Here is a 72,089-nt window from a genome sequence, read left to right as displayed (position 1 = left end):
CACATAAGTTTTAAACTCTGCTATGTCTAACGTATTTCTAAATGTTACCTATATGTATTAGGTAATTATTTGTTCAAGCATGTTATACGAAAATCAATTAGGTAGGTACGTACTTTATGGATGTTGATAATTACGTAGGTAAGACATTTCTAAGTAAGGATAATGATTAGGTATTAAACTTTTTACTTAATATTATAAATGCAAAAGTTTGTGAGAATGAATGGATCTACGTTTGTTAGCCTTTCACGAAAGGAGCAATGTGCGTATTTGGATAAAACTCTATAAAAATATATGTTGTATACCAGAATTATACATGAGCTAGAGAAATACTTGATTTTGCCCGCGATTTCCTCCGCGGATGAAATTTCAAGGAACTATACTAACTACTATTAGGTATACGATTCCTAGGTCCATGACCCAAGTTGGTACTATAATTTTGTAAAGCTATTCTCAAAACGCAAGCAATCCACATTTTTCAACTAGCTTTACATCAATTTTATACCGACAGTGCACAATACAGTTAAGTAATTGGTTCAGAATAAAAATAACATCGTGTCTCGCATAACAATTCAAACGCTCTAAATACATCACCGATGAAATGTAGCGTGATATCGAACACCAAATGAACTAGACGAGCGGATGGCACTGTCACTGACAATACCTGAATCACCTCCTATATAATTGGACTTCAAAACTGCGCTCACAGAAGATCCCCAATACTTCCGAGTCGCTGCTCCACCGCACTCTACCGCCCTCCTATTTATTTTGTCTGCGTTGTCTTTGCCGCTGTCAGGATTGCCTTTTGAACACTTTTCTATCTGAGCATTATATTGACGGTATCAATTCCCTTCAGTACAGCTATTTGTTCAATAAGTAGCAAATAATACAAACAATTTGTTTTGTCTATGAGTGACTAACTAAACAATCACCGTAAGTTTGAGTAATATTACTTGATACCTACCAAGGAACGCAATCAATAGTTATCATTTTAATTATTAAATCAAAAAAGTTATTGGCAGAATAAAGAGCTACATTTTTTTTGTCATTGATCGAAATAATTTACTTTATTTTCTATAGAAACAAAATTATTTACCGTATTGTTCAAATAAAATCGAAGACAATTTCCAAAACCTAACTCATGTAAATAAGAGCATCCTTTTCGGGCACTCGAACAGCAAATCAAGAAAGAAACTTCAATCGGCGGTCCAGCGTCGTTTACGCCTCAATCAACTCAACGATACGATCCTTTGTACGAGTGCCTCTACTGCCCTTACCGCTAACCTCCTTGAATCTTAATGTTACTTGCTATTCGATTTCGTCTACGAAGATGTCACAATATGTACTGAATCTTACATCGTATGAAACACATAAGAAACCCGCCATGACTTAAGGCTCATATTCGAATTATGAAAATAAAGAAAATATGCTGTACCCTGACCGCTCCTCCAATCGCGCACCTCGCTTTTATTACATCCATAAATTCATCATATCGTGGAGGCAGCGCGGGTCGCCATTGGCCGCGAAAGCGAGAAAGCTAAAGCATCTCTCTCGCACCTCCTTCATATTAATATTGAATTTTTCTCGACCCCCGCCCGCCACCCTCGCGGGAGGCTCTACACTCGCCCCCGTATTGTTGTTATCTTTAATGTTGTGGAAAACGCGTTTTCTTGTGTCGTTAACTTTTATATTGCACAAGTGATACTTTTACGGGTTCGGTACATAACTTATATCAAATCCTTGCAATGTTTTGAATGTCTGGCTAAAAGGAATCGCCCATTTTATAGAAACATAGAACTGCTGAAGACATGACTTTCTGCGTACTACAGCTGCTGTTTGGTGATAATAAAAATCAATTAGTATATAATTATTATGACAATAGGTATTAACTAATATACATATAAATAATAAAAACACTGTTCAACGAACATTGAAAACTTTGATGATGAGGAAAATTTATAATTTCTATTTTAATCTTTACGTACAATAATTAACTGAACATCCCACTTAAATGAAAGGAACTTTTATTATTTCCCAAATAAAAATGTTTTCCAGCGCAAAGACAATTATAAATTAATCACCTCCGAAAGGGGTCGGTGTCTCCCCTTTTAATGTTTTCCTTTACGTTTTCCTTCAATGTACCTATTGTCTGGCTCGAAAATTAAAAAACAGGAAATAACCCATCTCCGACTGGAAGTGACGTAGACCCGATATTTGAAGAATTACTTTTTTAATTTTGGTAGCTGTACTGTATCACTATTATTTCTTATTTTTTAATATTTATATACACACTCAAATCAATCAATTTGAATTTGAATTCAAAAGTGTAAATCACTTTTTTTTTCTACGCGTTTTTTTTTTCAATCAAGTTTGTAAGGCTAAGGATTCAGTAAACTAGTATGTTAATATAACAATTTTAGCATCGGTGGAAATTGAACAGGCGACATTCGGGGTGTCTTACAATTCCATCAATCAGCAAAAGTAATTAAAGAGTGTTTAGCACTTATTCATGTGAATCATTGAATTGAAAATTTTAGAAAAACAGAAGATTTTATGAACATTTTGTAAATTAAAGGCATAAGTACTTTTGCAAGTAAAACATTACTAAGTACTAAAAGCTTACAATAGTAACGTAACCTACAACGTTCACTATAGCAACACGCTAAGCTACAAAATCGCAAACAAAATCAAAGAAATTTTCTTAGATTTCTTCCCTTATATTTCAAAGCTCAAAAGAAATCGCTAGCAATATCTGTCTGAAAAATATATCGGATTGCTTTGTCGCAGCTTTGGAAATCGAAATCTATTTTCCTTCAAATCTAAGTGAATCCCGTGCGGATTGGAAATGTACCCTTTACCTACCGCCGGGCGAGGCAATTGATATTCCAACAATACAATGTATGAATAAAATATAAACTGAGTTCCTATCAGGCGTGTTCGTTGCAATTGCCGCATGGATTTACGAGAAATCTCTTGTTATTTTCGGCTTATATGCATGAACCTATGATTAGCATGGTTCTGCATAAAACACCACTTGTTACGTATTTAGCTGCTATAATGAGGACATATCGAGCTTTGGTGTAATAACAATATTAATAATACAAATAACGATTTATTATCGTCATATTGAAATGAGTATTGGATTGCAATCTAATCAATGTACAGTGATCGATTGTAATTATATATATATACAGCTGTTGAGTAAGATCACAGAATACATAATAGTAGCTAAACGCTACAGAACGGACACTCTCCGCCTCCCGCCAAAATTAAACACTTACCTCACCCCGCACGATCAGACATGTTATGGTACCCATTTCCCCGCAAGGACGATACCAACGACGTCTTTAGACGAAACGCAACGAAGATTGACAACATTAATCAAATTGACTTAAAGCAATTTTATTATTTTGGATTTGTGATTATCGTTTTTCGTAGAAAATGGTTAGATATTGTGCTGTTTACGGATGTATTTCATCAGAAAAACGCGAATTTTTTTTTACGCTAGTCACAAATGTGCCAACCATAAAGAGTTTACACACACATTTGCAGTCTCTACAGTGTGACTGTCAAAACTATAATTTTGTATGGAGTGTCCGGGGTGTGGTAAGATGATAAAAAGAAAGCATGCATAATTAATATATTAATAAAAACTGCCATCTAGTGAAAACAATTGAAACGTCTTGACTTTCGACATCGACGTAGAGTCTTCAATGATGAAGGCGGTAGAGTAGGTTCTACATATTAACCCACCAGAGAGATGCTTTTGAAGAAAAAAAAAATAAAGCAATTTTTCTTGAATCAGCATGTACAATATTGTTATTATACTTAGTACAAATATTTCCTCTTTTAATAGGATTTACATACCTACATGTGCCCAAACTTAGTTATTTTACGAGCTTTCTGTAATGACAAAATAAAATACAAATGCTGTCCACATTCATTCTTATTTATTTTCATAAGATGTAAGTACTAGATATTATTTTTCATCATGTACTTAACTATAAGGAGATCGTATTAACGCTCATTTGCTGTAAGTACTTCTATACTCAAAATTACGTTACCATTAAAATATTAAAGAACACAACGTGGACTGGAGATCTTTTGTTAGCATAATATAATTCGGAATAGCTACACTGGACATTACCGTCCCCTCCTCATTTAGCTGTCGGAGAGTTATTTAATACTGCGAGTGACCCCTGCCCGCGTTCTTGCTTGCAAAAGTGTATTGAACACATCTGCCGGACACTCCTGATATAAACCCGGCCATAATAAATTTAACAATTTAAGCGAAATGCCCGACACTAAAATGCTCCTTGATATATTGTTTCCTTAATTGAATTCATTTCCACATTTAAAATCTTCGACCGGATTGAAATTTATCCTAACGAAACGTTAGATTTGAGTAAAATTTTTATTGGCAAATATAGGTAACTATTGTTCTGAGAATTTTTGTTGTTAAAAAATTAAACTAGGCAATATGAAATAAAATGTTATTTTACTTGACCGTTATTTTACTAACTTTTGCTACTGTTCAGTGTTCTTAATTTATCTACTTACATGAACAAAAGATTTATTTTTGTATTGAACTAACAGGTTAACTAAAAAACTACTAGTATGGGCTATTTTTTTGATCTTTTAGACAAAAGTCATTCAGCTCGACCTTGGTTCAATGGTTAGCGTATTAACATTATAATTAAGCTATCTATCCGTATTGAACGCAAAGAAAAAAATAATTGAAAGTAAAAGAATCGATAATTGTTACAATATAACTTACTTTACACAATAGCTATACTCTACGTTACGTATATTCAATTAAGATACAGATCTACTTTATTTCATAAGGTTTCTAAATAAGTAGTTATATGAATATGTTTTTATATGTAATTAGTGATAAATGGCAATGTTTTTTTGTTAGCGTCTTGTATAAATGATCATTTATTTAGTCAAATATTAATGATAGGAAAGATATGAAGATAAAAGTAATATAGAGCAATATTTGGAGAGAACTTTTGCTAGAAATACATGAATATAAATTAAAATTAATTTCAATAATGTTGCATGACTGAAAGTATGAAATAGTAAATATTGAAAATTCATTAAGATATTTCGATATATCAACCTTATTATTATTTTATTTATGGAGACAAATTACATGTTAAATTACAACAATAACATTCAGAACTATCAGATACCAATTGATGATTAAAGTCTGCATGTCCTTGCATCATAACGCATAATATAGTGATTTCATAAGAAAAACACAAAAAAATTCGTAGTACTACCTACACCTGCTATAATTCTTCTCACCACCTACTGTTATCTAATATTTTATTTGTATTTATAGCATATTTTATAATATACCCTAGATAGTATTAAAATTTAACGTATTCAGAATGAAATCCATTCATGAGTACGTAACAAGAGCGTTCGTAATCTTGTAACATCTTAAATAAAATAGTATACCGTAAGTAGTATATGGCCGGTATCTTATGAATTAAATATGAGCGCTTTATTCGATTCCGTAGTCCCTCGATATCTGATAATAAAAAAGAAATTTATCGCACACATACAGCGAAGAAATTGAGGCCGATTCTCATCGTCCGCTATTTTTTACGGCTGCCGTCCGTCGACAATCACTTCATAGCGACCCCTGTCCGAGGCTTCGATGACAGAATTATTTATCAGTTTGAAAAATGACGGGAAATTGAATGTAGTCGCAATGTTTACAACGCATTTTCTGTTCAGTGTCCTCGGGGGCTCCTTCCCTCGCGTTCCAATGTCCACTTTTCAAAGAGGCCGCTTGGACGAGGGTCGAAAAAGTGTCCCCAGAGTAAAAAATAAAAAATAAGTATCCATACGTACGAATATCGATGTATCGTGAACACCGAACGACAAAGGAGAGCCGCTTCCCATAAAACGGCTAGCGAGACACGTCATTGATACTTTATTCATTTTGTTACTATAATTGTTTTCCTCTCTGGATAGCATTACGCTATGACGTAATCTATCGGAGTGACCGGGGCCATGTGTCCGCCCCGCACAGCCTCGAGGGACTTATATCTTTCCAGAATTCACTACTTTATTTAATTATCTTAATCCAAAGTTCAATCGCCGATCCTTCAATTTAATAATAATACCTAACTTATTTTTATTGCGATGGAATCTTAATTATAGTAAACCACCAAAGTTTTTTTTTATAAAATATATAATATTATGTACCTATAAAATAACTCGAACATTTACAGGTACCGAAAATTGTACGTACTTATCTACCTATTACGAATTTTAATTTGCCGAGTGAAACTTAATGTGTGATTAATGCAGATGTGAAAATTTAAGCAGAACATTTAATTATAAGTAGTATAAAATATTCCAAGATCGAAGCTGATTTATTACACAATCGGCATGTGCGATTTCCGTCTATGTTGGAAGACACCTAAGTTACAAAAATTTATTACCTGTGTTGATACATAGTGTACATGGTTTTATGTATTATAACAGCCATGGCCGCTCGTAAAAATGTTTTATTCACCCCATACGGCGTCGTAAAAGGCGTAATAACGCGAGGAGGCATCGTGGAAGCAATTACCGATCTGTTATAGTTTGTTACAAAGGCGCTTGTTTATTATCATTTTATTATCAACTCATTTGTCGAACAAGGACGGCATTAAAGTCTACACGTATGTGTAAATGTATATTTATACAATTAATTTACCTCACAATAACTGTAAACAAGTTTATTGCTTTAAAATTGGCAACAGTTAATTTATATTCGGAAACGAAATTGTAATGTTATTTATCAACATAATAAAAACGTCATGCACCTTTCTTAATAATTATTTGTGCAACTCTTGCATTTAAAGTATATTGAAGCATGAATATTTTTCCGAATACCTAATCATCTATACATAATAAATAATATTTCCCAAGACAAGGGCTACGATTGGAGCAAACGAACAAACTTCGCACCCTATTATATTCATAACGAAATATTATAAGCCCGCCCGCCCTACGAGGAAAAACTGAACTTGCATTTATCGCCCGCCTACAATATCATAACAGCTCGCTATTGGCTGATATAACTTGATATAATATCATAACGAGCCAGGATTGGGTGAGGGAGTGAGTCACGTCTCCCGACCCGCGCGCCCCGTCTTTCATTAAAGGTTAGTGCAACGCGAGGTGGCCTGCGTTATAATAAGTTCTACGTCCATACGTTCCCGCATCGTACCCTTCCCGCGCGCCTCAATAAATATGTCGGGAGTGGGCCCGCGCCCCCTCCCCCCCGAGTATGAGCGGTAGGAAATGCCGACCGCCGACCGCCCGAGCCGGATCAATAATAATACTCGCCCATATCTGCAGTGGACTGGATCTGCTTGAGAAAGCAACTGGCCCGCTTCCCCCTCGCCCAAGTTGCTGCTACACAAACAATATAAATCATTTTCCCGACCCTGAAGCCGCGGTCACACGCAGCGACCAAACATCACAGTCTGCGTCGCGTCGACAGTCGCCCACTACCTACCTACGGCTCCTCTTTAGGTTCCACTGTTTCAATAATATGTATTGCATTCTAATCACAAAGTCACCAATTGAACAATAGAAACTTAATGAATATCGAAATACAATTTAAGTGATCTGATAAATCATGCTTTTGTAGGTTTAACGTTCAACTGTTAACTTTGATGAACGAAGATATAGCAACAAGTAGGTAATAAGACCACATAAATCAACTCTTAAATCTATTGAGAAAAGCATAAAAGTACCTAACTCATAGTTCCGTAATAATTATTTCCTAGTCGGAAAATTTATACATTTAACATGAACGCGGCCTTATTCAGAGCATATTAAGCGAAAACTTTTCTTTAATATTTTTTTTTTGTAATAGGTATATTAAAGTAACACTATTTGTTATTATATGATGCAAATGTTGACTTTAAAACTAAGGAAATTGAAATTGAAATTACCAAATACTAATTAACATCACGTACAGTTACATGTCTTGTGTTGATATATTTTTCTTTTAATCCATTCGCGTGGTTGTGAAACCGATTAACACGGAAATGATTGAAATGTTTACTTTTAAACAGTTCTTTACAGTTTATTAATGTACTTGGTACTTACTTTCTAGTTTTTGTTCAATAACTTGATACCGCTACATGACTTCATTTATATTGTGTTACTTGAAGCGTGTAATCAGGCGATAATCACTTGTAAATCATATCCTTTATTGCTTATTCACAAAAATTAACAATTATCGAATAAATCGCATTATTTGTCACGATTAATCTAATATGGTTTCAGTACTATTAATCTGCATTCTGATAAGGATATCTATCGATAGGTATAGGTAATATAATAGAGAAGTGAAACATATCAATATTTTATAATGTGCTACGATGCACGAAGAGTATAGAGTTCATAAATATAAATAAATAAATAAATAGTATTAGATCTTATACCGCTTTCTTAGATTATAAAACTTATAACAAAACCACACATTGAGCACTCAATTAAATACCATAATTTTCTTTTATTTTTCCTAAAGTTTAGTTTGAATGTACTACGAAGTTGACCGCAAGTCTTTATAAATAAATCCAAAAAAATATTTCAGTTTTAAAGTTGTTTTTAATTTCGTTTAATTTTAAGATTTCGTTAAAATTTTAATTCAAGTTATTGAGTACTTCCCGTATATCAACGACGTCAGATGCAATCTGAGAAAGTTACTAAGTCTCCTAATATAACAAGAAATTTCATTACATCTGGAACTAGAAACGTGTCGATCGTACCAGTAGCAATACGGAGCTAGCGAACTTTGCACAATTTATCAAATTGAGTTACTGAGGGGCAATATCACAGAGCGAACGCAATATTGCAGCGCGTGACCGCGTCTGCAATACGCGCTCAATACATCGGCGGCGCCGGGCCCGGCACGTCCGCCACCCACCCGTCTTCTAGCGCCCGACCCCCGCCCGGCTGACCACCTAGAGATATTTAGCTAACAATGCCTGCCCGCGAGCTTCGGCCACGCGCCGTCCCGCTCCCGCCGTCGCGGCGCTCCGCCGCCCGACAGGGACCGCCGCGCTCGCCTTCGGTCATCGCGACTATTTATTGGCGACGCTCATAAGTACGCGGGTCAGGTTATAAGTTGCTACGAAATGAATGGCCGAGCGAGCCACGTAGATGGCGAGTGCCCGGCGCGCTTAACAAGAAAGCGCCTCCACTAAACTTGGCCGGGGGTACCACCCCGCCTCACTGGCTTTATAATTAAAAAACAAAAGAATACAGAGGCACTCAGGCTCTTAGCTGCCGCCCGTTCGACTTTCATGAGAATAATGCAGCGACGACAGAATTAGTTGTTTCGGATATTTATGTACCTACGTCTAGCAATTAATGTACATAAGCTTTATTTATATTTTTATTTATAATAGGTTAACTTCACATCTTGGCACACAGACTAATGCGTACTTGTTCATCCACGAAACAATTTAGAAAAGGTATGTATTTTTTTATAACCGTTGTTTGACCATCATTTATATGCCATGTAAGTACTTAATAAATTATTTGGGACTCTAATTGAAAATCGTAAAGGAAATGCCAATAATATAAAGTGAAAAAACTAAAACCCAACTACGACAATAACCGGCGCTGAAAAAGTATAAAACATAATATACCTATCTACCGTAGCACGTCAACAACGTGTGACTACGCCTTTCCAAACATGAAAATTTATCTTTACATAGTGGAATATTGCATACTTCAGAATAGTATTGTATGACATTATTGTCAATTTACAACGAAGGCATCTTGGTTGAGTCTACTGAGTCCATTTACTTGCAACTACATTAGCAACTTTGTTCAGTTCAGTATTCTGAAATCTTGTTTTATACTTTTTCAGCGCCGGTTATTGTCGTAGTTGGGTTTTAGTTTTTTCACTTTATATTATTTGTACTATTTTGGTGTTAAAGTGTATTTGAGGGCATAACATTAACAAAAGTTAAACTGATGAACTAATAAAGAAGCTATGGACGAAAAGATGTGAATTATATGCAATCAGCCCATGAATACAGGTAAAGTCACGAGCAAATGCTAGTAATATATATATATTCAAAATGTACAAGGAAAGCGCTTTCAAATGATACCAAACACGGGATATTTATCTTAACTTTATTTTTTTTACTTTGTATGTTTTGTCCGATAGAGGACGCCACATTAGATTTTGTGAAACCCTATATAGCCTATAACCAGCGGACAATTAAGACGCTTCTAATGATATGTCATTTGTCAAATTCTGATAAGTAGTTTAGACGTTACGAGGGAACAGATGAACATACATACATACATACATACATACATACATACATAGCCTGTCAAAATCATAACCCTCCTTTTGCTTTGCCGTAGTCGGGTAAAAAGAAGTCAGGAAATCCAAAATAGTTGAAAAAAAAACACAAGCACTGAAATAAAAGACACTATACATTTTGCAAGGGTACCAACATAAGCAAGTGCGTTGTATAGCTAAGGCATTTGACATCCCATCGCTCAATTTAAAAACTATACACTTTCCGTTGAGACCTATTAAGAAATCCCATTACGGACTTTGCAGATGACCGCTCCATTTTATAACGCGAAGGCAACGTCGTCCAGGAGCCCCCCTCTTCCCGTTGAGCCTCCATCGCTCACCCGCTCCCTTGACCATCGACCGACAATTGTAAATGGCACATAAAATAAATGAATGTGCAACGGGACTCGCCTCTGCAGCAGACAATATAAATTACGACTTGGCGATTATATTTGTCGGAAATGAGTTTCTTATAATGCTATTTCTTATATTTGTCTGAAGTTGTAGAGTCACCAAGTTATATTGACAATTGAAAGATATATAACTTTCCAATTGATTGTACGAACATCTGATCGTATGTAAAATTTAATTAAACAAAAGATTAGGTACCTATATTTTATACAATATCTACAATTATATCTCAAAGATACCCAAGGGCAAAGGCAAGCTTTCTTTTGGCTCTATCATACTTCTCTCTATCGCGAAAACTTCACTTTCAATGTTAAAAATATTTAAAAATATTTAAAAAAATATACATCCTAATACTTACCTGAAAAATATTTACTCAGTGATTTTTCGGAAAATATCATATACCTAACGGTTAGACAAAATGCAACATTTAATGTAATGTTCTAAATATTATTCCAGTAAATTACCCTAGGTATTCCCAGAGCGTTTTCATTACACGATTTAATTGCAATATATACCGTTACTATTATGGCACATTTCCAATAACACGTCAAGTATGTTGCTTATTGAAATTTATGGCATAATTAGGACGGCAGATCGTTCGTACAAACAGAGCGGGCATCGTAAATTCGTTCAACCCAATTAGACCAGACAACATTGCTATGAATATTGTGAACTAATTCACATATATCCAGGATCTAGGTTCTACTACATTCGATTGTTTTTCCTAAGGTGTGTGATTTGTTTTATTTAATATGCACTGACTCTTTACTTATGACTTTTTCGTTGCCTTCAACTTATATTGCATCGATTTTGTATTTAAGAAAAGTTTAATTTGAACATTATTAGGCAGTTTTATATTTAAGTAAGACATTCATAACTCGTGCCTATTTAAAACCGTTTTTTCTCTATGCGTTCCCTGACTAACGCTAGTTAAAATTACATTTATAGGGTTAGTTTAGAAAATCACAGAGACTAATCACGAGCCGAATGAGTCATTCGATATCACAGACCAGTCATTTGGTCAACGTCGCAAAACTAATGACACATAATGACGGCCGGTCTAACGTCCAGAGGGTGGCAATCGGCCAACTTAACATTACATGCGGGATATACAATTATGAGCTCTATTACCGAAGGAGTGGTGCGTGGCTTGCTGGCGGGCATCAGTCAAGGTCTGTTAGCTGGCCTCCCCAGGAGTCTTCACTCGGTAAAGTCGCGACTGGCGCCTATCACCTGAACGCCCCAACCTTAGCTAATGGACGCACTCTGTACCAATTGGTCAAATCTTGCATTGAAATGTATGCGAAGTCATTTCAATTAAATTGTCAATATTACCAAGAAGTTCCAAGAAGTTCAATTAAAAGCTTGCAGTGACCTACTCATAAAAACACTACTATTTGTATACCACATTACGCTATAATTTATTAAGTTACTTGAATATTTTTTTTTTTTAATTAATCTTATAGATGCGCATAAACAATTAGAAATTATCTGATGCGTGAGTTATGCTCGTCGCATTGTTGCGTATCAGTTTCATCAACTAAATTTATAGCTTATGATATATTTACTTTCAAGAAAAACGCATAAAACAATTCACAGATATTATTATACTACATACCAAGTTAAGTTCTGAAATTAAAAATTAAAATTTCTGAAAATTACTCACTTATGACTACGTAGTACGCTTAGGTAGTACGTACCTACCTACCTTATGATGACGTAGGTACGTCATCATGATGATGATGATGACGTACCTACCTACGTAGGTAACCTAGAACTGGTTAATTATAAGTAGTTTAAATATTCATAGTTTTTAAATTAGAATAGAAAATATTATGTATTAATTAATATTATATATTATATTATTGTATCACGCGTGAATTATTTTCAAATTCAAATTCAAAATTCAAATTGTCTTTATTTGATTTCATTTTTTTTTTAATAGTAAACAGAGGAGGACGAGATAGGATACGTATTTATAGTATATACGAAGATAGGAATGAAATTGATGAACTTTTCTCGCAGCAATAATGGCTTTGGCACGTACCAACATAATTCCCAACAAAACTTCCTCACAGTACTCCGCCCTGGACCAGGGCTGCGACACATGTAGGTACGTGAAAACAAAACAATCTATAAACGTAGAAGATTTTATGTGTAATATATTTCTGATTTTTGGTATGTAAAAGTTTCCATTGTGGATGAAATTTATTATCCAGTTGGTTTTTAATTCGTAATCTGGATAAACACACTTGTCTGTTGTCACTTTGTATAGGTACTAGAAGATGAATCTTGATTAGGCCGGGATAATTGGAAATTGAAATTTACAATAGATGTAGATAAATTTGGTAAGTTCATTGCAACATGAAACAAATCTTCTTTCTTATATATAAAAATGAATCGCAAAATGTGTTGGTAAGCGCATAACTCGAGAACGGCTGAACCGATTTCGATAATTCTTGTTTTATTATATTCCTTGAAGTACGAGGATGGATCTTATGTAGAGAAAACGTAAACATGTACCACGGGCGTAGCCGGGGCGGACCGCTAGTTTATTAATAAAATAGTAGGAGAATTTTACTTTTATACCTAATATGGAGACGAACACATCTTAATTCATTTAATATTTATAAATAGTAGATATATGAAATAATTACCTATCTAATAATAATTTATATCACATAATTTTCTTTCAACCTACAGCCCTGTTAAAAGGACAACGAACGTCCGCGGACGAAGAAGGGAGCGTATATCCAATATAAGAAGAGAACAAAATAGGTTTATGTCGGATACTTTGACCATTCGTCCGTAAAGTAACTTCGCTGGACGGCAAACGCCCACACTCTCATACTTATATCCGCATATATGTCACGGCCCATTCCAAATTAATTTCAGGATCCATAACATTTTTCATGTTCATTTGACGAGAATTCATTCTAAACGTTCAATTATTCGTACGCTGTAAAACAATTCTATTTGGCGTATTATTGGTATTTACATAATTATGTGCCTATATGTATAGGTACCTACGTACTTAGTTCTTACTCTACTAAATCGAACTTACTGTCCATTAATGGTTAATATGTATAGATGCACGCGTGATGTTGCCCTAATTTGAGATATATAGTACACACCATTAAATATTGTATGAACTTGACAGCGCGCCCAATCATGGTCTGCCAAATAGACGGTATTAACTAATGCTACGGATATTCTAGCCATTTCCTTGTGGAATTCGTCAATTAACACATCGATAGATAGTAGGTAACTGCGCCAAATACCTATAGCTATTATTTTTTAATGTGTAGGTAAGTAAAGCCCCTTTTTATGAGAACAGCAATTTGGTTTAAAGCTTTCTTTACAAAGGCCATGCTACAATCACATAGTCAATGCTGCTTTTGTGTGATATAACGCTTAATTTAAATTTTGCTAAAAGATCCTAATCTACGAAAATGAAACACGTACTCATTTGTAACAAATTGCAAAACACATTCTGGAAAAGTAATCAAGTGAAATGTCAGTTCCTAAAACAGGAATGAATCCAATGTCACCGCCAGCGCACCGCATAATCAGGGCTGGACTGCCCGCCCTATATTTGCGTATGCAAAGAGACTCCAGCCGCATTAGCTATGCCATATAGCCAACGTAGCGTGCAGCGATTGGGCAAACACATATCTGCATTATAAACAGCGTTCGGGTGCACAAACGCGCAATGTGGTCGGCCTTTACCGGCGCTCGACTAATCAACGAGCTGACCTTCCGCCGAACAAATGCCATACCACACTCTACTACCACTGCTTTCCTGAATGAATAAATTAGTTATCCGTTAACGTGATTGTGTACCGATTAATCATTCGTTTGCTTATGTACACATGAATATGTAATGAATGCACGCACGGAGGAAATAGCGTCTTTCCACAGAAAGTATTATCGTGATTGATATTTTCTTACTTATTGGGTCAATGTGTTAGTGAAACTTCATGTTTAATAAAGCGGAAAAGATCACAAACATCATACGTTCTAACAGTATCAGTGTATGCATGTGCAGTGAATCGATTAAAGCTTTCTACTTTCCACCTTCATACACACTGCACATTGATGGAAAATCTGAACGTATCGCTTTGAATCCTTTCCACTAGAGTGATTAGAAGAAAGCGGATTATAATTTTCACTAATAAATATATTCAATAGTTTAAATTACTTATTAGATAGATAGATAGATAGATAGATAGAAACATTTATTTAACTCCACAATACTTATATAATGTACACAATACAATTTAAATTAATAATGAAAACACAGATAACAAACAATTTCAAACAAATAAAAAACAAGTAAACAATTAAAATAACGATAGGTAACAATCTTATTAGTACAGAAAAAAAAAAAAAAAAAAAAAAATAATAATAATAATAATAAAAATTAATGTGAGAAACAGTAAGTGGAGCCAAACCAGGTAGCCACTCAGTATATGTTGCAACACAGTTGCAACACTGATTTTCAGTGGCCCCTCTCTGTAGTGATTGGAGCGGCAGTACGTTCGCAAATATATTATATTACGCATCGAAATGTGTTAAGTATGTGCGTATATTGGTACATATTATTGCAATATTTTTTTCTATTATCAATATATTTTACATTATAATATACCAAGTAAGCTGTAAATGTATTTTGCATGCATCGATATAATCATGAGATTAGAGATAATTGCATTAATATTGAATAAAACCACCGGTACAGTTTCATGTTAATTCTTCTTAAATTTATTTATAAATTAATTTACATTTAAATACACCTATAACCGCCGTCACAAATAAATAAATTACAATAAATTATTTATACTGACATAGACTTTGAGAACAAATGTAGACAACGGATTCATCTAAGTAGTGTCCAAAACTTAGACGGTACTTTGGTTTGAGGTTATTTGTATAGATTTATCTTCAACACTATGATGAGGATATGAGTGAGACCAATTTCTGGACCGGCTTCTTCTCAGTCTATTACCAGTCAAGATCCTCTTCTTTAGATTTCACAGGCCTCACCACATAAAGATTGCGCCTTCGAATTAAAGACTAGAATTAAAGAAAACTGGAATAAATAAATAATTTTAGAATTGTATTACGTTAACCAATAATAAAATTAAATTAAAAAGACTACTTTTTATTTAACAACAATTGAATTATTATTGTTAAGCTGGTTTATTACTAAGCTACGTAATAATTTATATATATTTCAAGTGATGATTTTACCTATGATGTCCATCGGCATGTACTTGGAAAGTAGTTTCCCCTGTGGTTCCATCGTGACTGAAGAGTTTTTTCAGAGCAATAATTCCAGCAATCGTTAATGCTACTTTACTAGCAATGAGGGCTTTTCCAGCAATTGCAGCCAAGGTCTTCAGAGCCATACCTCCTACTATGCTAACAGTTGTAAAAATACCGAGCAATAGGTATGGCAGGACCTTTTTCCCTAGTCAAAAGAAAATATTCATGATTAATCTGTCAATAACAAGTTCAATTATTTTATTAATGAATACATACCTCTACCCCTTCCTTCCGAAGCTAAGTCCATGGATATGGTATGAGTGCTAAGCAGTTGCTCGAACTTTGCTCGTAGCATGTTATCGAGTTTTTCTTCGGTAGTCATCCCAGGCAGGAAGCGAGGCTCGGCTGACGCCACTGGCGCATCAGCCTGTTTCACCAATGTCAAACCGTCAGCAAGCTGTACGTTTTCCTGTAGAACACAATTACATATTAGATATGGATTTCACTTTACACTTAATATTCACTATTTCACTTTCGTCACCTGCTCTACGGCTCTCGTAAGTGCATTTAAAGCCTTGCCCTTAAGGCATGTGGTCAAATGTTTTTGCGCACTGCAATCGTCGTAAACTTTTTGTAGAACCGCGAACTCCGCTGTGGGCCACCATGAGGTTTCATCAGCTCTACCACTGTCAATTTCATTCCGTGCATAGTCCTCAACATCCATCCTCCGAGATCTTCTCGGTCCGTGAACATGGCCGGAGACAACGATAACACAAATAAATAATGTTAAAGGTATCCGTAAAATCGAACACATTTTTCTTTATGATTAGGCACACTACACTAAAAACTAAAAATTGACGCAAACGAGGGTGGTCTAACAACGACTGACCGTGGAAGCAGTGGCAGCGACTTTATAACGGCAGGCACCTTGTCGACGAGCATCACCGAACATCCGCTATTCCGCACCAGTTCTCCTGCACGCGTACTTACGTAACTGAACTTGAAAATGGTTGAGAACAATTTTCCAAGCCAATTTCTCCAATAAAATGTACTACAAAAAGCAATACTTACATGCGTTTTAACAGTCTTGTGTGCGTTCAGCAGCAATGTAAATGTGTGTGTTACTTTGTAATTATACTTTATTTGCGTGCACATGAGATTTTGCTGGCCCCTTTTTTTGTACGGCATGACTGTTTTCAGTCCATATTTTCATTAGTTCTCTAACGCATAGTCAGTGTTATTTCGGTCTCAATTAATTTTATTCGTAGAGTTTAATTTTAGTTTGCGTGATGACTTTGGCAGCATGCGTCTACATGGCGTGGCTCAGGATGTTTATTGAAATAAGGAAATAACATGTATTCACGATTAAAGGAAAGTAAAAGCAATACCAGACCGTGTCGGTGGAATAAGTATATAACATATGAACACTTATCATATAATCGTAATCATTATATTTCGCATTTTAATGAAATAATTAAGGTATATCATCGCATAGATATCTAATACCTAATATAATTATAATACATTTTACGAGATTTTAATAGTAACATTTTACAAGCTAAGTTTTGTTAGAATTAAATAAACGACAGTTAATAGATTACAAAGCTTTTAAAGAAATTAAGTTGTATTTTTTTTTATATATAACATAGCGGATGAGAACAAACGAACGAAGCATAATCGGTATTTGTATTAAAAGAAAATAATTTCATATTCTGATTAGTTCCTAAGAGCAGATAAGAATTGTAGTTTCAGGAATTCATTATTTTTAGTACCTATTAATTATTGGTGTGGAATTAAGCAACAAATCGGCTTCTCCCAAGTCTCGTAAGTTGTAGGTATATACTATATAGGTACTCTTCTTATACACGGTGTCCCAAAAAGTATGGATATACTGAAGTCTCGCAGCTTCAGATGAGATTTTTATTTATAGTAACGTAAATTATTGCGGAAAATGCTTGATTTTTTTGTGTGCTAAGCTGAAAGATATGATATGAGATAAGATTCAGTATGGTAACATTTAATATCGTTAAATTTTTAAATGGAATAAAAAAAAGAATTTAATGACAAGAAAGATAAAATTACCAGTATGTTCACAACCACAAGGGCCTGTAAAAAAATAAAATCATATAAAAAAATCCGTTTGGCTTTTAAAAACTTGCTTTATCTATCAGGTAGCTAGGGGTACTCAGAAAATTTCATTTTAAACTAGTTTATATAAAAGACAACTTTTTCCGCTGATGTCGCACTTACATTGAGCAACATTTCATTTTAAAAATTTCTTATAATTAAACACATTGTTGTTGGGTTTCATCATCATCATCATCATCAGCCCATATTATACGTTCCCAATGCTGGGACACGGGCCTCCTATGAGGGTACAGGCCATAATCCACCACGCTGGCCAAGTGCGTGTTGGCGGATGACACATGTCGTCGAACTTTTTAATTCTTCGACATGTCGGTTTCCTCACGATGTTTTCCTTCACCGTTATTGGGTTTACTTTGTTTTTATTAATCATCATGTATAGTAAAATTTTGCACTTAACACATATTTTAGACTTCAATTTTTCGATTGAAGCCTTATGAATAATAAAATGAAATTTTCAGAGTAGCTCCCTGATAGAGAGTAACTTTTTAAAAGGCAAACGGATTTTTTTAAATGTGATATTATTTTTTTACGGGCCCTTAAAGATGTGAACATACTGGGTAATTTTATCTTTTTTAGCATTAAATTCTTTTTTTATTTATTTCATTAAAAAATCTAACGATATCTAGTAAATGTCACCATACTGAATTGGCCTATCTTTCAGCTTAGCACACAAAAAAAAATCAAGCATTTTCCGCAATAATACACGTCACTACAAATAAAAATCTCATCGTACTCGGCCATAGGCCATAGAATTGAAAAAAAACGTTATAACTCCGAAAATAAGTATGAAAAATCGCATTACATACATGGGGGTGATTCGGATAGCCCTTAAGGTCCCCGCCTACCTCCCAGCTTCAGTATATCCATACTTTTGGGACACCCTTTATAATACACTGTAGAAAATAACTTACTCCTAAATTTCGCATCATTCTATAATACCAACCAGGCAAAATTACAATATCTAAATATAAATCACAACATGTATTGTAATTATTATATTATCAAATAATTAATCCGTTGTGTCTTTATGTGTCTATAAATAAAAATAAAATAATATAATATTTATTTGCCAAAAGAAGGTTATTAAAATTAGTGATCTAAACATTGAGATAATATTAATATGGAGCAGACACCACGAACAAAATCTGTGCGCCAAGCGCGGCGGCGCGGGGCGCGCGAATGACGGCTAGACAGTCATAGATTATGCGATGTCACTGTCTCACCGCTATAGAGGCGACACTTTGTTTCATTCTGTCTATTTTATTGGGTGCCACTCCCTTACATGCACGTTGACTTGAAATTTTCTTTGTACTTACTTAATATTTATTTTAGGTATAAACTGACTTTACTACGCGGGGCTAACAAAATCTGGCATATAATATAAGATGATGTAAATAGTGATGTCATATGGAATAATTTAATTTTTTTCGTGTTTTAGGTTCAGTCAGGGCTATGGGAAGTTTTATTCCTTACAAATTGAGCCTTTTTTAGAAAAAAAATAATTTTTCCCTTTCTTCACGGCCCAGACATGGAAACCTTGAATAGAAAAAATATTAATTACTTATCTCTGAACTAGCGGTCCGCCCCGGCTTCGCCCGTGGTACATATTTCGCAATAAAAAGTAGCCTATGTTCTTTCTCAGGGTCTTAAGATTGTCTGTGCCAAAGGAGAATGCCCATGAAAGTATGGACCACAGTACAGTGTTGCGTCAATGCCAGAGTGGTTTTGGAGGGTTCTTCGATATTCAAAAGATTTTTACCAATTGATTTTTTTGTGATAAAAACAGGGGTTTTCAAGATATTGAGAAAAATGTGAAATAACCTCAAAACTTAAATAACCCCGATTTAGTTAGGTTTATGTGTGATTTAGGTAACATTTTATCGTCCAAAGGTTATTTTTCGATTAACATATTTAATCTATGCGTAGAGCTTATGCTTTCAGACAAAGTCTATCTGTTCATCGGCTAGTGTAGGTAGGCACCAGAAATCTTCCGGGACGGATTTCAAGAAAATCTAAATATATACTTAAAAAATGCCAATTGAGTTTTTATTCGGTTTACATGTTGTTGTTGTTGTTGTTGTTTGAATCATTTTTTCACTACATATTCGAAGAAAGAATCAAATAAGAAATAACTGGTTACCTACCAAGCTATGTCATAATAATATTTTTTTTATATATACATATTTATATTATTTTACTTCACTATCTTTGTTAAAACAACCTACAGTGTATAAACAATACCTTAAAGAGTGATTTTATGTTAATTGATTTTTTTTGTAATTCAATGAAAACAATAATCGATATTAATACATTTAGCTATTTACCATAGTAAATGTAATAAGTTACCTCTTGATTACCGTGGTAACCGGTAATGGACACTAAATCTATAATAACGGATCTAAACAATTACATGTCTTATTAGATTTTACAAAACATTCCCTGTTCAAAATATATTTTCCGATGGTAAGAAGGCCTCTAAATTGCCGAGATTTTTTTAATAGTATTGTTGTCTTGATGCATGAGAAAAACCAGTACCAAAAATGGGCATTCTCCTTTCATCAAAATCGGTCCAGTAGTTTATGAGCCTATTAATTACAATCAAACAAACAAACAAAGTTTTCCTCTTTATAATATTAGTGCAGATAAATAAATAATAATTCAATTATACGTTCAAGTCAGTAGCTTATACAATATCAATTAAAAACTTGATTAAAATCAATTAACAAAAAAAATTGGTGATTGAGTAATTGATTTTCATATTTCATGATTTCATCTTTTTTCAATTAACAACCAGTCTATACTTTTCTAAATATGTAAAATTATTATTTTATGCTATAAAAATATACGCCAGCAAATATTACTAACAACACTTATTTCATGCCCAATGTCATATCTTAAATTTTTAATCTATGACAAAATGTCGCCCGCCAAAAATTTTGCTCTAATTAAGTTTTAAAAATTATTATCTAGTTACTTACTGATGAAAAGTTATTCCTTTGCACTTTTCCGTATTCTTTGTATTATTTGTGCAATATCGTAACACACACGTAGGCATATTTGATGCGTTTCACTTTAAAACAAATAAAAAATGAGCGTGACGTTCGCGCCAATGAGCGAGCAAGCGACTGAGTGCAGTTACGCCACATGACGTATGTTGAGTGGAACATAAGTGATGTAGGCGGTATCGTCTCCATATTAATATTATCTCAATGGATCTAAACAACTTTAGGATTAAATTTTGTATATAAGCTAATATCTAATAGTTTCAAAGTTCTATAAGTATTTTATTATTTTGTCTCAAGACGACAGTTGAAGTTACGAATACAATATTAAAAACTAATAAGTCCTTAATAATTTTTTACCAACTTCAAAACATTTTATATGTTTTAGGTACTAGCTGCTCTTTAGTCTTTAATTTTTAGGGATAAACAGTATCCTCCTGGTTCTAAGCCACCCCCCACTAGGGTCAGTGTACCACTAGCTGACCAAGCACCAATACATGACCGAAATTCAAATATACGCGCCAATTAAGAAAATACGGCAGCCCCAGATGATAGTTTATTGTTTTTTCTGTATAGCAACATCATCTATTAATAAAAAAACAAAGCTTGCTGCCATTGGTCAGAAAGATTGACATTTATTTAACACGAAGATGGCGCCCCGTAAGTAACCGCATTTTTTACGAGCTTTTTATCGGGAGTCGATTGGGAAATCTTAATTAATCTTGAATGCAATCGATTACTTTTTATATCTCTTGTTATAGGCATAATGTTGAACCATTCTGTTATAGACTTTCGGCTTCATTTTTGGCATGAACAGTTTTACATGATTTTTAGCGGCCTGGTTATCTTTTGGAGCAACGAAAACAATTTTTCGCCTATTGTTGACCAGTAAGGTCAGCTCTTGGTTCTTTATATTTTGCTAAGAAAGACTTGCTTTGTTTTGTGCTTATGCCTTATTAAATTTAACAAACCATATAAGCCGTCTAAGTCATATTCCAACACCAACAATGCATCTCGAATCAACATCAACTTCAGTCAGCCATTTTCTTGAACCTCCTTCGCCCAAATTAGTAGATTTAATAATAACTAAAGCAACAGCAAATAAGCCCAACTTAAGGCAAACATTTAATATGGCCTTCTGATTTTGGTTAAAAAAGAAGACTGAACGCTTGCCCTTTGCTACAACTTCCAAGAAATGGCAAGACTAGGTACTGGGTGTCGAAGGAAAAAGAGAAAGAAGAAAAGATTGTATGGTACGTAGGTATAGTCATTAAGGATTAATAACAGTATTGTAAGAATGATTTATAACATTTAAGTAATAAAAAAAACTTCAATTTAAAAACAGACTTTTTTTTTAATAAAACTAATGTTCGAAGAAGGACATTCTGTCGATTTTGAAAATGGTCAACTTTTAGAGCAATGATGGTCAGATATTGGTGATCAGTGGTCAGGTAATGGTACTTTTAGCAGAAGTAACTTTCAGAGTAGTTTTCATAAAACCTTTAAAGGTTATCAAATTGATACTAAGAACTAAGAACAATAGTTGCAGTGACTCGTGTCAATTATCTGTGTCCCAAAAATAACATTGAACGTAAAACAAATAACCCGTTTTTTATATATACTTAGCTAAAGATAAAACCGCTTAAATGGTCAACTAGTGGTACATCAACCCTAGTTTTCAGCCAAATTGGTTCAGCCGTTCTTGAGTTAGATAAAAATTGTGTAACTAACACGGCTTTCTAGATTTTATATTTACCTATGTCACATATTATTGTTCAAAGAGAATACAAAAACTTGTTATTGTTGTTCATCTATATTTCCTACAACAGAGTAAGTAGACTTACCTATTTTCAAAATTATTTTTTTTTCGGAAGAGTCCTATTAGATTCCCTAGGTACGAACTGAGTGGCCACAAGTATTTTATCTATAAAATAGCTGGGACAAACATGCGGACAAAAGCAAGAAGTGAACCTTCATTATGCGCGTTGAGAGTAAAATTTTAAGATCCCCTCATGATTTATGGCAATTGTCACGATTGTCACGTCATGTTAATACCGTCACGTCATGAAGTAAGACGAATTGGTATAACTTTGAATCTTGCCAAAGAAGTTTCACTTCTGACGCGTGAGCTCGGCACGGGAGCTCTTTTTTTAAATAGCACTTGTGTTATTCTGGTACATATTATGCTACATAACTGTTAAGTATCATCAAAAAGACCTTGCACTTTAGGTGCGCGCAAAATAATGAGAAATACCTAACGCCCGTGAAGTTATTCCTCATTATTTTGCGGCGATTTTATTTTAAAACTGCAATATTCATTTATAGAGCTTTTTTTTTTAAATTATCAAATTAAACACTTTTGTTGATGAACGCACATATACATCTTCACAATCTTTGTCCTCAATGGATTCCTAAACCACTAAACCGATTATAATAAAATTCGCACACCATGTGAAGTTCGATCCAACTTGAGAGATAGGATAGTTTAAATCTCAAATCGTTTTAGAGAAAGCGGGCGAAGCCGCGGGCGGTTAGCTAGTATACGTCTTATAATAAAAAGAGTACGTTGATCTTAATATGGAGAAGTCAAATTATAGGAATACCTATAAAAATCAAACAAACAATGTTGGTCACATACCTACCTAAAATTTTTAATAATGGCTTTCATTTGGGTTTAACAATAAAAAATCAAACATTTAGCGCAATAATTGACGTCACCATGAGTGAAAATATCATCGTACTCGGCGATAGGTGAAAAATTGAAAAAAACGTCATAACTCCGAAAATACGAAAAATCGCATAACATACATAGGGGTGATTCGGATAGCCCTCTAGGTCCTTAACCTCCCAGCTTCCGTTCATCACTACTTTTTGCTGTATAATAGATAATAGAATCTACTCACGTAGTTTTAAGAATAAATTTGACATTTATGATCAACTATATTTCCGCCCGCGGCTTCGCCCGCGTTTTCAAAGGAAAACCCGCATAGTTCCCGTTCCCGTGGGATTTCCGGGATAAAACCTATCCTATGTGTTAATCCAAGTATACCCTCAATATGTGGGCTAAATTTCATTGTAATCGGTGCAGTATTATTTGCGTGAATCAGTAACAAACACACACACACACATCCTCACAAACTTTCGCATTTATAATATTAGTAGGATCTATGCATAACCCTGTCAAATTAGACATTTAAAAAAAAATCCGACATAGTTCCAAATTTTGGTTGAGAGCAGCTGAGGTGTACCATAAATAAATAGTTTCGATCCTATGTGTGCAACAAAACATACTCGGGGTCAGAGGTCAAAATTTGATCTCTTTTTGGATCGTTTTCGGAAACGGTAAATTTTATAAAAAAAAAATATGTCCCTTCCTTCCCATTTTGCTACGGAAGGCAGAGTTTAGAAGAACCATCTCATATGGAAAAAAGCTTGGAAAATCCAGAATGGCTCCAGAATATACACAGAGTATGATATTAATTGAGCAGTTGTTAAATGATTGAAGTATGCCGAGTTAAGACATTTAAAATACGTATTATTGACTAAGAGTAGTTAGACTTCACATGTTTACCTGGTCCAAACTAATAACGCGCCTTTTTCAATTTTTCCAGTTGCTAGTTACACTTATTTAGCAAATTTTAACAGACACTTTTTGAAATTTAGGAAAAGCTGTTCAATATAATACTGCTAAATTACAATAGGTTAATTTGTCAATTAATGCAGCGGTTATATGTTGTAATTAGCTGTTAATTTACAGATATTTCATGGAGTAGTGTAGAATTTAAAGTTTGTTATTATTCATAAAGTAACAGAGTTGACTAAAATTGTAAATAAATTACTGTTAAACTTAAAAAAAAGCTTGTGCTGCTAATGGTGATTATAAGATACATAAAAGACTGTAATTAATATAAAAGCCAAAATATGTGCGACTGGCTTATTTAATTTAATGATAAAAGGTCAAGTGTAATAATAACAGAGTTGTATTTTTTCTCCACCCTGACGTACTAAATCTGAAATTTTCTCCACCCTGACGTACTTAATCTGAAATAAATCTTAAATTATTAGCTAAACATCTCGGCCAACTTAAATTACAGATACTTCAGTTATTTTAACAGGCATTTTCTTTTTCACATTTTTTAAATCTGAAGTTACGTTTACCTGCGCAAAATTTGACAATGACCCATAGAATAATGTAGAGAGGCACTTCGGCTTACTTCGTCCAACTTTACCTCGCCTCGGCCGACTTCCGTTTGTTGTCGGCTAAGAGCAATAAACCTATAGAGTACTTGTATCGAGCGTATACAATTTACATATATTTGTTTCTCTCTATCTAAAGAAAACGTCGTATGAAAGAATGAGACAGCTATAGACAACAAGCTACGTTTCAACATAGTCATGGCACCATTTTTACTATAGGTACGTATTTAGATAGATAGAAGGTGATAGTGATGGGATGTGCTTCAATCGATAAAATCGTGAATGTATTTTGCATTTACGGATTCGTGAAATAATAAATAAAAAAAACAAAACTTATAATTAATTTCAGTTGAATACATTATTTGTATATAATAAATGCGAAATTATGCGAGAATGGATGTTATTCTTTCACTGCGGAACCGATTACAATGAAATTTTGTACATACACACATAGGTTAGGTTTTATCCCGGAAATCCCACGTGAACGGGAACTGTGCAGGATTTTCTTTAAAAACGCGGGCGGAAAGCTAGTATATTATAAAAGAAATTTTAAAACTTGAAATGTAATTTAAAATAAAGAAGGAAATGATGATAAAGTTAAAGGAGTGAGGAGAAAGGCACAGTCAGCATGAAGGAATCATGCAGCATTTTAATTTTAACAAGTTAATAAAAGGACAGTCTTAATGAAAACATTTTCCTAACATCCTACTAATAAAGCGAAAGTTTGTGAGGATGGATGTTTGTTACTCTTTCACGCGAATACTACTAAACCGATTACAATGAAATTTGGAAAAATTACTTTTGATCCCGTAAATCCAACAGGAATGGGAACTATGCGGGTTTTTCTTTGAAAACGCATGTATATTAAGTATGTATTTCAATAGTAGTTTCTCATCTATGAGAACTGTCATTTAATCAACCGTTTAATTTTCACATAGTTACACATTTAAAGTAACTTATGTGTAAAAAATTTCAAAATAAAAATTCACTCTCTTTAATCAAATGTATTTATTATCTGCGGTAAAAAATTTACATCTATTATTTGCAAAAACAACTACATAATATAAATCTGATATAAGAAACAATAAAATAAATCAACGTTAATATGAAATAGATTTTTTGTCATAAATCGATAATATACGCTAGATGTATGTACTCCTCTCCCAATTCTCACCTCCGTATTTCACGCGCTCTGTCAATCTATTCTGCAATATGGCATATCTGTTTGGGGGGGCGCCGGAATAACTAACTTCATCACTGTGGAGAGAGCGCAAAGAGCCGTCATAAAGGTGATGCTGAGAAAACCCTTCCGCTTCCCAACAGCTGACCTGTATAGCGAGTTCGCAGTCCTAAGGGTCAGGCAGCTCTTCGTTCTCAAGGCTGTGTTAACTACTCACAGAACCTTAAAAATAAGAAAGGACTTTAAAAAACTCACCTCAAGGCGCACATTCTCACTGCCATGTCCTCGTGCATCCTCCCTCTTAGCTAAACGATGTCCAAAATTTTTATTTCCTCGGATATACAATAGTGTCAACAAACATTGTAACATAACACTACTATCGAACTACACATGCAAGAAAGTCATAAAGAAATGGTTACAAACACTATCTTTTGAAGAAACCGAACAATTACTTAAAGGACCACTGAGCTGACACACATGCCTTCACTCACAAACAATGACACATACTCACACACACACACACTCACACACACACGCAAACACACACACACACACTCTATCACAAACACGCGTGCTGCAAACCGCAAAATAATGTACTTTGTGTTTTTCTTTTATTTTATTTTTTTTTATTAATTGTATTAACTTCCATTACATTAGATTATTTACCTACTTGTTAACTCTCTACTGTCCATAACATATGTATATAACGCAAGAAGCGCAACTCAGGGTCCCAAGACACAAGTATTTCACTTAGTTTGGGATCCACTGTCGTACTTAAATTGTAAAACATAAAATGGACAAATAAATTTATTTCATTTCATTTCATTTCATTTCATGTGTTACAACACTACGGTGGTAAACAAAATGCCAAACGTGATATTATTGTGACCTTTTTTAAAAATTATTTCATTATTCTATATTCCACAACCCCATAAAGTGGGTAAATGTTACAGTTACAACATAAAATTACAAAAAAGCGCTTGATAAAACCTTCAAATAGGTTTAAAACATAAATATTTATCAATTTGCTGAAAATCACTTACCGATGGAAAGATATTTGCACATTGTTTTTATCCAAAACTCCCATTCGACTAGTGATAGCCGGTTGATAAACATACAATAGTTATTTTAGCACACTGACAAATAAAAAGAAACACTGTACACTTTATATTTTCTAAATATTTCGTTAAAAACACTTGACACACTGAGCCCACCAGCTGGTTGGAAAACAAACTGACTGCCGGCGCGCTACGTTTGAAGACAGTGCAGATACTCTATCGCTATCTCAATCTGGCTTATGCTGTTATTGACTAAGAGTAAGTAGATTAGAAAATATGTATTTTGTTCTGTCTCAATATAAGAACTCTATAGGTTTATTGCTCTTAGGTTGTCGGTTTTTGCGCCCGAGTCAAAGGGCACGAAGTTACCCGAAGTTCGTTCTGAATATGAACGTATGCGCTCCTCGCGAAGTTGAACGAGTGTGTAGTGTAGCACCGCGGACTTCAGTCAACTTCGGCCGAGTACTTCGCCGAGGAACTTCGCGAGTAGTGTGGAGGAGGCATTACGGTCTACCCAAGGTCCTGTGGGTCTACCCTTACTCTTGCCAAGCTTTTTTTTAATTTTGTCTCCTTCAATTGGCCAGTCTCTATTTAATCTGTGAAAAGCACAGGTGAAGTGATAACGATGAACGGTTGTCAGTTGTCACTTGACATGTGACAGTTAGCAGTTGACAACTCACAAGTGACAACTGACAAGCACGTTATCGTGCCACGGTCAACGGTGCCTATTGTTTTTGTAATGAATAATTATTAAAAATAACCACTATATTACTTGCTCTGTGATAATAACAAACATAACTACTACAGGATATTCTTTTGCTAGTAATTTTAACACGTTACCTACTTAAATGATATAATTTTTACATACTTATTACATTTTGGTTAGTTTTTCTATCAGTGCGTAAATTGCATTAAAATTAATTCTAGTAAAAGCAAGAACTAGATTCAATAAAATAATGACAACTATGGACGAGGACGATTTATCATTCTACGGTAAAGATCCAGGAGCAACAAGATTTGGAAATTTTATAAATTACTACTCATTCCACAGTGCGAACGAAAGGCTCAAACATTTTCATACGTCTATGTTTCCAGAATTCGATTTAAATGATACCAATTTGATACTTGATATTGGTTGCAATTCTGGAGAACTTACAATTGAATTTAAAAAATTCTTGGAAAATTTATATCCAGAGTTGAAATTTCAAGTTTTAGCTATAGATATTGATCCAATATTAATCAAAAGGGCCAAATTAAATAACCCAGATAACATTTCATTTGTTGCATGTGACATTATGACTGAATGTGGCAAAAATATACTTCAAGATTATTTGAATAAATATAATAAACACAGTTTTGATGTAACATTCTGTTTTTCCGTTACAATGTGGATTCATATAAACAATGGAGATGATAAATTCTTAGAATTTTTGAAATATATTAAACTTATTTCAAAATCTATTGTCATAGAGCCACAACCATGGAAATGTTACAGAAATGCGCAAAAAAGAATGAAAAGAGCTGGAGCAAACTTTGATTTATTTACTTCTCTTAACATAAGAAATGATGTCCTTTCTGCTATAGAAAAAACTGTTACCGATACACACAAGAAAGTTTATGAATCTTTATCATCTCCCTGGAACAGGACAATTCAAAGCTATCACTTACTTGAAAGCAATTTATAGCAGTAAGTTTATGATGCTAAGTAAAAGCTAAAACTACAATTATATTGACTAAATTGAACTGGGCACAGTTTAAAATGTCCATGTTTAAAAAATAATATACAAATTATCAACATGTACATGCAAAATCTTTACATTCTTCAAATAATACTTATGCTAATCAACTGGACTTCAGAAGATATCAAAAATAAAACAAATTTCAACATTTATATTCTTTAAGTAGGAACTTCTTCAGTGCTGGATTCAAATTCTAATTTCACATCACCACCTAATTCTTCAGTATCCATTTCTGTCTCCTGTGCATTGAGCATGTTCAATGTTACCTGCTAAATAAGAAATATTATGTATTAAACAATAATAATTTTTTTACAAAAATAAATTATTTTTTTAATTTGAAATTTTATTTTTACTTTGGATATTTTGATGGTAATGCCCCTCTGTGGACACATATTTGATTGGTGCTATGCAACATGCAACCAAGTAGCTCTTTGTTTCATTATACAGTTTTACACTTTATTATTCTTTTGCAGCAAAAGTAGTTATTTAATTTTAAATACTAAATAGTCCCACAACTGACAAGTATTTGACCATAGCCTGCATGCGGTCTCTCCTCTTTCTCATGTCCTCTATTATATTGAACTATAATTTATAGTGATGGAAATATATTACTGCCAAATTTATTTTAATAGAGCTATTATTTGCAAGATATCATAATAATGGTAATAAAGACTTATCAAAATATAGTAATAGTAACATTTTACTGTTAATCTCCATCCATGTCATTCAATTATTTAATAACAAGCTGTGTCATATGATTGAACCCAAAGGCAAAATGAAATATTTGTATAGTTTATATGTTAATAAAATAACCTGTAGTACTTGCACGTAACTTGCACCCAAATTCATCCAGTACTTTTTAGCAAATATATAAATCTTTCCTCTTAACCCATTGAGCCCCGAGTGGCCCGATCGGTCCACGACACAATAGCTTTTCTATTGTGTCTGTGATTCTGGAGCCTGAGTTATTACATAAATAAATAAATATTTCAAGACAATTTTCACACGGCACAATCTGATCCCATACTAAGCTTTCGCTTGTATTATGGAAACCACATGGCTGATAAACATACATATATAATTTTAAATAAATACTTATACATATATATAATTAACACCCAGACACAGATCAAACATCTATGTTCATGAATCGAACCCACAACCAGTGTCTTGGAAGGCAGGGTCACTACCAACCAATCCAACCGGCCAGTCAATTCTGCCCCTTATTATATTGGTATAGATTACCTGGCCTGAACTCCCTGCAGTTGGTAGTCTCTCATCTGCAGCTTTCCGTTTCACTGGTGTTTTGGTTTGGGAACTGTAAATATGGTTATTATATTTTACTTATTAATTTTCCATATTATGTGTACTTAATCGTAAAATATTAAAATATGATGCTAAGCTACATAAAAGTACTTGCTGAATAGCAATTATAGTTAATAACACATAACTATAGTTTAATAATACACAACTATAGAACATATTATAAGAAGTTTTATTTTTGATATGAAATCAATTTGATTAATTGCTATTTAAAAAAAATACTTTTATATTAAATGTATAACTTCAATACTTTATATTTTATGTATATACTAATACCACAAAATATGATAAAAGAAATGTTTACAAGGCAATTTCCTTTGAATACACAGGAGAAACTGCAGGTAATATTTTAAAATTATGCACAATTTGGCTGTTTTACTGTGGTAGACCTCTATTTGCAAACCTAAAATATATGCTCAACTTTCTTATACATGCAAAAGATATAAGTGCATAAATATTTATTATTTTACCTAGTGGTTTGTTCTGCTAGAGGATGTAATAGCATTGTCATTTCAGCAAGTCGGTTAAAAGCTGCACCGGCCTCGGTAAAAATTTCACCCACCTGAAATTAGAGATTAAGAATGTTGGTATTTTACAATGAACCTTGCACACATTATATTCATTTGAATGTATTAACAAATATACCTTTGCCGCTGAGTTATTCATCTCTGTAATAATGTAATGCAATTAAATATAATGAAACGATTAAATGCCTATAAGTATGACACAAAATCTCTTCAATAAATGATCTTATTAATATCTCTAGTTAAAGTGGAATATATTCGTTTGTTTTTGAATTTTCAGAGCAATTTCTATTAGTAACAAACAACAATGCAGTTTTGTGAATTTTCATCAAAATATTTACATTTGGCAATTGGCATTTGGCAAATGTATTTGACATTAGCTAACATTATTTATAGCTAACTCCGCTAACCAATTGGCTAACTCATTGGCTAACTCATGTTTCATGACATCTATGTCAAAAGTGACAACCCATATGACGGTGTTGTCATGTTTGTGTTTATGTTGCTAGCCAAAGGCAATATTTACGTGATAATAATAAACACATTTAAACTAGGCTGTGCACCCTGGCGCAAAAACCGGTCCGAGTAGGAGCGTTTTTCGTTCCAACTTGTATCTTTCTAATATGGTGAGTGGTGCTCATGGCTTAACAAAATAAGAGACAAATTTCTTGAAAAGCAACCGTGTAAATGTCCAGTCCATATTATATTGATGATACGCTACCTATTATAGTTTAATTTTATTTAGAGACTAGCTATCCGCCCGCGGCTTCGCCCGCGTTTTCAAAGAAAAACCCGCATAGTTCCCGTTCCCGTGGGATTTCAGGGATAAAACCTAGCCTATGTTACTCGTGGATAATGTAGCTTTCGAATGGTGAAAGAATTTTTCAAATCTGCCAAGTAGTTTCGGAGCCTATTCAATTCATACAAACAAACAAACAAAAAATCAAACCTTTCCTCTTTATAATATTTGTTGTTTGTTTAGAGATATATAATATGATACGCTACCTATTATAGTTTAATTTTATGAAGAGCAGTGGTGGCTCAGTGGTGAGACCTCGGACTTCGAATCGATAAGTCCGGGGTTCGAGACCAGGCGAGCGCGCAGGAAATAAATTGATTTTTCAATTTATCTGCGCATGTTGTAACATCACCACTGCTCGAACGGTGAAGGAAAACATCGTGAGGAAACCGACATGTCGAAGAATTAAAAAGTTCGACGACATGTGTCATCCGCCAACACGCACTTGGCCAGCGTGGTGGATTATGGCCTGTACCCTCATAGGAGGCCCGTGTCCCAGCAGTGGGAACGTATATGGGCTGATGATGATGATGATGATGATGATGATAATATTAATAAAAACCTGCCCGTACTGAATGATCAATCCTGTAATAATAATCCTTGTGAAATGTTTAAAAATCTTTTCAATTTAGTTCAAAATGAATTTGAAAAAATATTTAAAGTTAAATCTTTAAATATTACCAAGGATTTACCATTTAGTAAATTGGCGACACCTAACATACATAGGTGTAGGATCGTTCTTTATGAGTTATATGGCATGAAGCAATATAATAAAGACCCATCTTTTCTTAGTTATGTTAGAAATTACTCAAAAACTTTTAAAATTGTTTGTTTTACTGCGAAGCGATTGTATATCAGAGATAAAATACGCGAATCGGATAATAAAGTTAAAACAGTTTGGTCTATTATTAATGGTGAAATGGGTAAAAGCAAATCAAGTAATACCATAAAACTTGTAAATAATGACAGGGTTATTGACAAAAGTGCTAATGTTGCACTTGCTTTTGAAGAATTCTTCAGTAGTGTCCCTGTTACTATTACTAGTAGTTTAAATTCGTCTTCAGCACTTGCAGAAACCTTTTTGAGGGACCATGTTGCGGGGTGCAGTACATTATTTGAATTACGACACGTAACTGCTAGTGATATTGTTACTGCCTATATGACGCTTAATCTAAAAAATACTTGTGATCTTTGGGGAATGTCCGTAAATTTAGTTAATAATATAATAGAAAATATTGCGAAAAATTTAGCTTTTATATTTAATAAGTGTTGTGACTGTGGTACATTTCCTAATTTACTAAAGCTTAGTAAAGTTATACCTCTATTTAAGAAGGGCGATCAAGAAGACTGTAACAATTATAGACCTATCTCTATTTTACCAACATTAAGTAAGGTATTCGAGAAGTTAATATTAAACCAATTGAGTAGTCATTTTGCATCTAATGATTTACTGCACACCAAACAGTTTGGTTTCACAAAGGGGCGCTCAACCACAGATGCTGGAGTAGCACTTCTAACACATATATATAAAGCATGGGAAAACTCAAAAAATGCTCTGGGGATATTTTGTGACCTCTCCAAGGCATTTGACTGCGTTGAACATTGTACTTTGTTACGTAAACTTAATCACTATGGAATTAAAGGAAAAGCACAGAACCTCATAGCGTCATACCTGCATGATAGGATACAGACTGTAGTTGTTAATGGAGAACGTTCTAGCGGTGCGTCAATTAACATTGGTGTTCCACAGGGGTCAATTTTAGTTCCCTTCTTGTTCTTGGTATATATCAATGATCTTCCCTATTATTTGCAGGATAGGTGTGAAATAGTTCTGTTTGCAGATGATACCTCATTAATTTTTAATGTGGATAGGCATGACCCAAATGTTGACGAAGTGAACAGTGCTCTTTCACACATATCTGAATGGTTTACTGCCAATAATTTATTATTAAATGCCAAAAAAACCACTTGTGTTGAATTTTTACTTCCTAACGTAAAAAAGGTGAACAGAGATATTACCTTGAACGGGGAGGTATTGCATCCTACTGAGTCTACTGTATTTCTAGGGTTAACATAGGACGAGAAACTACAGTGGGGAGCCCATGTCAACACCGCTGCAGGTAAGCTCAGTTCAGCTGCATATGCAGTCCGAAAAATAAGACATCTCACCGATGAAGATACGGCTAGATTGGTTTATTTCAGCTACTTTCATAGCATTATGTCCTATGGAATTCTACTGTGGGGCAGGGCTGCAGATATAGAAACTATATTTATATTACAGAAAAGAGCCATTCGCTCTATATATAATTTGATAAATTGATTCTTTTTTGTATTATTTCAATAACTGTGTAATGTAATGTAATTACTCTTGTATTTTATTTTTGTCTAACGGATCTTAGTCGTCCTAATGTACATAATAATTCAATAAAGGATATTTTATTTATTTATTTATTTTATTTATTTATAATTTACGTGCTCGGGACTCACTAAGAGATCATTTTAAGAATACTGGTATCCTTACTGTACCATCACAGTATATATTTAATAATATTTTGCATGTACACAAAAGCTCCGACTTACACACAAGAGTAGGAGATAGACACGATTATGGCACAAGGAACAGGAATAGAATTGAAATGCCATTTTTCCGATTAGCTAAAGTAAAAAATTAATTTATGGGTCAAGGTATACGCTTTTACAATAGAATTCCTCACAATATTAAAGAGTTTAGTAGTTCTAAATTTAAAACTTATATAAAAAATGTACTAGTTTAGAGAGCGTACTACAGTATTCAGGAATATATGGACGATAAAAACCCATGGAGGGTTGTCGCGTAAAAACCACAGGACAGTTCTTTGGCATATTATGTATTAGATATAAGTTTCATATATTGTAATATTGACATGATGTTAAACACATAAAAGAGCAACTATGGAGTTTCTTGCCGATTCTTCTCCATAGATACTGCTTTCCGAATCGGTGGTAAATGTTAAAAATACTTATCTATGTAATGACGATTCGAAAGTGCTACTAAATAGTAGTCTAATTGAATAAATGAATGTTTGAGTTTGAGTTTGAGTTTAATTTATGTAAGAATAAATTATTGCACGTAGACAGAGTAACTAAGTAACTAACTTAGTTTCTCTGTCTACGTTATTGCACCAATTCTCTGTGGTAAAGTTTATTAGATCATCTTCATCTTTTTCTTTTGGCAACTCATTATGATTTATGTCATGTATGATGACACTTGACAGATAATCTGTAATCAAAACACTGTATTGCACTGTATCAAATAAACGTGTTCATCTTGGAAGTAATGTATTAAATATTAAATAAACGTGTTTAATTTGCAAAGAGCAAATCTAGGGTTCTTAAAATACTAATTATATAAATAGCAAAATTTTTCTCCTACATAGATTCAGTTATAACCTTGCCGTCTAAATACCTTTTTCTTCGCTATGTATTGGCCAAATGATATGTATCCAAATGAAAAATATATACCCAATTTGAGAGACAATCGCTTTATGAATACTCGACCACATGGTAGTTTTTTAAATAGGAACGTATCGTATAATAATAGTAGCCCTTTTGGAAATCAATCGTTTAGCGATGAATACTGGTGTGAAACATGTGACAGAGGTTTCAGAACCCAACAAATTCTTGAAAACCATAAAAAACAACATCAGGTATTGTTTGATGGCTTTCTTAATATAATATAGATAGCCACAGGTGCTCACATTAATTTGTAAATAATCTAGAGCAATTTACTTTATAAAGAAAACTTAGTTCTTCTAATCTGTGCATGTAAAGTTTAATTATTTTTTTTAATGTGTATTTAATTAATAATCTTATTTGTTCTCTCATTACAGAAATGCAATATAGATGGCTGTCAGTTCATAGCACATCCTAAAGTTATTATTAAACATGTTCAAATGCAGCATTCAACAGGTTTATATAAAAAGATTGCAAAGCTCAATAATCCAGAAGAAATTGAACGATGGAGAGAAGAAAGAAGGAAAAAATATCCAACTAAATCCAATATTGAAAAGAAAAATTCAGAAATCAAAGAAAAAATTGAAAGAGGTGAAAAAATGGGTATTGGGAGTCGTAATAAGAATAAAGGTAAGATGGGTTTAATTAAATTAATTTTGAATTCTAATTTGTGCCAATAATCTTAAATTAATATCTTTATAGACTTTGAAGCAGCTAGCAGTGTTATCACTATCAAAAACTGTATGTGTTTAATTAATAAATGAAAACTATCACTAGTATATTATAATATTATAACTTTCCACATGCAGCTTCATCTGGATAGTCAATGGGAAATATGCAGTTCCAGGGTTTTACCTGCAGAGTTTCCATTCCTTGAATCAAACTTCTAAAGTTCACAAGAACAAAATGTGATAACTTATTATTTATTACATTTTACATATTATGTTACAGATACCCAACAACAAATGAAAAGGAAGAGACCATTTGACAATCATACTTCTCGAAAACATAATGTTACAAAAACTGACATTCTCGTGAAAACAACTGAAAAACAGTGTGTTCCAAAAAAGATTAGCAAAATTATTTCTGTCGCTGTTGAAGAAAGAAAATTGAAACCCTTTCCAGGCCTTCAGCATCTACTAGATGAAAGTAATGATAAAGAAACAGAACAAGTATTAGCTCCTGACATGATAGAAGAAGATGAATTTGTAATGGATGACAATCATGAAAATACTTTAACGTCAGAACCTGTGCTATGTGGCATCCTTACATCACTGATTAATGATTATGGATCATCTGATGAGGAAGATTCCAAAACTGATTCTACAGATCAAGTAGTTAATAAATGTAACCAAAAAACACTAAATAAAAAATTAATAGCAGAAGAAAGCACAATTAAAAATGAAGAAAGTCAAAAACATGATATTGATGAAGATGACAGTGGACCTGAAGAAGTAAAAGTTGTTAAAGTTGACATAAGTAATATAACAACAGTAGAAAATATCAAACCCCAAAAACAACCCAATAGCAAACAAACTCACGCTAATAATCATAGTAAAAAAATTGTTAAAAATACATTCAAGCGAAAAATTCCTTCAACTCTTCTGGAAAAGCTATTAAGTAATGAGATTCGCCAAGAAAGGAACATAGTATTGCAGTGTATTAGATATATTGTACAAAATAATTATTTTAATAAAAAAAATAAAAAATGAAACTGCCTTCACATAGGTTTATTTGTCTACTTGTTATTGCTAATCAAAATACTTTCGTCACAATGAATAAATCAATATTTTAAATCTTACACATTTTGGTGTTTTTTTCTGAAGCTTTGAAATGTAAAATTAATTTTTATTCATTTTTGTCGTGAAACTTCTTTTGCATTTGCCTTGAGAGTAAAATTTCAACGTCGCATAATGCAATACCGTCATGTCATGGAGTACCTAAGGCGACGAATGACCTTTGAATCTTGCCAAAGATGTTTCACTTCTGACACGTGAGCTCGGCACACACACTCTTTTTTAAAGCACATGACTAAAAGTAGGTAGGTATATAATATAGCCTAGTAGAGCGGATGTAACTGAGGCTACTTTTTATACTAAACATTTCCCACAAGAGCATTTGGATTATAAGGATAAATTCGTTTATGTACATTACTCGTGCGATTTTACTTTTTAATCAGACTTGATTAACTATTTTATATACCTAACTACTTAGATTACAACCTAACTATAAGCGCAATTTAAATGCATCTCCCTTTTTATTTTATCATAATCTATGAGTTACGACGCGCGCGATAGACAAAACGGACCAAGCTGCCAATTACATAGGTTACATACTTGTTTGAACTTTTTCAATAGGTAGCTGCACAGGTAGGTACCTATTTAGAATTGAGAGACAATTTTCAATAGTCGTAGATAAATCAAGTCTATAAATCCCTATTAATATTATAAATGCGAAAGTAACTCTGTCTGTTACGCTTTCCCGCTTAAACCTTTCAACCGATTTTGATGAAATTTGGCTCAGACAATCTTTGTGTCCCTTCGTCCAGCATACTCACCATGGAATCCTGATATTTCATGAATGTCAAAAAACTGTTCTGAAATAGTGCTAAATAGTGCCCAAAGGAAAAAAATAGTGCTCTTGTACTTGCGAAGTTATAGCCATAGTTCGATGAGTATGCTGGACGAAGGTTTCGCCCAGCATACTCACCTCCGTCCGGAGAATCTGTATACGCTTCAAACATAATTCATACTTCAAAAAATAGTTCCCAAATAGTGCCAAACGGTGCCCAAAAAGAAAAAACAGTGCTCGAATAACTTCGGAGTTATAGGCTTCGTTCAGTGAGTATGCTGGGCGTAGGTTCTACGCCCAGCATACTCACCTCAGTGCGCGAATATCGAACGAGCTATAGGTATAATTTACGTCTCAAAAAATTGTGCTTGAAATAGTGCCCAATATCAGGCCAATTTTTGCTTGACTTTTGACTTAGAAAACCATTAAATTTTAATGTAAACTTCTACATACTAACGTAAAATGGGGTACAGTCGTCGACACATGTTTTTGGACAAAAATATTAAACTTTCTAATTGTAGACTTCATGTTATTGGAAATAATTATGGTATTTTCTCACATGTCAAAAACTTTCGATTAAATGCATTATTATATACACACCGGCACAATTAGCGGAACAAAAAAAAAAGTGAGACTATGAGATAATAACGCATATATTTGACGAAAATGTAATTAGATACAAAATAACAAGTTGATTAACATCTTTTAACAACGACTTTGAAAAGTCTTCGTTATTTTTTATTGAAAAAATTAAGAAATTTGAAATAAGTGAAATTTTTAGATGATTATGAACCATCACAAAAAAATAAAAAAAGTAAGCAATAAATGATTTGACAATAAAATTAAAGCAAAATAATAACGAGTGTTTCCCCCTCTTGCTCTGATTACGGTTTCCATTCATCTAGGCTTGCTACAGATTATGTTACCGATGATTTCTTGAGGCAACCGCTCCCACTTCTCAAGTAATTCGTTTCCAAGTTCATTCAGATTGTTGGGGGTTGGCATTCTGGATTTAACCCTTCTTTTTAGCAAGTCCCAGACATGCTTTATCGGATTCATATCGGGGGAATTTGCTGGCCACTGCATCACCGGTATACCTACGTGGCTCAGATATGCCTGTACCGATTGTGCACTATGAGCACGAGCATTATCTTGCATTAGAATAAAGTAGTCACCAATAAATGGGGCAAATGGTACAACATGTTCTTCTTAAATGTCTCTGATGTATCTATCTGCTGTCATGGTCCCTCCTGTGACTATCAATAACTCCGTGCGAGCTCTCAAACATATCCCTCCCCAAACCATTATCGAGCCGCCACCATAAGCCACTGTGTGTTCAAAATTAGACTATATTTGGCGTTCTCCTCTGTGTCTCCATATTCGCTGTCTCCCATTGATCTGTTTTAAAAGAACTCGACTGCACTCATCAATAAAGAGAACCTGCTGCCATTCGTTCAAATCCCAGACGATGTTCTCGCGTATCGGTTTCTGTTCCGCTAATTGTGCCGGTGTGTGTATATTTTATAAATAATAATAAATGAATGAAACTTTAAGCGTAAATGAAGTCTATTACTTCATTGCATTGTGTGTTTGTCTGAATAAAAACAGTCATTTGCAGCCAATAAAATTAATATCTTGAAAAATCCGGATGACAATCGGTAATAGTCTTCACTTCACGTCATATTATCTAAAAAATACATCTGTGTTAATTCTATAGTTACGTTTATACTTACTACCGACGCTCGCGCTGACTGATTCTACCTATTTCGATATTGAAATGTAACTAACGTGAACTTAAGAGCCCATGATTTTGAAAGTTTAGGCATTTTAGGCGCTGAGACGGCTCGCGCCCGCGTTCCGCAGGAGCCGGCGCGACATGAACTCCGGTGACCTATGGAGACGGGCGAGCACGCCACAGTATAAATAAATCAGTAGTTCGATTTTATTTGCTATCGTAGGAATGTTGTTGATAAATAAATTTACTATTTATCCTATACCATTAAACGAGCAATATTTATATATTTGTTTGTATATATACAGTGTGGAAATTTTCGATGTGCCCTGAAAGGAAAGTACTTGAAATACTAGGGATAGCAAATTTTTCTGAAAGGAAACATTCCTTTTTCAAATTTTATTTTATTATTCAAATCGATAGAACAATATAAAAGATAATTTATTGTTAATTTCTCGTTTCTTATTGTAGCATCAACATCATCTAAACATAAAGAACGCTTCTGGTTTATTGGTCTTTAATTTTATAAATACATTTAAAGTTTAAAATGAAACTCTCGTTCTGGATACATCAATAATTTATTTTCTTCTGAAAATATTGGTAATAATAATTAAAAGTAAAACAAATAAAAAAGGCAAAATAATAATTGAATTTTGTAAATTGAAGTCTTGCACCGCAAACATGTTTAAGGACGTTGTCACATCTTAATATATGTATATCTTAATATCTTAATCCTACTAATATTATAAATGCGAAAGTTTGTATGGATGTATGTTACTCTTTCTTTTTATATGTTTGTTACTCTTTCACGTAAAAACTACTGAACCGATTACAATGAAATTTAGCACACATATAGAGGGTAACTTGGATTAACACATAGCATAGTTTTTATCCCGGAATTCCCACGGGAACGGGAACTGTGCCGGTTTTCCTTTACAAACGCGGGCGAAGCCGCGGGCGGAAATCTAGTACATATAATATCTGCGTTACTCAAATTTAGGTATCTAATAACGTCGCAACGTGGTGCGCGGGAACATCACGCTCACGTAAACATAGCACATTCCATTTTATAGACCATCTTCAAACTTGATATTATATTATTTTTATTGAAATTAATTCTAGAAGATTACTGGGAACTTTAAAAATTCATTTTGTCTTTTTTATTAGTAGGTACGATCCTGATAAGTATGTTAGTGTATTCAACCAACTTAAAAAAGTGTGACTATTTTACAACAATTTGAATAATAATCAATTAATGAATTGTATTATTGTATACAATATCGAAGCTTATTAAGAAATGTATAAAATACTTTTTTATGAATTATTAATTATTATCATACATCATAATATTAAGTTACCGGTAATATATTAAACCCTTCTTAGAAAATGTTTGTTATTCCGAGAAACGTTCGGAATGAAATTTCAAATTATAATCGTCACATTACCTATGATATCTTTAAATCTGAACTTTTCCTAAGTAGCAAATGTGGGTGGTTTTTGGGGTAGCGATTAACCAATATGAAGTCAAAACTAAAATCCAAGATGGCGCCGACGAAAATTTTAAATGTTTTCGTCATGGGTGTCATTTTCAAAGAGTTGGAGTAGCTATTAATAAATATGAGGTCAAATCTAAAATCCAAAATGGCGCCGACGAAAATTTGACATCATTTCGTCACGGGTGTCATTTTCATGGTTTTTGGGCTAGATATTAACCAATATGAGGTCAAAATCAAAATCCAAGATGGCGCTGAGGAAAATTCGACATCTTTTCGTGATGAGTGTCTTTTTCATAGTTTTTGGGGTAGCTATTTACCAATGTGAGGTCAAAACTAAAATTCAAGATGGTGTCGACGAAAATTTTACATCTTTACGGCATGAGTGTCATTTTCAAGGTTTTTAAGACAGCTATTTACAAATCCCCAATGTTACCGTGGATAATTAGGTATATTTTTCTTACTCCTTTAAAGTAAACATAAATAAAATAACAAAAACGTTTACAACTACAGTTTTGTAGACAGTCTTAAAAACAATTTTAAAGAACATTGAAATGCATATTTAGTAATGTAATATATATGTTACCGGAAATGTATGAAATCAAGGAATTGTATACAATTCCTAGGAAATGTGTACAATTCCGATACCATTTAGGAAATGTATAAAATATTGTTTAAAAAACTATTTAATGCATGCATATCCTAGGAAATGTATAATCTTCCTAGGAATTGTAAACAATTCCTTTATCGTATTTCCTAATACGAATGTGTAAAGTAAATGCTTTCTGTAATAAAACACGTTGTTATTTTTTTTATTATAGCTCTTATTGATACAATCGGGTAACAGTCATACCGTAAAATTGTAATAATATTATGTTCATATTATTATCTTCGATCGTTCGATCTTCGTTGACGGAGCCCCGCTTCGCGGGGCTCCTATGTCTGTGTAGTTTTTTTTTAACAAACCTAACCTAACCTAACCTAACGGCTAACCTAACCTAACTTTGAGGGCGAATATCTCGGCTATTTTTGATTTTAGAGAAAAGTTGTTCCTATAAAACATGCTTATATAAGCGTAATCTTTACGATAAAACAATAATAAATAGGTGTTATAATGATACCAACTCCATCAAAATTTTTTAAGTCCTGCGCCCCCTTTGCTTTAGTCCAACCCTTGCCTGCGACATATCAATATCTTAAATGTTTTACATTTCCGATAGCTATTTAGGAATTGTATAGATTTCCTAGGAAATGTGTATAAAATAATTTATTTCACACATTTCCTTACAATTTTAGGAATTGCATACATTTCCTAGGAATTGTATACAATGACGGATTACATACATTTCCTGTAACATATATAAAACGTAACTCTGTGGCAATCATGTTAATATTCTAACAAATATATTCGCTTAACTTTTTTTAAAATAAAGTTCATCTAAAACATTAAAACGAAGAGAATAAAATAATAAAGAGCGTGTGTGCCGAGATAACGTGTCAGAAGTGAAACTTCTTTGGCGAGATTTATAGATACCAAAATCACCGCCTTGCTCCATAACATGACAGTTGCAGTATTACCATGACGCGTTCTTGAAATTTTTACTCTCAATGCGTTAAGAAAAGAAGTTTCACTTCAAAAGGCTATTATCTGTGTACAGTTCCACAGAATTTGAATTCTGCTCGAAAAATATGTAAACGGTTGTAAGAAAAATATACCAAATTATCGACGGTTACATTGGGGATTTGTTAATAGCTGTCTCAGAAACCTTGAAAATGACACCCATGCCGAAAACATATAAAATGTCCGTCAGCACCATCTTGGATTCTAGTTTTGACCTCATATTGGTTAATAGCTACACCAAAAACCATGAAAATGACACCCGTGACGAAAAGATGTAAAATTTTTGTCGGCGCCATCTTGGATTTTAGTTTTTACCTCATTTTGGTTAATAGCTACCCCAAAAACAATGAAAATGACACCCGTGACGAAAAGATGTAAAGTTTTCGTCCGCGCCATCTTGGATTATAGTTTTGACCTCATATTGGCTAATAGCTACCCCAAAAACCATGAAAATGACACCCATGACGAAAAGATGTAAAATTTTCGTCGGCGCCCTCTTGGATTATAGTTTTGACCTCATATTCGTTAATAGCTACCCCAAAAACCATGAAAATGACACCCATCACGAAAATAAGTCATATTTTTCGTCGGCGCCATCTTGGATTTTAGTTTTGACCTCATATTGGTTAATAGCTACCCCAAAAACCATGAAAATGACACCCATGACGAAAAGATGTAAAATTTTCGTCGGCGCCATCTTGGATTATAGTTTTGACCTCATATTCGTTAATAGCTACCCCAAAAACCATGAAAATAACACCCATCACGAAAATAAGTCAAATTTTTCGTCGGCGCCATCTTGGATTTTAGTTTTGACCTCATATTCGTTAATAGCTACCCCAAAAACCATGAAAATGACACCCATCACGAAAATAAGTCAAATTTTTCGTCGGCGCCATCTTGGATTTTAGTTTTGACCTCATATTCGTTAATAGCTACCCCAAAAACCATGAAAATGACACCCATCACGAAAAAAAGTCAAATTTTCGTCGGCGCCATCTTGGATTGTTGTTTCATAAAAATAATATTTGTCATACTCATACAGATCAACCAACATCATAATAGTCTTCCTACAGACTAGTACTTCAAAACTTTGCCGCTATTCCTATTCAACAACCCATAAAAAAGAGGGTCTCAGGCAAGGTAATTTTTAAAACATAATTTTAAATCTATACATATAATAAATCTGTAGAAGGGTCAATTCTGTACATTGAAAATATTGAAAAAAATTACTAGCAGGGGGTGTTACTGGATCGATACCAAACCCAAATATGTGATTAAAAAAAATTTTGTCTGTCTGTCTGTCTGTCTGTATGTGAAGACAATGAAGACATCACGTGAAAACTACCGGTTCGATTTCGATGAAACTTGGTATAATTATACATTATTATCCTGGGCGTAAAATAGGATACTTTTGATCCTGGAAAAATACGTAGAAAAAAAATTGTTCTGTAGTAGGTACCGCGAACACACGTTGCGTATTATTATAGACCTAGCCGTATTTGGGTCCAATAGATATTTATAAGATGTCATTGTCCGAGTTACTCAAAATGGAGAAATAAACCATCCACGCAAAGACCGACATCCGCGCGGACAGAGTCGCGGGCGGAAGCTAGTTACAAATAATTGTAATATGAAACTTGTGTTGATTTGAAGAATAAAATAGAAAATTTTATTTTTTTACATTTTTAGTTCTTTCGATTCCCGGCCGAAGAAAATGAATTTTTGAAAATCTTTGAATGCAGGTCTATTTCTTTTTAAAAATAAAGGAATGTTTCCTTTCAGCAAAATTTGCTATCTCCAGTATTTCTAGTACTTTCACCCAGGGCACATCGAAAATTTCCACACTGTATTTACAAACAAATTTACAAACAAATATACATATATAAATATGCAAATATTGCTCGTTTAATAGTATAGATTAAGAAGTTAATTTATTTACACCAACAATAGGTAATAAAATTAAACTACTGATTTATTTATATTGTGGCGTGCTCGCCGTTGTACTTGCCGCTCGGTTCTAATTAAAACGAGCGGCGACTACAACGTGGTCGGGAGCAAAACTAGCACAGGTCCTCCCTCGATGACGTCCGGTTGGACTTTGGTGGCACTGGCGTGGTGCGCGCGAGTCGTAATTTACGTATTATATTTTATATAAAAAAAATAAGGGCTAAATTATATATCTATCCAAAAATTCTTCTGTAAAACCTGATTAGTAAATGAAATGTAAAATTTTCATAAAAATAGCGTTTCCCTAATTCGCATAAAACTGTATCTGCTTTCAAAATCGATGCAACTTCTGATTTTTTTTTTATCGAGTTAAATGTTTAATATTGTGTTTCTATCCAAAAATTCCACTAGATCAAACGTTTATCTGTACTATATATTTTTTTAGGATTTTAAATATGATGATTTCTTTGAAAAAAACATGATTTAGAAACATGAATTTCGTATCAAGGCCCCTTAAGACGAGAACAGATCCTGACGGGTAACGAGGACAAGCTTGTAATAAAAAAATTGAAGAAAAGTAAACTATATCCTAGCAAATAAGACAGTGTTTCATTTCCAGTAGAATTGGAGGATAAAACCAGGCCTCCGCAGAAGTAGGTATATAAATAGGTATTTGAGATCCAATTAGATAAACAAACAAGTTACATTACGTTATTATGTGTGTACCTACCTACATCAAACCTTTAAAAAAGTAACTAAGTAGGTACCCATTTTTAAAACTTCTTAAGCATGTCCTTAATTTTAAGTGTACAGTGTCATATTCAACGAAAAAATGAACGTGTTTTTGTAAAAAACAACTCGCTTGCTACCTAGTTTTACAGTGCAATTAATGAATGAGTGTAAAATCAATTTAGTTAAATGCCACTATTATAAATTGAAATATACTTACTGATTTGGGTGCAGCTCCTATATTGATTACGTACTAGATACACAATTTTATATAGGTAAATAATGACATCACCAACACATTGTTTGGTTTTGCAACCCACTATGTAGTCAAACTCAAAAGCCGGCGTTATTATAATGATGTGCGACGAAGTAAACAAACAAAGAAACTGAGAAGCGCTTGTTCGTTTCGATTGCTTTGTGACACAAAATGGACCCTTATCACCTTCAAAATACAGATCAGTCTTGTCTAATAATCGTAAGATGTTAGGGCAGCGCCATCTAGTATTTAAACATAAACATATTCATTTGCGTCGCGGGCGCCGCGCGTCGTAAGCCCCATACCTATTGACCGTACGTGCATCCATTACTGCCACACTATATTGAACTTTATCACATGAGGAATACAGGTCAATTCCGTAAACGTTGTGGTACCGTCCTTGATCCGGAAAATGATTATTTTGAATAATTTTGTCAGTTGTAATGTAAGCATTAATAACAGCAACTTTATTTTTCATGCATGATTTACTTCATTTGATATCTTAATCCTTCAAGCGCCGTGATCTAGACAAAATATATAAAATCATTGTTCCTAGCTACCGGGGTCCCATGCGACGCGCGAAGGCTTAATCATATTATTATAAAGTATTATTAAAATAATGTGTAATTAATAATATTGCGATTCTAAAGTAAATACTCCCTTACATAGACAATTAATAATTTACACAAGACAAAAATTGTTAGAAAGAAAGTTAATAATATTGTATTCGACTGTACTCAATGTAATGTATGTAGAAGTTTACAATCAAATTTAATGGTTTTCTAGGTCAAAAGTCAAGCAAAAATTGGACTGATATTGGGCACTATTTCAAGCACAATTTTTTGAGACGTAAATTGTACCTATAGCTCGTTCGATATTCGCGCACTGAGGTGAGTATGCTGGGCGTAGAACCTACGCCCAGCATACTCACTGAACGAAGCCTGTAACTCTGAAGTTATTCGAGCACTGTTTTTTCTTTTTGGGCACCGTTTGGCACTATTTGGGAACTATTTTTTGAAGTATGAATTATGTTTGAAGCGTATACAGATTCTCCGGACGGAGGTGAGTATGCTGGGCGAAACCTTCGTCCAGCATACTCATCGAACTATGGCTATAACTTCGCAAGTACAAGAGCACTATTTTTTTCCTTTGGGCACTATTTAGCACTATTTCAGAACAGTTTTTTGACATTCATGAAATATCAGGATTCCATGGTGAGTATGCTGGACGAAGGGACACCAATCTTTTATCCCTGAGAAAGAACATAGGCTACCTTTTATTGCGAGATTATACCACGGGCGAAGCCGGGGCGGACCGCTATTCTATACATATAATAAATCTGTAGAAGGGTCAATTCTGTACATTGAAAATGTTGAAAAAATAAATAGCAGGGGGTGTTACTGGATCGACACCAAACCCAAATATGTGATTAAAAATTTTTTTGTCTGTCTGTATGTTCAGGCATCACGTGAAAACTCGGTTCGATTTCGATGAAACTTGGTATAATTATACCTTATTATCCTGGGCATAATAGAATACTTTTTATCACAGAAAAATACGTAGAAAAAAAGTAAATCTTAATTTTTCCGCGCGGACGGAGTCGCGGGCGGAAGCTATATGTAATAATTGTGATGCTTTATTTTATCATTGATAGGAGGAAAATAGAAGCAAGAAATCATGCATATCTTCGCACAAAAACCTATGGCATGAATAGTTGAACCTACGTAGGTACTACATAGCATTTGAACACGTAATTTATATCAAACTGTGAAAGAATTTTTAAAATCGCTTGAGTATAAAGTCTTAGAAGAATAGTTTTTGTTTAGGCAAAATGGTTCACTATCAATTTCTTATATAATATAGGGATACAGGCTTTGTAATAAAAACATCATATTTTTATATCAACTTATATTGTCAAGAAGTATTTATGACTGTGGGGCTGCAGCAGTGGTGGTGGTAGCCGCTGCCTCCTCACGAATACGGTCCTTCTTGAGCGTTCCCATAAACGCGGCCTTATCAGCCGGCGTCTGGAAGCGACCATGACCAAACTTGGATGATGTGTCTATGAACTTCAGGTTGATCTTCTCAAGAGCAGCCCTCTTAGTATGGACACGCAGGGACTGAAAAATAATATATTTTTTTATAAAAAAGCAATTCTTTTAAATTTCTTATCTTTAACACATCCAGTACTAAATATTGAGTGACCTTCCAGATAAATCAAAAATAAAAATTTGTTGTAGTATGTACTGTCTGTGTGTCTGTGTAAAATAAATCTATACTAATATTATAAAGCTGAAGAGTTTGTTTGTTTGTTTGAATGCGCTAATCTCGGGAACTACTGGTCAGATTTGAAAAATTCTTTCAGTGTTAGATAGCTCATTTAACGAGGAAGGCTATAGGGTATATATCATCACGCTACGACCAACAGGAGTGGAGCCACAGGGCTGAAACCGCGCGGAGCAGCTAGTTCTAAATATTTCAGGACAATTTTCACACATGGCACAATCTGATACCATACTAAGCTTTTGCTTGTGTTATGGATACCAGAAGGCTGATAACCATACATATATATTTTAAATAAAGATAATTAACACCAAGACACAGCATCTATTGTTCATCACACAAATATTTGCCCCTATTTTTTGTTTAATTAAATACTATACTCACTTTTCTTAAAGTGATGACACGCTTCTTAGGTCCCATACAACAACCCTTGATCATAACAAAGTCATTGTTGACTTCACCATAGTGAGGGAAACCACCCATGGGGGTGATTGACTTTTCAGACAAGTCATATTCAGTGGATGCATTGTTCTTGATAACCTTTCCGTCCTTTGTGTGAATACCTGAAATATCAAATAATACAACATTTAATTTTGTTAATTTACAGATTTTAAAAAATTATTTACACCATCAAAAGATAAAAATATAATCAGAACTGAATTAAAACCTAATAGGTACATAAACAAATAAGGACAAAAATACCTAAAAAATAATCCAAATTATTGCAATTACCTTGACCAATTCTGTAGATTTTCTTGTTCATTTCAGTACGGTGATGGTAGCCCTTTTGACCAGCACGGGCAACAGTGAATGAAACTCTTGAAGGATGCCACGCTCCGATACAAGCAACTTTACGCAGACCCTTGTGCGTCTTACGCGGAAGTTTCTTTGTATGCCAACGAGATGTCACACCTTGAAAAGTACAAAACAAAAATTAACTCAATATTCCATAGATTAATGCAATAATAATAAGTAAATATTTCATTCAAGTAGGTGATTCTAATGACACTGCAGTAGAATCCATACAACTTTAATATTCATTCATAGTATTTTCTATAAATGTTTGATTCGAAACAAGTATTAGGTATATATTTAGAAATTAAGTCAGTCTCCCCATGACCATGCTCACTGCAAAGTGTGCGCAACATCAGGAAAATAATAAAATGAATAAATTATGTTTAAAATGCGTAAAAATCTTCAATTTCTAAATACCTTTGTATCCTTTTCCCTTGGTAACACCAATACAGTCAATCATCTCATCTTGAGTGAAGACTGAGTCAATGGGAATGGGCTTCTCAAGATGCTCTCGGGCCCATTTCACTTTATCTTCAATGGTTCCACCATTAACTTGGATTTCCATGATATGAGCCTTCTTTTGACGTTGTTTCAACAGCTTCATCTGAGTGTGAGCAATGATTCTAATGACACTGCAGTAGCGGACCATTTTCTTGAAGTCCTTATCAATGGACTTGCGACCCAACTCATCTTGCCATTTCTTGCTTGCCTTGGTAAAAGCCTTCTTCTTGCACTTGTACCTAGATTAGCAGAAGACATATGTTGCTGTAAAGAAAGCCATCAGCCTCATCGTTGAGCGGAGACCGAATGGCTGCAATATGCGCAATGCATATATATTTTTAAACCCTCATCCCTTGAGAGGAGAGCTATGAGGTTTCAATTAGTACATTACATACATATTTAATAAATTTGTATTTTATAAAAAACGAAGTGAAATGTTTACCAGTTCTTGTAGAAGCGACGACGGCAGTCTTCAGACATATGTTCCGCCCAGACAGTCATCAGTGTACGAAGACCATGTGGTGTTTCGATGTAACCAACAACACCAACGCAGACCATGGGAGGAGTCTCGATGACGGTGACAGCTTCCACGATTTCTTTCTTGTTAATTTCTATAAATTTGATTAAAATTAGGTTACGATTCCAGAAAATCGTTGGTTAAAATATTTAACACAGGAAATAAGCGTGAGAAATACTTACTTGAACCAGGACGGTCGGGTTCACGGACCACGTGGGTCATGCCAGCTTTGTAACCAATAAAAGCTGTTAAATGTACTGGTTTGCTGGGATCATCTTTAGGGAAAGCCTTCACTTTACCACGATGACGGCGGGATCTCTTCTTGGGATAGAATCCCATCGACCCATGACGGGGAGCCGAAAACTTTCTATGCGACTAAAACAAAGAATTGAATAAGCAAACCGTATCCAACAAAAACATATTCGGCAATATCGTATTTAACATCAGTCCGCCCTAGTATCTTCACAAAGATTCAGGTTCTAACCGTATTTTTAAAGAGATTGTTATCATCATGTGTTTCGTTTTCACAAAAAAATAGAATTAAAGAAAATATATTGAACAAATTCAAACACAAAACTGCAAAACTAATTTAAAAAATAATCAAGGATTACGGTGATATACAATGATTCTAATATATCAATTATTTCATTAACTAGTGACGTAAACTTACCATCCTTGTAGATGGTCGCAACAAAAATGGCCGAATTACAGAGTTTTTACAAAGCACATTGACTTTGATTGAATGAACGCTGACTTTGAAAGATAGGTACGTCATAATATTATGCTGGTGCCCTAACTGGTGCCTATTGGTATTTGGTCTGTGGAAGAAGCTGTGGTCTGTGCTTATGGCCTAAGGCCGTGTTTCCACCTGCAAGTAAACTGAACTCGCGAAAGTCTTGCATGAGTTACTTGCCACAGAGTTACTTGCAATATCGTTTACATATCCTGCAATTTATTGCTGCAATAAATGTCATGCGAGATTCGAGAAGCTCGCGGATCATACTATCGCAAGCAAGAAGCTTATATCTTAGGCCCCGTTTCCACCTGCAAGTAAACTCGCGGAAGTCTTGCATGAGTAACTTGCAATATCGTTTACATATCCTGCAATTTATTGCTGCAATAAATGTCATGCGAGAAGCTCGCGGATCATACTATCGCAACTTATCGCGGAGGTGTTTACACACATCTTGCGAGTGACGGGATAGGAATTACTGTCATAATTTTTTTATTCTATTTTGTGAAATAAATCGTATACTATAATTTATAATGTGTACTATTAATGTAAAATGATCTAATGAACTAATGTAAATAATATATTGTTTAAATATGTAATAACTTAGTTAAATTATAAAATTAGATAAGCATAATATAAATATATTGTATTGTCTTGTTGTGTATATAGTATTGCCAATTTGTTGGTGAATTGTGCGGACATGAAATTTATTATAAAAACTTTGTAACCACAATTCAACAAATAAATTTTCATTTCATTTCATTTTCAAAAAATAATCACATTATTCCATCTTAAGACCTCATATAATCCTATTGACTTTATAGTTTCTTCATTCTTCACAAGAGCATTCACGACTCATTAATAATTTCAAATAAACAAAAATCAAAAGCCGTGCGGGCGATACTTGCAGCTTGCTGCGAGATATACGGAACTAGACCGATAAGCTGCGAGATCTGTCGCGAGTAGACGCAGTCATGTTTAAACACTTAACACATGCTTTCGCAACTTCTCGCAAGAAGCGCTTGACAAACTGTTGCGACAGAACTTGCAACATAGTTTACACATGCAAGCTGCTGTCAGACAGACTGTCGGACAGTTCTTGCAGAAGTTTACTTGCAGGTGGAAACGGGGCCTTATACACTGGAGGTTTCGGTATAAAAATATTGCCCAGTTGTTGTGTTTTATCACTTTCACACCTAACTTGGTATTGCCACTGTTAATACGAAGTTTTCCCAAGGCTACTATGTATGCTGTAATATTCTGTGCAAAAGGTTAGTTTTTGTACATGAGTTTGTTAATAAATTGCCAACAACGTCATTCAGAAGCATTGTTGGATGAGACAATTATTATTTATGCTAAATAAAATAAGTATCTGAACCAATTATTAAAAAGCGATACTCTCTGATTAGCCGCCACCGCATGACCGCAGGCCGCGTCTGTCTGGGACAGGCTTTAAGCATATTACTTGCTCTGTGGTGACTGGTGAGTGGTGTGAAGTGTCATTTGGATTTGAGCGATTTGAGTGTCATTTAACATATCAATAATCAAAAGACAAAAACCTTTCAAAAACTCAGAATTTAGTACAAAGATTTAGTATTTTCGATATTATTTACCCTGGCACTGTGTGTTAGTTTGTAAAATACTAGCTTATTATAGCGGCATATTCTTAGAGAGTTTGTTTTTTTTAAATTGATAATAAGCATTCGAAATGGCAGGACCTATGGATAGAATACAAGTTTTGGACGATATTGAAAAAGACATAATAACATGTTTGCAATGTGCAGGTATATTTTTTTTCTAAGGAATAACTACATATCTCTTAGTAAAATTTACTAAACTTAAATAATTTTATGCAATTCGCTTTCAGCACAAGCTCTTCTTGAATTGGGTAAAGAGAAATCTAGCCAGAAGCAAGCAGAGAGTAACACTTCTCAATTTTTAAGAACACTTAGTCAAGTCGAATCTAAATTGAGTGATCAAATAAATTATCTCACACAAGTTTCCACAGGGCAGCCACATGAGGGTTCTGGATATGCATCTCAAAAAGTTTTACAAATGGCCTGGCATAGACTGGAACATGTTCGGTCTTGGATAAATGAGTTGGAGAGACTCAAAGCAGCTCATTTAGCTGCAAGTAATAGGTCTGTTGCCAATGTACCTAATGGTGGAATGACTTCGTCTGGCACTAGTACTTAGGGATAGATATTTATGTAATATATTTTGTTTCAATGAATGATGTTAACAACAATGTATCTTGTTGATATTGCAATCCACACAGTTACATACTTCATTTGGCAATACATTGTATATTAAATTTTTGCTATTCATGTCTAAGAATAAACCAGAATATACAGGGTGTAATCGTTAAGTGTGCACAGGCGATTATTCTGTAACTATTGCAGATATCAAAAAACTAAACTTGGTATCGAAAGCCCTTTACCTAATGAGTAAAATGACAATAATATCTTTTAAAAAAAACGGGACATATCCAAAAATTTTACATCAAACACACCCATACATTTAGTATGAGATATGACTATTCCCAACATGTAATATGAAAGGTTATGGTTCTTTTTTTTTGGTTTTGTGCTTAAATTAATTCGCAAATTTTAATAAAAATTAATTTAGAAACTGTAAATAGAGCTTGATGTGAAATACAATGGTATTCCAAGACGAGGATGTCACTTTGAACATTTGCTTTGAATACAAAATGTATGGGCGTGTTTGATGTAAAATTTTTGGATATTTCCCGTTTTTTTTTTCTTAAAAAAAAACTTTAAAAAAAAAAAAAACGGGAAATATCTAATAAAGTTTTTTGATATCTGCAATAGTTACGGAATAATCGCCTGTGCACACTTAACAATTACACCCTGTATATACAATGAAACTGTAAAATAGAAAATGTAATTTCTTATTTATGTGTATTTTTAAAGGCCACATTAAGTTCCTTTTTTTTATGCAATAAAGAATTGGTATGATTAAAGGCTGTTTTAATTACTTTTATTACCACATAGTATGTATTTTCCCAAAATACACGTCTTGTATTCAAAATATAAATGTTCATTTAAAGTCCCAAGTGAGATTCTGGTACTTAATTTTTTTTTCTATACATAAACATGAACCCCTATTTCACTGGGACACAAAATCAAGTTAAAAAGAAATGTCAAAATCATCTAGTGATAAGTCATTTTTTTTTTAAATTAAAGAGAAGGATTTTATTTTTCACTAGCTGCTCCGCGCGGTTTCACCCCCATGGCTCCACTCCTGTTAGTCGTAGAGTGATGATATATACCCTTCCTCGATAAATGAGCTATCTAACAGTGAAGGACTTTTTCATATCGGACCAGTAGTTTCCGAGATTAGCGCGTTCAAACAAACTCTTCAGTTTTATAATATTACCAGTGTAGATGTTGTTGGATTTTATGATCGAAAAACTTAAAAAATTGCGCCAAAAATAAAGAAGAAGATGGACATCTGGAGGGTTAGATTACTGGGAAGTGGGATACAGTAACCTACCTTTTCAGTACTTTATGTATTTCAGCATTTTATGAATGTGAAGTAAAATACCTAAAAATATAAAATCTACATATCCTCAATCCTCATGCTTAATTCCCTTAATTAAATATTTTAAAAAGATGAGAATAAAAACAAAAAGTACAGCAGATAACAAAAATTTATTGACAAATACAAGCAAAACAAATATATTTACTAATGGATCTCAATTTTACATCTAGAATGAAGAAAACAATCATATCAATAAAAAAAGTATTGGAACTTATATACATTCTGCTATTTAAAACTTAAAAATGCATCAATATGAAACATAATATATGTAAACAATACCCATGACATACATTTATTTCAATAAATACATTCATTACTAATACTTAACTAATGTTAGTGCTTTGAGTGTATATATAGTAATGAAACTAAAGTTTAATGAATTTATTTATATTGTCTAATGGGCTCGAGAATAGTTTGTGTAGAACTTTCTTAACAAACATCAAAGTCAATTAGCCCTATAATTGAAATCACTCCTCTTTTCAGCTTCGTTGATTTGCATTTGCCTTGGTGAATTTCTCTATGTCATCAAGTGACCGTTTTGCCTTGGTTGATATATCATCCATAGATCTTCGTGCGGTTGTAGTAATGTCATCAATCGACTTTTTTGTTTGAGAGAGGAGCTCATCAGTACTTTTGCAGGCAGAGTTAGCAAGTTCTTTGATTTCATTGTCAAACTTGCCAATTACCCATTCAATAGCTTGGCGTCCCTTCCCTGCATTTAATGATATTTTATTTGTAAGCAAATCTTCCATGTAACTGCTGAGAGGTACTCCCTGAAAATTTTTGAAATATAAATATCAATTCACATGAGAATGTGGTGAAGCTCATAACAAATTATATGAAGTTAATTTAAATTATGAGAGAAAAGAAATAGCATATTCATAACATTTTATTGTTCAAAAATAAATTTACCTGAACTGTTACTACAGCCTCTTGTGTCAATAGAGTTTTGGAGGTATCTGTAGGATGTGGAGTGTATCGGACAGTTTCATCAACGGCAATGTAGCGACAAAATGTCAAATTCGTAGTTTTCAATGTCATTTGACGCTCATTTGGATTAACTTCAGATTTTTCACTTGCATAGCATATTTTAGCTGTTCCAATGAGCTAAATAAATAAATAAAAACAATTAATAAAAAAGACAGCATTATTAATAGATTTTTTAATAGCATGATAGTAACTCTTTATAATTTTTATAAATGATACAGATATTTGTTTTGATCGGTTTGCAATGTTGAAAGAAATGCTTTATCTATATTGAATTCGTCAGAAAATAATGTGTCTGATAAAAATTAAGATAATATTATCTTTAACATAAAAATATGATTATTTGATGGTTTTAATTATTTAGATAATTGTAATAAAACAGTTATCTAAACAAGAAAATAATCCAACAAAATAATAATTTTATTAAGTTTAATGGTCTTATCTGATTAAAAACAAATTTCTTCAACAACTTTATAATTTCCAAAAACTAACATTAGTAATAATCAATCAAAGGTATTGTGGTATAGAATGTAGAATGAGGCTGTAAGATAGTTCTTAGAGTTTACATACAATGATAACTATTTATGATTTCATACCGCTTGTGCCCATCTAGGGAAGAACCATTTTGAACTGACAAGTCTGTGGGTATGCAAAACTCCATCGACAACTCTTCTTTCCACCACATCAATTCCTATCACGGCAGGATTCATGGGGTTGGGATATTTTCGCCATGCGGCTTGTGCAACTGTTTCCCAAGGATGGCTACAAATGGAGAAGGACAACTACAGTTGAAATACAATAGCTTTAATTTATCAATGAACTTTACACTAATCAGTAATGTTGCGTCACAACATTGAACATACTTAAATGTGTGCTCTGAAGTCCAAATCTTCATTTTTGTGTAGTTCTATGGATTATCCAACTTCAATTATGAATAAGCACCTTCTTCCATTCAATTTTTGGTGTTAGATGGTAATAACGTTACATTACGATCTACGAAACATTATCTTCGTACTCTTTTACTAAGACACAAAGAGGAAAAGAAAATCCCATAAATTTTAGGAAACTACAATGACAGTGACATTTGAGTCCACAGCATGTCCAGTGTCCACAGATTAGGTATTGATCAGGATCAGATATAGTATAGGTACCATGTGGGTACCATATTTAACAGCTGTATTATAATAATTTATACCGCCTCTACACATAGGCCAGCGCATTCGCCAACGCGATGGCATGGCTGATGGCGCGGCGGTGCGCTTGCCAACGCGCTTGTGAGTTTATCCACACATTAGAAGGTTGTTCAGTATGCTTTCAATACCGATTTCTTAGTCGATTGAAATCGATACCTAGTGAAAACAGAAAAATGATAATTATTTTTAAAGTTTATAATATTATTGTTTGGTATATCGATGGTTTAAAATATATTTACTATAAACTTATTGCAAATTTGTTTCAGTTTTCCGAAAGATTCTCTTGTGAAAAATAAAATATGGATTGAAGCAACGTGTTGTAAATACTGGTTTCCTACGAAACACAGTCTGATTTGTTCCATACATTTTCACGAAGATTCGTGTACTGGCCCATCAAAGTTTCGTTGTTGAGGAGTTGAAGTTGAGGAGTTGAGGAGTTCCTTCCGTCTCCATCATTAACTCAGCACCATGATGCTAGAATTTTATATTGTCATGACTTGCACATGTATGCAAAATTTCAGCTCAAGAAGTTGACTGTTGAGTAAAACTACTTTAATATTCAATTGCAAGATTTGATCCGAACATACATACATACATTCATATACACATGCATACACATACAGTTTAAGTTAATAAAAAGCTTGTAAAAATTAACATAAATTTTTATTCTCATTCTTCTGTCAAGGTCAAAATCGATTCCTAATTTGATTCCATAAAATGTTAACTACCTAACTACTTAGTTTCTATTTAATAAGAGACAATTATTTTGACGTTGTTGTGAACATCACTAATTCACTAAATGACTCGCGTGACGTCAAAGTACCTACGCAAAATGTACACGCTCGGTTCTCGTATATTCGTTAGTAATAGTAAATCGACGAACTATTTTCTTCTATCTCGATATAGTTCTGTCTAAATGTGGTGCGGACCTGTGGTGCGGACGTATTCAAAATGGATGTTGAGCCTTATTGTTAGCCAGTTTCACTCTGATACAGCTCAATAAATTCGAATGTTTCTTCGTTACTCATAATTTTATACCTCATTTCGTTAGGTTATGTGTTAATTCGACGCAAGAAGAAAATTTGCACTCTTGATCCTTGCTCTGGGCAAACTCATCACGCGGCAAGTGTCCTCTGATGTACTGACTCCGCGCGGCAAGGTCGCAAGCACACCGGCCAGCGCCCGGCGCCCATTCTGCGATCTGTCACATTTGACCAGTAGCTGGGCCAGCCGGCAGCCACTTGCCAACGCGTTGGCCTATGTATAATTGTATAGAGGCGGCAATATAGTAATAATAACGACTGTGATTTTCTGTGACAATATTACTTGATTATTTAATGTTATCTTTGAAGACAGAAGTCAATGTCTGCCGAGTGCCGACTGTGTCCAAAGATCGATACTCAGAGGATCGAGGTATCAGACGATAATCGATGTGATCGATATCGGTAGCCGTAGGTACCTAGTTAGTTTAGGAACCTATGTACAACTTTTTTAAATTTGATTTACCCTAAACCTATAAATATTAATTCGGTATCTTGTGCTTGTTTTAAAAAGGTATGTTGTTTTGTTTTTATAAATGTTGTTGAAAATATTCAATTGTAAAATGAAAAAAAGTAAAAATAACTTATTATTGACTTATATTAAAATTTATTGAATGACCAAAAGGACCAATAGATCAAATCTATTTGATTTTAAAATGATTTAATAATATACTTAGATAATATAGTATTTTTAAGGTAAATGGTAATCAATGGGTGCTAACCATGAAGAGAATTCCTTGCGATATAGAAGGGCGCAGAGTGTTACAACCGCTGAAGAAATTACAGAAAAAGAAAAAAAGGCTCGAAGATCCCAATTTGATAGACCGTATGTTAATAACTTAGAAATAAAATTATTATATGTAAATAATATAATCTCTCTTATTTATGAATGAAATAATATCATTTCAGATGTCACAAGCCAAGAGATTCACTTTTTTCTTGGAGCTCAGAGTTCACAAATTTCACGGGCTTGGTAAATTGGGGTTTCCTCATGTTAACTATTGGAGGATTGCGTTTATGTCTTGAAAATTTTTTAAAGTAAGTGAATTCAAATTCTATGTTAAACAAGAGTAGGTAACTATGTAAAACTATGATTTGTTATTTCTACTGTTATATCTATAATTTAATAATCATTTTTACAATTATTGTGTTTAACATTGATTATTTCAAATATATGACTGGGGGAGGGAAATTCTAGGGGAGGGTTACTGGATTTCATTGTTATTTTAAATTATGTACCTATTATTGCTTCCCTATTATTTTTTTTGTTTTTATAAAATTTACAATGTTCTTTTCACACTTTTTCATGCATCTTTTAAGGGTCAGATGAGGTTATCTGCGAGTAAGTGTTTAAAATAGTGTAATTTTTTCTTAATTATTTGTGAAGTGTACAGTGTAAACTCTGTATAACGTCACTTAAGGGACCGTGCATTTTTCGACGTTATAGAGAGTGGTCGTTAAATGGAAAGAAAGGGAAAATTGCATGATTGGTCCCGAGACAGGAATATTATTTTGACATTGCCTATGAAACTATGTTATCATCACTTGATCAAGGTCTTCATATTGAGGTTTCTTCAATTTTTTGGCAGATCGTCCATCTTCTTCGGCATGCAGAATTTTTTATTTAACGTGTAACTAACGAAAGCCAAGTAGTTGAGGTGAACATGTGTAAGTTCATTCACACAACAAATAAACGACTGCATTTCTTAGAATCTTCGGTATGTCAGTAAAAAAGAATGTACACAACTACATTTTCATTGATTTCGGCAACTTAGTCAGTACTTCCTAGTAATCGGTAATGTCTTATTGTGGTCGTTAATTAGAGTGAGCGTGATGCTATATGGAGTGTATTATTGTATAGACAACAATATAAACCAACCGAAGTCGAGAAATCTTGACGTTATACGGAGTTTGACGTTAAATGGAGAGTCGTTATATAGAGTTTACACTTTATATGATTTAGGGCTGATTTTTCAATCCTTAGTTAATACTTATCTGTCCAATAAAGTATTACACGCTAATATTAAAATGTCACCTTTAAACTGTCAAATTAGAATAGATTTTTGAAATGGTAGTTTAATATGTTATTCAACGAATAACTTTTAACCAAGGATTGAAAAATCAGCCCTTATAAATATAATTCTGATATCTTTTTCAGGTATGGAATACGTGTGAATCCATTTGAATGGATAATTGTTCTAACTGGCTACAATGAAGGCAAAAATTACCAATATCCATCAATTTTACTTTTGATGTGTAAGAATTTTGTAATGTTTATTTAATGCTGTTAATTTTAATGGATATATTTTTTAAAAGTTTAAACTAAAATTATATTTAATATTATTGAAAAATTAAGTAATTTAATATATTTATTATAATTTAGTAACTTATTTATCAATGTATAATTGAATCTTAATCTTTCTTACAGATAGTGTTGTACCAGCTGTTATCAGTTTACTGATTGAGAAAGCGATTGCAGCGGTAAATATTTAATATGCAAATAACAGATACAATTTTATGTTCAAATAATTAATCACTTGTTTTTTTTTTTCAGGAATTATTCTCACAAAAATTGGGAGTAAAATTACAAATACTTAATTTATTAACAGAAATAAGTCTACCAGTTATTGTTCTTAATTTCAGCAATCAAGAATTCAGTTTTGGTTTGTACATAATTATTTCATTTATTTATTACTCTATAACATAAAACAACTCTTAAAATTAATTTTACATATAAACTTCTGCTTTTTCCCAAAAATGGACAAAGAAAAGTTGTATAAATAGGCAGTAAATACTATAGTACACATATAATTACTACAGTGCTGGACCAAAATCTATTTTGATTTTGATCGAAGTTAGAATAATGAGTAATTTTATTTACAATTGTATTGTTATTTCGTATATTGCACAACATGTGTTGGTAAAACTGACTTTAGAGGTTGCCACTTTTGTTTTAACTATTTTAAATAACTATAAAATAATATGTGGCTATTAGATTTAATTGTTATGTTTAATTTTCAGTGGGGATAACCACAGTGTGTATGATATATCTGGTTATATTCCTAAAACTGTGGAGTTACTGTCAAACAAATCATTGGTGCAGAAATGGGACAAGGACAAAGAAGTCTAAATCCTTGCGTCGTCAGAGTTTATCGGCTCCAAATTGTAGTAAGTATTCTCATATTAATTTAACACTTTTTTTTCTTATTTCGTATGTATCGATATTTAGTTGTTAATTAATTAATTATCTTGAAACATATGTGTCTTCAATACATTTCTGAAATATACTGTAAAAATTTATCAAAACTTTTCCTAGGACAATTTTTATAGCTACTAAATTTTTCGCCTGGACTATGATATCTCTTTAGTACGTAGGTAATGAATTACCAAACTTTACGTTTATTATACATTAAACAATGTATTACTAGGGAGAATATTAGTCATAAATCATTGAAATTATTTTATTTGTACAGGTATTATCATGTGATTAATCATGTTCTTTGTTACAATTGTCATTCTTCCATAGAAACATTATTAATTGGAGTTTTGTTAAAACACAGTTCAGGATTCCAACAAAAATTTTATTATTCATCCAAGATCTATTTTGTCATTCTCAATATGTATAATCAATAAAATTTTACAATAAGTTACACTATCTGAGTGAAAAAATCTAAAGAGTAAATATGTAATTATTAATAATTACCAAGGATTAAATGGCATTGAACTTTGTATGTCATTGTGATCTAATGATTGCTTTGAATATTTAAGTGACTTGCATTCTTCAAAGATATAAATGTATTATGTAGATGCCTCAGCCTTAGAACTCTTGGTAGTAATTATTATTTAACCCTATTATATTATACATATAGCTTAAAAATTTAATACAATTATATTATTTCAGAAATGAAATTTTTAATGTACCTATTGTGGTAAATAAATTTCACTATATTCAATATGGCGTGTTAAATACATTACACATATACAAACTAACTATTAACATAGTATAAAGAGAAGAAGTAGGCAGTCTCTCGGCGTTTAGGAGCGCACGGTACCTAAACTCGTGAGGGACAGGGTTTTCACTTGTTACGTTGATATTTTAAATCCATACTTAATATTATAAATGCGAAAGTAACTCTGTCTGTCTTTTACTCAATCACGCCTAAACTACGGAACCAATTTGCATGAAATTTGTTATGGAGATATTTTGATACCCGAGAAAGGACATAGGCTACCTTTTGTTGCGAAATATGTACCACGGGCGAAGCCGGGGCGGACCACTAGTAATTGTATAAACAAACACTGACCGCTCACGCCAATGGCGCGACCCTCACGAGAACGGTCCATGAGAAGGAACCGTGCGACGTTGTGTGCGTGAGTCAAGCTTGCGTACGTACATGAACGGGGGGAGTGGCCAAGCGCTCCGCGTGGCGCGTACATACAAACGGCTCGATGTACCTTTGTGCAGGGCCGGATCTACCCATGGGCTTTATGGGCTGCAGCCCAGGGCCCCGAGGTTAAAAGGGCCCCCATACCCCGATAAAAACAATGGGCGATAATTTGAAAAAACATCTGTAGTCGGTTTTCGAAAAAAAAAATTGATGAAAATCGCATACCTACTTCAATAACTTTTGCTAACATGTAGAAGGATGTTTGCATGTTGATTTTCAACTTATAGGAAATAAATCTCATTTATTGAAACTATTTGGTTATTTTATACGTAGACGTATACATAATAATAACTAGCTGCGCCCTGCGATTTCACTCACGTGGCTCAGATCCTGTTGGTCTTAGCCTGATGATATAATAGCCTTCCACTATAAATGGGCTATCTAACACCGAAATATTTTTTTTAATCGGACCAGTAGTTCCTGAGATGCGTTCAAACAAACATACAAACTCTTCAGCTTTTTAATATTAAGTATAGATATACATATTCATGACTTTATTTTCAATGACCAGCCAAAATTTAAAATTAAGATCTAGATATTAAACCAAAGGTACATTTGAAACATTATTGTCGAATAAAATAAAAATAATAGCATTCATTTGAAAATGTCTTAAAAATTTCCTAAATCGTAAACACCGCCAGAATCAATGCACTTGTGTGCATGCGCGCATCGCCAAATTTATGTGTGTGCTAACTTCTACCTATCTAGGTTGTTGAATTGAATTGTGCTTTTGTAATGTCCACACGTTCGCTTTTTAGTGGCGGACAGGAATGAAATATAATTTAAAAAAAAACAACGTTTTTTTTTCATTAGATCTAAAATGTTATCGATTCTGAACCATTTCCGAAAAATTGGCCGGTCATTGAAAACAAACCCTGTATAAATAGGCTTATTATAAAGCCATGTTTTTTTACCAAACCGTTTCGAAAAAACTTGTTATTTCCCTCTTAATAATGATTCATAATGATATTTTTTTTTTCGATAAATTAATATTTATTTGTACTCGTTTATTCAAATATTTTTTTTTATTAATACAGATTTATTATAACTATCAACGTACTATTAAAAATTTATATACTTATAAACATCTGTGATTTTTTAACGAAATGCGTTATTCGGTTATTAAGAAGTGTTTTAACTCTTATGTACGAGCCCGAACGAGTTATGGCCCAGTCATGTAAGGTTAAATTAGGTAAGAATTTCGGAATTCGAGATACCCAGCTGTAAGTCTGCAAATACTTGTATATTGACACCCTAAAAGTTGTCTCAAAATCTACATATGGTAGGATGTAAGCAAATATTAAATTTCAAGGTCACAAAAATCGGTTGTATGCGCTTTCTTTGGAAATATCTCATTTCTTATGGTTTTTTTGCTATTTGTATTGATTATCAATATTGTAGAATATAAAATTCTCTACAAATTTCTTCAAAAAAAATTTTGTATACGGTGAACCGTTCTCGAGATAGAGGGCGGAGAGCGCACGGTCACAGCATCACTTCATCGACATTTCAACCATGAATATTATAAGTTCAAACTTGGTAAGGACATGATTTGGAACCCCAAGTTGGGCAATGCAACACGATTTTCTGGAGTGTATCATGAAAATTTTATTACCTGCTCCAGAAGATTTGCTAAATATAATTTTCTGCAACTGCAAGAGTGGCTGTGGTTCGCGATGCGGATGCAGGAAAGCGGGCTTGCAATGCTCTTTAGCTTGTGGCCAATGTAATGGGCAAGCTTGTCTCAATGCTCTACCATATCAGAGCGACATTGACGAAGATGGAACCTTTGACCCCGAAATTATGGAAGAACTTGAGACGAATGTCGTTGAAGACGATGATGAAGACCAGTTTGAAATTTACCAGCAGCCAGAAGACTACGATGAAGAGGAATTAGGATTAAAATTATAAATTGTAGTTTTTGAACCCTTTATTCCATTTTTTTACCTTCAATAAAAATAAATGTGTTCAATGATAGTCTTTAATAAAAAGATTAATTCATGATTTATTGGTTTTTTTTTTCATCATAATATAAGAAGTTTTAAATCAAATTAATTAGGTTAAAATTCAAATATAATTCCTATATTTTAATTAACAATTCTACGATTACATGGGCATTACACTATCTAGTAAGTAGTACCTACGATTAGGAGCGTTAACATAATTCGAGATTTCATTAAAATATTATGCCTCCTCCACATTACTCGCGAAGTTGAACGAGGTTAGACGAATAGAATAATGTAGAGAGGCACTTCGGCTTACTTCGTCCAACTTTATCTCGCCTCGGCCGACTTCCGTTTGTTGTCGGTTTTTGCGCCCGTGTCAAAGGGCACGAAGTTACCTGAAGTTCGTTCTGAATACGAACGTATGCGCTCCTCGCGAAGTTGAACGAGTGTGTATTGTAGCACCGCGGACTTCAGTCAATTTCGGCCGAGTACTTCGCCGAGGAACTTCGCGAGTAGTGTGGAGGAGGCATTAGAGGTTAAAACGTGTATAAAAATCAAACCAACCTGGGAAAAAGCAGTGAATATTATTGTAATAACTTTATAGGTAATAATAATAATATTTCGCAATAAAAGGTATGCCTATGTCCTTTCTCGGGTATCAAAATATCTCTATACCAAATTTCATGCAAATTGGTTCAGTAGTTTAGGCGTGATCGAGTAACAGACAGACAGACAGAGTTACTTTCGCATTTATAATATTAGTATGGATAGTATGGATAAATAAAATTATTTAATTATTTTTTTATTATCTTTATATGTATAAAGTTGTGTTATTGTGTTATCCTGTAAATGTTTGTCACAATTGTAATTTTGTTATAATTATTAATATATGTAATAATAATTATGTACCCTAGCTATAAGTATTGTTGTGACTAATGTTGGATGACCTAAATAAATAAAAAAAATAAAAAAAAATGACGTGTCACTTTGTTTGTCCGCGCGGATAGACTCCTGAACTAATGAAACGATTTAAAATCAAATTTGATTATGTTAAAATAACAAAATTGCGAAAGTAAGAATTAAGAAAATATGAACATTTCGAAAAAAAAGGCCCCTGGGTAGTATCAGCCCAGGGCCTCACAAGTTCACGGTCCGGCCCTGCCTTTGTGCAAAGATAACTTACTTGTTCTCTTTACTATGCTATTAACTATGTTAAAGTATTACAATATGTTAAATAAAGTACATATTTTCACGTTTCACACTTCACTGTTGACATTTCCAGATGCGCTTGATAATGCCGAGCAAGATCGTAAGTTATGTTTTTATAAAAAGCACCTTTTTGTGTTACAAGCACTACCCTTGATGCTTTTGTGTGTGCTTACAATTTTTAATATAGAAAACTGCGATTTACGATTTATGCTGTAATTGTATTAAAAGCTTTTTGTTTTGTATAAGTATAATAAAAAATTGTTGGCAATCGTAATTAAAAGTCTTACAAATATAATTGCTGCTGCTATCTGGTGTTGGACAAATAAGTTTGATTTATATGAGATTTTTTTCATTGTGTTAAGATATGATTTTTATAGTTTCTATTATAATCAAAATAATGAAAAAAAAGTGTAATTACGCCGAAAATAATCACCTAATGACTTTCTGTAAATTACTCAACGAATTCTCTCATAATCTGTAAACTTATGCTTTATTTGTTTTTCTTCATGACTGGCATTTTTCGTTTAAATTACTTAGTAATAATTTTAATACTTAATGTTATACGCTTTTAGTATCTTCATACTCTTGTGGTTTAACAGATATAAAATAAATATATTTTTATTGTTATTCCATACCACCTCTGTCATCTTTCATATATTCTATAATGTAACAGTAACATCAAGTACCCAATTTCTTCCCATTCCAATAGTAAAATAAATTAACATTTCAAATGGACGAAGAACCGCCTCTAACTCGAATATTATAGTAGTATTCCAATTCCAATAGTATTGTCCAAGTCTAAGCTTTGAAGCGCTTAGTAGTTGTAGGATTTACAAATATATTAATCTACTGTATGGTAATATAAATAACAATATTTACCCTTATAATACTGAATGCAAGTGTAATTATTATCTTTTTTTAACAAGTAGTAAGATATAAGGACTAACTGCGAGACCTGCATAATAACATCATGTACATATTGTTATGATGTGTATGTCAATAATTGCATGATTTTTCCGTCAGAAAACTCAGACCATGAGAAAACCGATGACATTGTGGGCATCGTTAAGTATCCAGACAACCTGAACCTTAGAGATTTGTTCTATTTCTTGCTTGCACCTACCCTTTGTTATGAATTGAATTTCCCACGCACAACAAGGTAAGTAAAAAAAAAATCAGTATGTTCTTTATGCTATAATTAACAGTGATTCTATTTTGACTCATATAGAAATAGAGTTTGTCTAAAAATGATAGATTATAATATTGTATTGTGTTGTAGGATTTGTTATATGTAACATATATACATAACATTGCTTGGTTTTATTTATTTATTTTTATATATTCTTTATTGCACACACAAAGTTTGACAAAATCAGGATAATATACTAAGCAATTGGCGGTTTTAGTAGTTTTAATTAGATAATTTCTAGGTGTTTAAATTAAATCACATATGTAAATAAAAATATTATTTTGAATTGTAGAATTAGAAAAAGGTTCCTCATCAAGAGAATAGTGGAAGTAATATTTGGAATGAACCTGATTATGGCTCTATTCCAACAATGGATGATTCCGTCTGTAAAGAACGCTGTTGATCCCTTCTCTCAAATGGATGTTGTAAGAATTACTGAGCGATTATTGAAACTTGCTGTAAGTCTATAATTATTACTTTTACTGGATCTGGTATATTACTTGTTTAAAGTTTTTAAGCCTATTTGTGTAAATTTGTGAACAAAATAATAAAAAAGAGCGTGTGTGCCGAGCACACGTGTCAGAAGTGAAACTTCTTTTGAAAGATTCAAAGATCCCAAAATCGTCGCCTTGCTCCATGACGTGACTGTATTGCCATAACGCAACCTTGAAATTTTAGTCTCAAAGCGCCTAAAGAAGTTTCCAATTCAAAAAATACAATTTTTTAACATTATCATTATTATAAGTACAAATGTTGTTTCAAATTTAAAAAATCAAATTTACTCCCCCCAGGTGCCCAACCATTTAATATGGCTATGTTTCTTCTACCTATCGTTCCATTCATTCCTAAACCTCATGGGAGAACTCCTGCATTTCGCTGATCGTAATTTCTACAACGACTGGTGGAATGCAAGGAACATAGCAGTATTCTGGAGTACTTGGAATATGCCCGTGCACTTGTGGGCTGTGAGACATGTGTACATACCGATCACTGAAATGGGATATGGGAAAGGACTAGCTGGGATTGTTGTGTTCTTCATATCGGCGTTTTTCCATGAGTACTTGGTGAGTTTTTAATATTATACGCAAATACGCTTGCTCGATTTGACCTCCGCTTTGTCAAAACTCGGAACCCACGTAAGAAACGTATTCCTAAACAGAGTAACATACAAACAAGATTGAAAATGTAACATACAAAATAGGTAGGTAAGTCGACGCCCATTTTGTAAATTTTTAATAAATTATGCTTCACGCCATCTAGTATTTAACAAGTAAAGAATAAAAAATAGCTTGCTAGCACATTTCCACGGAAAGTGGATTACTTGGTTGAAACTGAACCTGGCGCGCCATCTAGTGCCTAACTAATCAAATTGTGTACTGCAGGAACTAACAACTACGGCGCCATCTACTATCCAAACAAAGTGTGTGTAATTTACGAATAGATGGCGTGCAAGTTTTTGATCGGATGCTATAATAACGAGAAATTTACATACAAAAATTCTCTAAGTCCTAGACACGTCCTAGAGTACAATCTAGGAATATGAGGAACTGATCTGTTCTAGGATAAAGAAATTGCATGACAATTTTATCGTCGATAACTTTCAGATCATGACTCTAGCTGCATGGATTTTTATTACAGATTTAAATTTAAAATAATAATTCTAGATCTACAAAGGTTCCGTATTAAGAGAATATATATAAAGGTTTTATGCTTTTCATACTTATATTCTTTACAGGTAAGCGTCCCGCTACAAATGTTTAGAGTCTGGGCGTTCCTCGGCATGATGGCTCAACCGCCGCTCTCTGTGATATCCAAGTTCATCGAAAAGAAGCTAGGGTCCCGTTGGGGTAACATCATAGTTTGGAGTTCCCTTATACTGGGACAACCTCTGGCTATTATGATGTACTACCACGACTATGCCATAGCACATTATACTCCTAAATAAAGGAATTTCTTAGGAGATTATACTATGTTTTAAATAGTGGAGATTATTACATTGTTACTAGAATCACAATTTTTATTACTTGTTTTAAAGGGTGCTTAAGTTAAGTTTTAATAGTACAAATAGAGTGCAAAATATAATTATTAAGAGAAAATCAAACATTCTATTGCATTTCATAAAAAAAAATGTATGAAATATTACATTGTTCATGTTTATTTTATAAAAAAAATAAGAATTATCTATGAAATATTAAAACCATGACAAAATAGATTTTTCAAATGTTATATGTAATTGAATTTTATATACTTTATTTGCATTTTTTTATCAGATTTTTATTAATAATTTATATAGATAATGTGCAGTATTCAAGTTTGCATGTTGTAGTACAAAAGGGATTTAAATTTTGTTATCTAGTTACTAGTACAAGTAAAAAGTACATAATATAGTATAGTCAATAAACTTTGCCATAAGATACTATTAAAATACGGTTACTATTTGGTGAATAAATAGTGAAAATTATTATTATAATTTATAACCTAAAAATATAATATAAGATAAAATTAAGGAATAAAAATTGACAATTTTTTATATTTGTAAATGGGAATTTATCATATATTATTTTGTATTGTTAAGCCCATTGGTTCAATGTAGCAGCTTTGAAATTTTTTGTACAAAATTTATATTTTAATATTTTATTATACATGTTTATTATTAAATCCAAAGATATGTGAATGATATGGTTCCAGGGATATTTATTATTTATATTTTTTACTTTTTCAATTCCTAAAGAAATTTTCATACTGATGTATTTTTATAAGATTTAAACTTCTATAAATAAAATAGTTAATCAACATAAGCAAAGGCTACTTTTGTTAAAGATTTGTATAATGCTTTTTATTGGATTCATATTTTTGTTAACTTTTACTTAAGATCATGCTCAAAATTTGTGAGATAGCTTTGTAAATGAATATAATTTAAGTTTAACTATATTTTGATTATATTGGAATTAATATACATGTTTTTCAACAGAAAACTAATGTAAAGAGATTAAAATTAAAAAATAGCCAATAAATATTGTATTTAATTAACAAAGACTGATATTGGTGAGATTGAATTGAATTTGAAATTAATTAAAAAAATATAATATGTAGCTGATTTATAATTATTGCCTCTTTATTGTATATCTGTTATTGTATTCCTTACTACTTACAACTATATTTTAAGTATAGTTTTTGTGGTTTTATTGTCAATTTATAAAAAAAAATGGAAATGCATTTTTGATGAAATCGATTAATAAACTTATGAAATAATTTATGTTTTTCATTTTTCTATATATCTATACATATAATAAATCTGTAGAAGGGTCAATTCTGTACATTGAAAATATTGAAAAAATAAATAGCAGGGGGTGTTACATACTGGATCGATAGGTAATCAATAATATTTAGTTATATGTACAAATATATGATAAAAAATTTTTTGTCTGTCTGTATGTGAAGACATCACGTGAAAACTAATGGTTCGATTTCCCGGAACCGTTAATTATTAATTATTATTAATTATTATACCTTATTATCCTGGGCGTACAAAAGGATTCTTTTATCCTGGAAAAATACGTAGAAAAAATATGTATTTATCTTAATTTTTCAGTTTTATCCATAGACGTTGTTCTGTAGAACCGTGAACACACGTTGCGTATTATTATAGGCCTAGCCGTATTTGGGTCCAATAGATATTTATAAGTTTTAAAGTATTATCATTGTCAGAGTTACTAAAAACGGAAAAATAAACCATCCACTCGAAGACCGACATCCGCGCGGACGGAGTCGCGGGCGGAAGCTAGTGTAGTAAATATAACTGAAGAGTTTGTTTGTTTGTTTGAACGCGCTAATCTCAGGAACTACTGGTCCGATTTGAAAAATTATTTCGGTGTTAGATTGCCCATTTATCAAGGAATAGGCTATATATCATCACCCTAAGACCAACAGGAGCGGAACACAGCTAGTCATCTATAAGTATGTATCTTGTAATGCTACTGATTATCGTTATTCTGTGCATCTAGCATCTATAGATATAGATATCGACTATAGAAGGTACATGAGTAACTTGTTACAGTGGTCCCAGCTTATCAATAACTAAATATTATTGATTACCTATTGGCTATTATGGATAAACATAACATCCATGAACTAATTGCTGAAGCGTGCAACCTCTGACTCGACATAAAGACATGTGCAGAGGTTGATGAACGATTATCTGATCGTTAAGAAGGTCAGTGCATAATATCAACAGTTTTACTGGGATTAACATTGTCATCGCATATTTAACCCTTTGACGAGCGTATTTAATAGAATATGTCGTTTGCTAACTGTGATATATGAGAAAATATCAAAAATATGTTAATTTTTAGAGAGAATTTTAAACATGTAGATAAATATAGGTATCACACCAAAATAATAGTAATAAAAAACTTGATATGACATAAAATACCTAACAAAAACTGCCTTAAAATTTTCTAACTACCTAGTTACCTAACTAAATCAAATTTAAATTTTGGTAGTTCCACCACATGGAAGACACCTTTTTTTTTTTTTTCACCTAATATAATGAACCTAACTACTTAGGGTATCATTATTGAAAATTACGATCTAGCCTTATACTATAGGCTAATGAGTAATATAAATCTAACTTAATTTGCTAGGTAAAGTATGTCTAAGAACGTGTCCATTAACACTTTTCTTAATGTCTCTATTAAGGCGAAGACACTTCGTTCATGTGTTCTTTATGGAAGACACCTGTTTTCAAATGAAAAAATAATATCAAAATCGGTTCAATCAGTCAAAAGTTCTGAAGTAACAAAGCAAAAAAAATATAGCTTTGAATTGAGAACCTGAGAGGTTAAAAAATAAATACCTAAATATAGAAATCTTGGGGGGGATTGCAAATGGAAACGTGTTAAATTCCTTTACGACTCGTTGGCTAGACTGGTCATCTTACTCATGCATTGCATAAAATATAACATTGAGAAAAAATACCTAGCTACAAAACTGTATCTAAGTAGGTAGTAAGTAGTAAGGGAATTTCATGACTATCGCGTTTCATATGATTATTATTTCTCTTATCTGTACCTAATCTGTTACCGATTTAGGTATTTACAAACCAAAATGTACCTAATTTTTAAGAAAATAAATCATTTCATCAGAGTAAGTATAAATGTGGTATAAATAAGGTGACTATAAGTTTAGAACCAGAAATATGTAAAATAAGGTTGAGTGACGAGTCGAGGATCGACGGGCGTGTGAGAAGTGACAGGAGAAAGAGGGCGGGCGGCGGATCAATTGATGAAGAGCGTCCGATACTAAAGCGTACGTGTTTCGCTCCGGGATTCTGCCTCTCCACAGCTATCAACCTAACCCACCTCATACTCCTTGCCTATTGTTTGTCAACAATACTTAATTTACATTATTATTATGCGTGATATGGAATACCTGAAGACAGGCAATTCTTTTGCACATACTGAACACAACAGTCAACAGCTAATATTATGTACATACGTTGTAACGTAGCTGTACGTTACAACGTAGGTACAACTATTTATTTCATATTTTTTACTAGTCGAACACAAACCTGGGTAAAAGGAAGATAAAGTCATAAAGAATATTTAAAACCTTATTTAATAAGTGTAGTTAGATTATGAATTTATAAAATATGAATGCTTAGATAGGTATAGGTACCTATGCACACTGACCGGTATTAGATATTGATATGTACCACTAAGATCAAACATCCAGATACAGTTTAAAGTAAGTACATATTTTAAGTACCCATTAAAATAAAGTATTAAGAACTCGCTATTAGCATTCCATTAGGAGCAGATAATTAACAAAGGCGGTTAAACATTGGGATCAGT

The 72,089-nt window shown here is 33.3% G+C and overlaps 8 protein-coding genes across 15 annotated transcripts; 4 read left to right on the top strand and 4 right to left on the bottom strand.

The window, feature by feature from the left end:
- Positions 1-15,491: 15,491 nt before the first annotated feature.
- Positions 15,492-16,889, bottom strand: LOC123706271. 2 transcript variants are annotated; one of them, XM_045655455.1, is made up of 4 exons: positions 16,560-16,889; positions 16,295-16,487; positions 16,004-16,223; positions 15,492-15,842 (listed from the first exon to the last, which is right to left on the bottom strand). In XM_045655455.1, exons 1-4 carry the CDS (start codon positions 16,830-16,832, stop codon positions 15,833-15,835), a joined length of 696 nt encoding a protein of 231 aa, XP_045511411.1. In that variant the 5' UTR covers positions 16,833-16,889; the 3' UTR covers positions 15,492-15,832. The 2 variants fall into 2 exon arrangements, with proteins under 2 accessions (XP_045511411.1, XP_045511412.1); XM_045655456.1 differs by having other exon boundaries at positions 15,492-15,826.
- An 11,409-nt stretch (positions 16,890-28,298) lies between these two features.
- Positions 28,299-29,683, top strand: LOC123706265 (probable RNA methyltransferase CG11342). Its single transcript, XM_045655447.1, has one exon. The coding sequence runs from the start codon at positions 28,560-28,562 to the stop codon at positions 29,286-29,288; it is 729 nt and encodes a 242-aa protein (XP_045511403.1). The 5' UTR covers positions 28,299-28,559; the 3' UTR covers positions 29,289-29,683.
- On the bottom strand, positions 29,125-31,628 carry LOC123706266. Of its 2 annotated transcripts, none has more exons than XM_045655449.1 (4): positions 31,311-31,628; positions 31,136-31,227; positions 30,588-30,660; positions 29,125-29,608 (listed from the first exon to the last, which is right to left on the bottom strand). In XM_045655449.1, the coding sequence occupies exons 1-4, from the start codon at positions 31,329-31,331 to the stop codon at positions 29,501-29,503; spliced, it is 294 nt and encodes a 97-aa protein (XP_045511405.1). In that variant the 5' UTR covers positions 31,332-31,628; the 3' UTR covers positions 29,125-29,500. The 2 variants fall into 2 exon arrangements, with proteins under 2 accessions (XP_045511405.1, XP_045511404.1); XM_045655448.1 differs by having other exon boundaries at positions 29,125-29,611; positions 31,311-31,620.
- Positions 31,629-35,235: 3,607 nt separating this feature from the next.
- On the top strand, positions 35,236-37,281 carry LOC123706381 (nuclear fragile X mental retardation-interacting protein 1). The gene is made up of 3 exons (XM_045655632.1): positions 35,236-35,674; positions 35,858-36,110; positions 36,432-37,281. The coding sequence occupies exons 1-3, from the start codon at positions 35,447-35,449 to the stop codon at positions 37,190-37,192; spliced, it is 1,242 nt and encodes a 413-aa protein (XP_045511588.1). The 5' UTR covers positions 35,236-35,446; the 3' UTR covers positions 37,193-37,281.
- Positions 37,282-47,725: 10,444 nt separating this feature from the next.
- On the bottom strand, positions 47,726-50,696 carry LOC123706249 (60S ribosomal protein L3). Its single transcript, XM_045655431.1, has 7 exons — positions 50,599-50,696; positions 50,111-50,303; positions 49,854-50,022; positions 49,328-49,650; positions 48,848-49,027; positions 48,500-48,678; positions 47,726-47,952 (listed from the first exon to the last, which is right to left on the bottom strand). The coding sequence occupies exons 1-7, from the start codon at positions 50,599-50,601 to the stop codon at positions 47,758-47,760; spliced, it is 1,242 nt and encodes a 413-aa protein (XP_045511387.1). The 5' UTR covers positions 50,602-50,696; the 3' UTR covers positions 47,726-47,757.
- A 1,462-nt stretch (positions 50,697-52,158) lies between these two features.
- On the top strand, positions 52,159-53,485 carry LOC123705981 (mediator of RNA polymerase II transcription subunit 11). Its single transcript, XM_045655103.1, has 2 exons — positions 52,159-52,445; positions 52,529-53,485. The coding sequence occupies exons 1-2, from the start codon at positions 52,370-52,372 to the stop codon at positions 52,855-52,857; spliced, it is 405 nt and encodes a 134-aa protein (XP_045511059.1). The 5' UTR covers positions 52,159-52,369; the 3' UTR covers positions 52,858-53,485.
- Positions 53,486-54,316: 831 nt separating this feature from the next.
- Positions 54,317-56,276, bottom strand: LOC123706344 (protein slowmo). 2 transcript variants are annotated; one of them, XM_045655560.1, is made up of 4 exons: positions 56,076-56,276; positions 55,809-55,994; positions 55,138-55,332; positions 54,317-54,998 (listed from the first exon to the last, which is right to left on the bottom strand). In XM_045655560.1, exons 2-4 carry the CDS (start codon positions 55,920-55,922, stop codon positions 54,705-54,707), a joined length of 603 nt encoding a protein of 200 aa, XP_045511516.1. In that variant the 5' UTR covers positions 55,923-55,994; positions 56,076-56,276; the 3' UTR covers positions 54,317-54,704. The 2 variants fall into 2 exon arrangements, with proteins under 2 accessions (XP_045511516.1, XP_045511515.1); XM_045655559.1 differs by having other exon boundaries at positions 55,809-55,974; positions 56,076-56,275.
- A 1,554-nt stretch (positions 56,277-57,830) lies between these two features.
- On the top strand, positions 57,831-68,642 carry LOC123706235 (diacylglycerol O-acyltransferase 1). Of its 5 annotated transcripts, none has more exons than XM_045655409.1 (12): positions 57,831-57,959; positions 58,142-58,271; positions 58,355-58,483; positions 59,604-59,701; positions 59,874-59,926; positions 60,000-60,108; positions 60,467-60,613; positions 65,122-65,148; positions 66,072-66,207; positions 66,530-66,695; positions 67,029-67,301; positions 67,973-68,642. In XM_045655409.1, the coding sequence occupies exons 2-12, from the start codon at positions 58,156-58,158 to the stop codon at positions 68,180-68,182; spliced, it is 1,464 nt and encodes a 487-aa protein (XP_045511365.1). In that variant the 5' UTR covers positions 57,831-57,959; positions 58,142-58,155; the 3' UTR covers positions 68,183-68,642. The 5 variants fall into 5 exon arrangements, with proteins under 5 accessions (XP_045511365.1, XP_045511370.1, XP_045511369.1 ...); XM_045655413.1 differs by having other exon boundaries at positions 57,837-57,856; XM_045655411.1 differs by having other exon boundaries at positions 57,842-57,860.
- The last annotated feature ends 3,447 nt before the right edge of the window (positions 68,643-72,089 follow it).

The sequence above is a fragment of the Colias croceus genome, chromosome 3 (genome assembly GCF_905220415.1).
Source record: "Colias croceus chromosome 3, ilColCroc2.1".
In the NCBI taxonomy this organism is placed as follows: Eukaryota; Metazoa; Arthropoda; class Insecta; order Lepidoptera; family Pieridae; genus Colias; species Colias croceus.
Note: the sequence above shows the minus strand (reverse complement) of the source record. Positions and strands in the feature narration are given on the sequence as shown.

Coding starts and splice junctions, on each gene's coding strand:
- LOC123705981 (XM_045655103.1), top strand. CDS start 52,370: ATGGCAGGACCTATGGATAGAATACAAGTTTTGGACGATATTGAAAAA. Junction 52,446..52,528: donor AACATGTTTGCAATGTGCAG/GTATATTTTTTT, acceptor ATTCGCTTTCAG/CACAAGCTCTTCTTGAATTG.
- LOC123706249 (XM_045655431.1), bottom strand. Junction 50,023..50,110: donor ACCCGACCGTCCTGGTTCAA/GTAAGTATTTCT, acceptor TCAAATTTATAG/AAATTAACAAGAAAGAAATC. Junction 48,679..48,847: donor AATCTACAGAATTGGTCAAG/GTAATTGCAATA, acceptor TTGATATTTCAG/GTATTCACACAAAGGACGGA.
- LOC123706271 (XM_045655455.1), bottom strand. CDS start 16,832: ATGTGTTCGATTTTACGGATACCTTTAACATTATTTATTTGTGTTATC. Junction 16,488..16,559: donor TTACGAGAGCCGTAGAGCAG/GTGACGAAAGTG, acceptor TGTGTTCTACAG/GAAAACGTACAGCTTGCTGA. Junction 16,224..16,294: donor TTCGGAAGGAAGGGGTAGAG/GTATGTATTCAT, acceptor TCTTTTGACTAG/GGAAAAAGGTCCTGCCATAC.
- LOC123706265 (XM_045655447.1), top strand. CDS start 28,560: ATGACAACTATGGACGAGGACGATTTATCATTCTACGGTAAAGATCCA.
- LOC123706344 (XM_045655559.1), bottom strand. CDS start 56,107: ATGAAGATTTGGACTTCAGAGCACACATTTAA. Junction 55,333..55,808: donor TCCCTAGATGGGCACAAGCG/GTATGAAATCAT, acceptor TTATTTATTTAG/CTCATTGGAACAGCTAAAAT. Junction 54,999..55,137: donor AGGCTGTAGTAACAGTTCAG/GTAAATTTATTT, acceptor AAAAATTTTCAG/GGAGTACCTCTCAGCAGTTA.
- LOC123706235 (XM_045655409.1), top strand. CDS start 58,156: ATGGGTGCTAACCATGAAGAGAATTCCTTGCGATATAGAAGGGCGCAG. Junction 58,484..59,603: donor TGTCTTGAAAATTTTTTAAA/GTAAGTGAATTC, acceptor TATCTTTTTCAG/GTATGGAATACGTGTGAATC. Junction 67,302..67,972: donor CGTTTTTCCATGAGTACTTG/GTGAGTTTTTAA, acceptor TATTCTTTACAG/GTAAGCGTCCCGCTACAAAT.
- LOC123706381 (XM_045655632.1), top strand. CDS start 35,447: ATGTATTGGCCAAATGATATGTATCCAAATGAAAAATATATACCCAAT. Junction 35,675..35,857: donor ACCATAAAAAACAACATCAG/GTATTGTTTGAT, acceptor CTCTCATTACAG/AAATGCAATATAGATGGCTG. Junction 36,111..36,431: donor GAGTCGTAATAAGAATAAAG/GTAAGATGGGTT, acceptor ATTATGTTACAG/ATACCCAACAACAAATGAAA.
- LOC123706266 (XM_045655448.1), bottom strand. CDS start 31,331: ATGAATAACTCAGCGGCAAAG. Junction 30,661..31,135: donor CTAGCAGAACAAACCACTAG/GTAAAATAATAA, acceptor CCATATTTACAG/TTCCCAAACCAAAACACCAG. Junction 29,612..30,587: donor CTGCAGGGAGTTCAGGCCAG/GTAATCTATACC, acceptor TTTCTTATTTAG/CAGGTAACATTGAACATGCT.